Source organism: Pan paniscus, chromosome 2 (assembly GCF_029289425.2).
Source record: "Pan paniscus chromosome 2, NHGRI_mPanPan1-v2.0_pri, whole genome shotgun sequence".
Taxonomy (NCBI): domain Eukaryota; kingdom Metazoa; phylum Chordata; class Mammalia; order Primates; family Hominidae; genus Pan; species Pan paniscus.
In genome coordinates, this window is record NC_085926.1 from 148,748,609 (window position 1) to 148,820,697 (window position 72,089).

At 41.9% G+C, this 72,089-nt stretch overlaps 1 protein-coding gene and 1 pseudogene across 1 annotated transcript; one reads left to right on the plus strand and one right to left on the minus strand.

The window, feature by feature from the left end:
• Positions 1-8,075, plus strand: part of LOC129397519 (uncharacterized) — an 8,522-nt pseudogene extending 447 nt beyond the window's left edge.
• A 13,130-nt stretch (positions 8,076-21,205) lies between these two features.
• MINDY4B (MINDY family member 4B) lies at positions 21,206-55,592 on the minus strand. The gene is made up of 12 exons (XM_024928221.3): positions 55,480-55,592; positions 55,215-55,242; positions 53,403-53,570; positions 44,344-44,463; positions 43,482-43,573; positions 41,092-41,257; positions 40,474-40,539; positions 35,519-35,589; positions 33,849-33,921; positions 33,046-33,207; positions 23,354-23,534; positions 21,206-21,348 (listed from the first exon to the last, which is right to left on the minus strand). Exons 1-12 carry the CDS (start codon positions 55,590-55,592, stop codon positions 21,206-21,208), a joined length of 1,383 nt encoding a protein of 460 aa, XP_024783989.3.
• Between the last annotated feature and the right edge of the window lie 16,497 nt (positions 55,593-72,089).

Consider the following 72,089-nt stretch of genomic DNA (forward strand, 5'->3'; position numbering starts at 1 on the left):
AGCATCTTGCTATGTTGCTCAGGCTGGTCTCGAACTCCCACCTTAGCCTCCCAACACATTGGGATTACAGGTGTGAACCATCATGCCCAGACTGCAGTGTTTTAGGTGGGGTTTGGAAGAAGACAAAAGAATTTAATAAGATGTTAGTCTACTTACTGACAGATGTTAAGTTTGACTAAAATTTAATGGGCTTTCCACAGCACATGGAACTTGCAAGAAAAGTCTATTCTCTACTAACTTCCCCTTTTTCTATTATCCCCAGAATGAAATGGTAATTGAACAAGAAGGTTAATGGACTCAGCGTATTGAAGTAAAGATAGATGGAGAGAAAAAGCAGCAAGTGTTAGTTCATTGAGGGTATCGTCCTTTTTTGTTACATTCTTAGTTGTTGTTTAAGCTTTGTATATGCCTTTTGCAAATTTTTTTAGGGAAGCAAATGTTGATTGATTTAATCTTTTAGATGCTTCTGCATACCGGTTAAAAAATGTGTCTCCTTGTTTTTACACAGTTTTTGATTCCTTCTTTTCTAATGTCTCTTGCAAATAAACAACTGTATCCAAATTAAAGTTTTCCCACTGTGGCCCGATATGGTCTGGCTCTGTGTCCCCACCCAAATCTCATCTTGAGTTGTAATCCAAATTGTAATCGCCACGTGTTGGGAAAGGGACCTTCTGGGAGGTGAATAGATCATGGGGGTGTTTCCCCCGTGCTTTTCTCATGATAGTGAGTTTGTTCTTATGAGATCTGATGGTTTTCCAAGGGGCTTTCCCCCATTCACTTTGCACTTCTCCTTGCTGCTGCTATGGAAAGAAGGACATGTTTGCTTCCTCTTCTGCCATGATTGTAAGTTTTTTTGAGGCTCCCCCAGCCCCGCGGAACTGTGAGTCAGTTAAACCTCTTTTCTTTATAAATTACTGAGTCTCAGGCAGTTCTTTATAGCAGCAGGAGAATGGACTAATATATGGCCACTTTAATTCTGAGTTGCTTCTAGTGAAGTTAACACATTCTTCCAAAATGCACACAATTTGGGCTCATAATTTTGACACATAAAATTAGCTGGAGTCCCAAACGGTGTCATCTCAGACTCCTTGAATTGTGACAATCAATTTGACCCTCAAATCAATTTAGTTTCTCTCTAACGCAGTCAGTTACCCAAGGCCTCTTGAGTTCAATTCAGTTAACTATCAAATCTAATCCAACTCTGGACCTAGCACAGTTTTTCCAGTGACTTGTCAGTCACTGCAAATCCTGAAAGGTTATATGCCTTCTCACAGTACAAAACTCTGGATTCAAAAGCCAAAAATGAATTGAGTGCTTAACGAGAAAAGAACAGAGCTCAACCTGAGAGGAACTCACAACCTTTGAGGCTCTATGAAGAAGACATGGGACCTCAAAAGAGATCAGCAGTGCCTCTCCTGCATTCCACAAGGGGTCTCAGAAGTTGGGTCTCATCTGGTTCGCCCAAATTGTTAAAAGACAAAATTCCAACAAATTTAACTTAAAGATTTGAATTGGCTTTTATTCATGATCCCAGAATCAACTTCCAAACAGTCTGGGTCAAAAATTTGCTCACACAAACTCAGATAGCTCAAAACACAAACCTGTGGAGCTTTGGAATCTGAGAACTTAACCACAATCCCCAGTTGGGCCTGGTGATGCCTCACTTGGTCGCTTGCTGTTCCTGGGAGTCACTGAAAGCTCTACTTCAGATCCCACTTCTGACACCAATCCGTTAAAAGGAAAAGCTTTAGGCAAATTACATTTAACAGAGTTTAACTGAGCAAGAAATGATTCATAAACCAGACGGTCCCCATAACCAGAATAGGTTTAGAACAACTCCAGCTGCATGGTCAGATAACGTTTATGGACAGAAAAAGAATACTGATATACAGAAAACAAATTAGTTGTGGAAACAACTGGATTGGTTATGGCTCAGCATGTGCCTTATTTAAAAATAGCTTAAGGCCGGGCACGGTGGCTCATGCCTGTAATCCCAGCACTTTGGGGGGCCCAGGTGGGCAGATCACGAGGTCAGGAGATCGAGACCATCCTGGCCAACACAGTGAAACCCTGTCCCTACTAAAAATGCAAAAAAATTAGCCAGATGTGGTGGTGGGCACCTGTGGTCCCAGCTACTCAGGAGGCTGAGGCAGGAGAATGGTGTGAACCTGGCAGGCAGAGCTTGCAGTGAGCCGAGATCACACCACTGCACTCCAGCCTGGGTGACACAGTGAGATTCTGTCTCCAAAAAGAAAAAAAAAATAGCTTACACAGTTAGCCACTCATAATTGGGTGAAACTTGGCTGCTGTGATTGGCTGAGACTCAGCTACTTGCTACAAGAGTAGGTTACAGTCTGTTTACACATCAAGTTAGTTTACAGTTCACTGTGCATGGAGAAACTTTTAGTCCAGACTTAAACTACCTATGGAGGCAGGTTTAGGACAAACTTAATTCAATTAAACATGTCCTTTTGATTATAGTCATCTTAGAGGGTGTGAATTGGTATCTCATGTGGTTTTGATTTGTAGTTCTTTAATGGCTGATGCTTGATGGTCTCTGGGCCAACCCAGCCTCTCCCCCTCTTCTTGCCTGTAGCTCTCAGAATAACTGGTGAATGCTCTGGGAATGCAACACCCTGAGATAGGGAAGGACTGCCTGAAATACCCTGGACTTTGTTCCTATCCTTACTAGGAAATGTAACATCTTGAGATAGGGAGAAACTGTCTGGGACAGCTTGGGCTCTGTTTCCCTCCCCTAGAAACAAGATGTCCTCATGATTCATATTCTTCTGAAGTATATAGCCCAGGGTGGACTGCTTTTCAAGGTAGCTCAGCTGGAGTGCAAGCTGGGAATGCAGTCAAGGCTTCATCCACCCCAGGCAGCTTTCCTGAGCCTTAGGAAACTGGCTCTCAATGAATCCAAGCTTCTTTTATCCTTTGCTGCCTATCTGTAAGTAATGAATCTGCTTCATATAACTTGTTGCATGTGAATGGGTTCTGTCTTACTGGACTTGGACAAGTAGGAAAACTTCAGCCCAGGATGCAGTGGGCAGAAGTGTTTGGACTGTTATTACTGATGGTTGGCTTAATGATCTTTGGTGTCCTCCATTCAGTGGCAATCATCCCTTGGGATTGATCATTATTAAACCTGTTTCACAGCTAATGTTAATCTTTTCATGTGCTTATTTATCCATTCGTGTATCTTCTTTGGAAAAAGGTATATTCGAACCATTTCAAATTTTTAAATTGGGTTGTCTTTTTATTATTGAGTTATCAGTTCTTTATGTATTCTGGATACAAGTCTTATCAGATAAATGATTTGCAAATATTTTCTCTGAGTCTGTTTATTCTTTTTTTGATAGCATCCTTTGAAGAACCTAAGTTATTTACTTTGATTAAATCTAACTTACCAATCTTCTTTTTTATTGCTTATGTTTTTGGTATTATATCTAAGAAATCATTGCCTAATCTCAAATTACAAAGATTTATTCCTGTATTTTCTTCTAAGGATTTTATAGTTTTAGCTTTTACCTTTAAGTCTATGATACACTTTGAGTTAGATTTTGTGTATGGTGTGAGGTAGGGGTCCAACTTCATTCTTTCGCATGCGAATATCCAGTTGTCCGCCACCATTTGAAGAAAAGACTATTCTTTCCCCATTGAAGTGTCTTGGCTTATTTCTCTGAAGTAAACTGACCATAAATTTTAGTGCTTATTTCTGCATCCACAATGCCATCTAATTGATCCAAATGCCCTATTTCAGGAAAATCTTTTTACTAACTAGAATACATATAGAAATAACAAATTTTAAATGTATCCTTTTGATTAATTTTTGCAAAGTGAACACAACTATGTAGCCAGCCCCCAGACTTAGAAATGTAACATTACTAGCACCTCACAAAGTGCCTTGTACCTCTCCTAGTCATTATCCCCAAAGGTAATCACTCTCCTGACCTTTATCACCAGAAATTAGTTTTGCATTTTTTTGGATTATATATAAATGGCACCATATAGCATGTGCTACTTCTTGTCTAGCTTCTTACCCTTTGTATTTTGTTTGTAAGATCCATCCATGTTGTTGCATGTAGCAACAGTTCATGCATTCTCATTGCTGTATAGTATTCTATTATGTGGAATTCTAGTTTTTGTTTATCTGTTTTACTAGTTATGGACATTTGAGATGTTTCCAGTTTTTGGCTTTTGAGAGTAGTGTTGCCATATACATACTTAAACCTGTCTTTTAGTAAGCATAAATATGCATTTTGGCCAGGTAGATTCAGCCTAGGAGTGGAATTGCTGGGTCACAGAATATATATATTCAGCAGTTTTTCAAAGAGGTTGCACAAATTTACATGGAAATAAGGACATCTGTTTTTCAAAAGATGCCATTAACAAAGTGAAAAGTCCACAGAGTGGAGGAAGATATTTGCAATATATGTATTTATATCAGAATAAGCAAATAACTCTTACAAATCAATAACAAAAAGGCAAGACAGAGACTGAGACAGGAGGAGATTGCTTCAGCCTAGGAGTTTGAATCCAGTCTGGGCAACATAGTGAGGCCCTATCTCTATTGAAACAAAAAAAAAAAGTGTGGGGGGGGGGCTACCCTCTTTGGGTCCCCTCCCTTGGTATGGGAGCTCTGTTTTCACTCTATTAAATCTTGCAACTCTCTTCTGGTCCATGTTTGTTATGGCTCAAGCTGAGCTTTTGCTCACCGTCCACTACTGCTGTTTGCTGCTGTCACAGACCTGCCGCTGACTTCCATCCCTCTGGATCTGGCAGGGTGTCCACTGTGCTTCTGACCCAGTGAGGCGCCCATTGCTGCTCCCAATCGGGCTAAAGGCTTGCCATTGTTCCTGCACGGCTAAGTGCCCAGGTTCGTCCTAATTGAGCTGAACACTAGTCACTAGGTTCTACGGTTCTCTTCCGTGACCCACGGCTTCTAGTAGAGCTATAACGCTCACCACATGGCCCAAGATTCCATTCCTTGGAATCTGTGAGGCCAAGAACCCCAGGTCAGAGAACACGAGGCTTGCTGCCATCTTGTAAGCAGCCCACCACCATTTTGGAAGCAGCCCACCACCATCTTGGGAGCTCTGGGAGCAAGGACCCCCCAGTAACATTTTGGCAACCACAAAGGGACCTCCAAAGTGGTGAGTAATATTGGACCACTTTCACTTGCTCTTCTGTCCTATCCTTCCTTAGAATTGGAGGAAAATACCAGGCACCTGTCAGCCAGTTAAAAACAATTATCATGGCTGCCAGACTTAAGACTCATGTGTGAAGCTATCTGGGGAAGGGCTTTCTAACAACCCCCAACCCTTCTGAGTTGGGAACATTGGTCTCCCTGGAGCCAGCTTCCACTTTCAGTTTTCCTGGGGAAGCCAAGGGCCGACTAGAGGCAGAAAGCTGTGGTCCCAAACTCCCGGCATTAGCTAGTTGAGATCATGGCGCAGCCAGAAGTCTCTACTCAACAGTCGCCCATGCGGGCGCTCCTACCTTTCCTTCTGACCCATACCTCCTGGGTCCTGACCATGACTTTCTTGAAAGTGTAGTCCCAAAATTCTCCTTACCTCTGAATCTACTTCCTCTGATCCCTGCCTCCTAGTACTAATGGTTCAGACTTTCATTTCCTCTAGCAAGTTGTAACTCCAAAGGGATCTAAGGAAGCTCTACACTGTGTCCTTAGGCATCTAGGCTATAAACCCAGGGAGTCTTATCCCTGGTGTCCCTCCCGATTTAGGTATACAGCTCTCAACATGGGCTGTATACCTGCCCCAAGTTTGTAATGGCTAAGAGAGAGAGACAGAGAGGAGAGAGAGAGACAGAGAAGAGAGACAGAGAGAAAAAGAAGGAGTCAAAGAGAGAGAGAGAAATATAGAAATAGTTAAAAAAAAAAAAAGTGTGCCCTATTCCTTTAAAAGCCAGGGTAAATTTAAAACCTATAATTGATAATTGAAGGTCTTCTCCATGAGCCTATAACACTCCAACACTACCTTGTTGTCAGTGTAAACAAAGGCATAGCTTGAAAATACTGAGACCACTGACAACCCGTAGCCTTCCTATGACAAATCCTTAACCCAGTAACCCGCAGATGGCCCTGGCCCAAATGCATTCAATCTGTAGTGGCAACTGCTTTGCTAACAGAAGAAAGTAGAAAAGTAACTTTTAGAGGAAACCTCATTGTGAGCACACCTCACCAGTTCAGAATTATTCTAAGCCAAAAAAAGCAAAAAGGTAGCTTACTAACTCAAAAATCTTAAAGTATAGGGTTAGTCTGTTAGAAAAAGGTAATATAACACTAACCACTGATAATTCCCTTAACCCAGCAGATTTCCTTACAGGTGATTTAAATCTTAATTACCATACAAAGGTCTGACCAGACCTAGGAAGAGCTCCCTTCAGGACAGGATGATAGATGGTTCCTCCCAGATGATTGAGGAAAAAACCACAATGGGTATTCAATAATTGATAGGGAGACTCTTGTGGAAGCAGAATTAGGAGAATTGCCTAATAATTGGTCTACTCAAACTTTTGAAATGTTTGCACTCAGCCAAGCCTTAAAGTACTTACAAAATCAAAAAGACTATCTCAATCCTGACTCAGAAGGTTACCTACACCCTCTCTGAAACGAATTTGCATAAGAACTGTTGTTTATGGGAGTGCATCTTGATGGGGCAGCTGGGTTGTTATGAAATACTCTGGAACCCAGCCCAGCTCTAGAACTCACCCCTGAGCACAAAGGCAATGTTGGGCATGCTGTTAAAGGAGCACTAGAATCCAGTAGCCTGGACCCCTTTCTTTGTGGTCAAGAAAGGTGGGAAAAGGGGTGCAGGACTGCTACATCAGTGAGTGTAAATAACCCGATAAGCAGAGGTCCGTGGGTGGTTACGCACCCTGGAAAGGAATAAGCATTAGGACCATAGAGGACGCTCTATGACTAATGCTCATTCAATGACTAGGGGTGCTGGCATCCCTACGTTCTTTTTCCCCACAAGGCAAAAACGCCCCTAAGATGTATTCTGGAGAATTGGGACCAATTTGACCCTCAGACGCTAAGAAAGAAATGACTTATATTCTTCTGCAGTACCACCTGGCCATGATATCCTCTTCAAGAGTGAGAAACCTGGCCTCCTGAGGGAAGTATAAATTATAACACCATCTTACAGCTAGACCTCCTTTGTAGAAAAGAAGGCAAATGGAGTGAAGTGCCATATGTACAAACTTTCTTTTCATTAAGAGACAACTCGCAATTATGTAAAAAGTGTGATTTATGCCCCACAGGAAGCCCTCAGAGTCTACCTCCCTACCCCAGCATCCCCTTGACTCCTTCCCCAACTAATAAGGACCCCCCCCCTTCAACCCAAACAGTCCAAAAAGAGATAGACAAATGGGTAAACAATGAATCAAAGAGTACCAATATTCCCCAATTATGCCCCCTCCAAGCAGTGGGAGGAGGAAAATTCGGCCCAGCCAGAATGCATGTAACTTTTTCTCTCTCAGACTTGAAGCAAATTAAAAGAGACCTAGGTAAATTCTCAGATAACCCTGACGTCTATACTGATGTTCTACAAGGGTTAGGACAATCCTTTGATCTGACATGGAGATATATAATGTTACTGCTAAATCAGACACTAACCCAAATGAGAAAAGTGCCGCTGTAACTGCAGCCCGAGAGATTGGCATTCTCTGGTATCTCAGTCAGGTCAATGGTAGGATGACAACAGAGGAAAGAGAACGATTCCCCACAGGCACACAGGCAGTTCCCAGTGTAGACTCTCATTGGGACACAAAATCAGAACATGGAGATTGGTGCCGCAGACATTTGCTAACTTGCGTGCTAGAAGGACTAAGGAAAACTAGGAAGAAGCCTATGAATTACTCAATGATGTCCACTATAACACAGGGAAAGGAAGAAAATCCTACTGCCTTTCTGGAGAGACTAAGGGAGGCATTGAGAAAGCATACCTGTCTGTCACCTGACTCTGTTGAAGGCCAACTAATCTTAAAGGATAAGTGTATCACTCAGTCAGCTGCAGACATTAGAAAAAAACTTCAAAAGTCTGCCTTAGGCCCAGAGCAAAACTTAGAAACCCTATTGAACTTGGCAACCTCGGTTTTTTATAATAGAGATCAGGAGGAGCAGGCGGAATGGGACAAACGGGATTAAAAAAAAAGGCCACCACTTCAGTCATGGCCCTCAGGCAAGCGGACTTTGGAGGCTCTGGAAAAGGGAAAACCTGGGCAAATCAAATGCCTAATAGGGCTTGCTTCCAGTGCGGTCTGCAAGGACACTTTAAAAAAGATTGTCCAAATAGAAATAAGCCACCCCCTCGTCCATGACCCTTATGTCAAGGGAATCACTGGAAGGCCAACTGCCCCAGGGAATGAAGGTCCTCTGAGTCAGAAGCCACTAACCAGATGATCCAGCAGCAGGACTGAGGGTGCCCGGGGCAAGCGCCAGCCCATGCCATCGCCCTCACGGAGCCCCGGGTATGCTTGACCATTGAGGGCCACGAGGTTAACTGTCTCCTGGACACTGGTGCGGCCTTCTCAGTTTTACTCTCCTGTCCTGGACAACTGTCCTCCAGATCTGTCACTATCTGAGGGGTCCTAGGACAGCCAGTCACTAGATACTTCTCCCAGCCACTAAGTTGTGACTGGGGAACTTTACTCTTTTCACATGCTTTTCTAACTATGTCTAAAAGCCCCACTCCCTTGTTAAGGAGAGACATTCTAGCAAAAGCAGGAGCCATTATACACCTGAACATAGGAGAAGGAAGACCCATTTGTTGTCCCCTGCTTGAGGAAGGAATTAATCCTGAAGTCTGGGCAACAGAAGGACAATATGGACAAGCAAAGAATGCCCATCCCGTTCAAATTAAACTAAAGGATTCTGCCTCCTTTCTCTACCAAAGGCAGTACCCCCTTAGACCTGAGGCCCAACAAGGACTCCAAAAAATTGTTAAGGAACTAAAAGCCCAAGGCCTAGTAAAACCATGCAATAGCTCCTGCAATACTCCAATTTTAGGAGTACAGAAACCCAATGGACAGTGGAGGTTAGTGCAAGATCTCAGGATTATCAATGAGGCCATTGTTCCTCTATACCCAGCTGTACCTAACCCTTATACTCTGCTTTCCCAAATACCAGAGGAAGCAGAGTGGTTTACAGTCCTGGACCTTAAGGATGCCTTTTCCTGCATCCCTGTACATCTTGATTCTCAATTCTTATTTGCTTTTGAAGATCCTTCAAACCCAATATCTCAATTCACCTGGACTGTTTTACCCCAAGGGTTCAGGAATAGCCCCCATCTATTTGGCCAGGCATTAACCCAAGACTTGAGCCAGTTCTCATACCAGGACACTCTTGTCCTTCGGTACATGGATGATTTACTTTTAGCCGCCTGTTCAGAAACCTTGTGCCATCAAGCCACCCGAGTGCTCTTAAATTTCCTTGCCACCTGTGGTTTCCAAACCAAAGGCTCAGCTCTGCTCACAGCAGGTTAAATACTTAGGGCTAAAATTATCCAAAGGTACCAGGGCCCTCAGTGAGGAATGTATCCAGCCTATACTGGCTTATCCTCATCCCGAAACCCTAACGCGACTAAGAGGGTTCTTTGGCATAACAGGCTTCTGCTGAATATGGATTCCCAGGTATGGCAAAATAGCCAAGCCATTATATACACTAATTAAGGAAACTCAGAAAGCCAATACTCATTTAGTAAGATGGACACCTGAAGCAGAATCGGCTTTCTAGGCCCTAAAGAAGGCCCTAACCCAAGCCACAGTGTTAAGCTTGCCAATGGGGCAAGACTTTTCTTTATATGTCACAGAAAAAAACAGGAATAGCTCTAGGAGTCCTTACACAGGTCTGAGGGACGAGCTTGCAACCTGTGGCATACCTGAGTAAGGAAATCAATGTAGTGGCAAAGGGTTGGCCTCATTGTTTATGGGTAGTGGTGGCAGTAGCAGTCTTAGTATCTGAAGCAGTTAAAATAATACAGGGAAGAGATCTTACTGTGTGGACATCTCATGATGTGAACGGCATACTCACTGCTAAAGGAGACTTGTGGCTGTCAGACAACCGTTTACTTAAATATCAGGCTCTATTACTTGAAAGGCCAGTGCTGCAACTGTGCACTTGTGCAACTCTTAACCCAGCCACATTTCTTCCAGACAATGAAGAAAAGATAGAACATAACTGTCAACAAGTAATTGCTCCAACCTACGCCACTCGAGGGGACCTTCTAGAGATTCCCTTGACTGATCCCGATCTCAACTTGTATACTGATGGAAGTTCCTTTGTAGGAAAAGAACTTCCAAAAGCAGGGTATACAGTGGTCAGTGATAATGGAATACTTGAAAGTAATTCTCTCACTCCAGGAACTAGTGCTCAGCTGGCAGAACTAATAGCCCTCACTCGGGCACTAGAAGAAGGAGAAGGAAAAAGGGTAAATATATATACAGACTCTAAGTATGCTTGCCTACATGCCCATACAACAATATGGAAAGAAAGGGAATTCCTAACTTCCGAGGGAACATCTATCAAATATCAGGAAGCCATTAGGAGATTATTATTGGTGGTACAGAAATCTAAAGAGGTGACAGTCTTACACTGCCAGGGTCATCAGAAAGAAAAGGAAAGGGAAATAGAAGGGAACCGCCAAGTGGATATTGAAGCAACAAGAGCCACAAGACAGGACCCTCCATTAAAAATGCTTATAGAAGGACCCCTAGTATGAGGTAATCCCCTCTGGGAAACCAAGCCCCAGTACTCAGGAGAAGAAATAGAATGGGGAACCTCAGGAGCACATAGTTTCCTCCCCTCAGGATGGCTAGCCACCAAAGAAGGAAAAATACTTTTGCCTGCAGCTAACTAATGGAGATTACTTAAAACCCTTCCCCAAACCTTTTACTTAGGCACTGATAGCACCCATCAGATGGCCAAATCATTATTTACCAGGCCAGGCCTTTTCAAAACTATCAGGCAGATAGTCAGGGCCTGTAAAGTGTGCCAAAGAAATAATCTCCTGCACTGCAGGTCATACATTTCAATCCCTGTATCTTTAACCTCCTTGTTAAGTTTGTCTCTTCCAGAATCAAAGCTGTAAAACTACAAATCGTTCTTCAAATGGAGCCCCAGATGCAGTCCATGACTAAGATCTACTGCAGACCCCTGGACCGGCCTGCTAGCCCATGCTCCAATGTTAATGACATCGAAGGCACCCCTCCCAAGGAAATCTCAACTGCACAACCCCTATTATACCCCAATGCAGCAGGAAGCAGTTAGAGTGGTCATTGGCCAACCTCCCCAACAGCACTTGGGTTTTCCTGTTGAGAGGGGGTACTGAGAGACAGGACTAGCTGGATTTCCTAGGTCGACTAAGAATCCCTAAGCCTAGCTGGGAAGGTGACTGTATCCACCTTTAAACACAGGGCTTGCAACTTAGCTCACACCCAACCAATCAGGTAGTAAAGAGAGTGCACTAAAATGCTAATTATGCAAAAACAGGAGGTAAAGAAATAGCCAATCATCTATTGCCTGAGAGCATAGCAGGAGGGACAATGATCGGGATATAAACCCAGGCATTTGAGCTGGCAATGGCTACCCTCTTTGGGTCCCCTCCCTTTGTATGGGAGCTCTGTTTTCATTCTATTAAATCTTGCAACTGCAGGGGAAAAAAAAGGTCCAATAGAAAAACAAGCACACGACCTGAACAAACACTTTCACAAAGAAGAGAGGAAATGACCAAAAACATATGAAAAGGTGCGCAAATTTATTAGTCACCAGAGAAATGCAAATTGAAGCCACAATGTGTTGTATCACAATGTGATACAATATACCCACCAGAATAGCGAAGATGCAGGCAATAATGTGGAACAATGGAAAACCCTCACACACTTTCGCGTAGTTTAAATAGGTACAAATAGCCTTTCAACATGTGCTAATTTATGACCACAATATTTCTTCTCTACTCACTTTCACTAGATTGTGCAACCCTTCCTACCCCCATACGTATCAAGAATTTCAAGACAAATATCAGAGTGTTAAGTTCTATTCAGGTCTAAAATTGTATCCATGTGAGAGATGTTAATGGGTTAGGGAACTGGGGTTGTGTGGACACCTAGCCACTGCCTGGTGAGCATTCCCTTTTTTTTTTTTTTTTTCCTGCTCTGTGATACATTTCTAAGAAAATCAGAGTCTGATTTTAATCCTGAGGCTGTGGTATTTTCTATAGTAGGAGCAAGCAATCTTAAAGCAAGTGGGTCTGCAAGCCAGCTGGGGCAGCACCACAAATCCAGGAACTTCTATGTGTGGCTTCAGACATCTCTATGGTTTCCACCTGGCTGACTTCCTAGCCCTCTGTTTGCATGTGCTCCTGTGCCTCTTACAGCCTGCTTCTGGTTTGGGATTCGGGTCTTGGCTCTTGCAACTAGACTCTCACTTGCCTGCTGCCTGCTCCAGGCTCTCCCTCAGCCTTAGCTCTGCCTTGCAGGCATCATCATCATCTATGCGTAACTCCAAAGTACTGGGCATGGAAAATCAAAGCAGGACTAGGAGTGTTCACATTGAGGTGTGGTCAAATATTTCATGGGGTGGGAGGGCAGGAGGAGAGCTTAATCAGGGCACAGAGGTCAAGGTAGCTGAAGTGAACATTCTTGTCAGCCCAATATCCGGTCACTTTTCTTGTAACAACACATTGATTATCCTTAAGGAAATGTTGCTTCTGCTCTCTCAGTTAATATGATTTGGATAAAGCTAAATCCATCCCCAGTTCCAGGATGCTGAGGTGACTACAGACTGGCCAAACAGAACATTATGTTTCCCTGGCCACAGAAATGGATGCAGGCATGGCCATGTGACTCAGAGCCTTGGTAATATAGCTGGGGGAGAATTGCTTTTTCTGCAGAGAAGTCTGAGAAGAGAGAATGAAAGTGTAGGATTTGGCTAGTAGACATGGCCATCTTGCTGGTAGGAATGGATACTTGCCTTAGAAAAAGACAAACTGCAGAACAGAGACAGAAGAGAGACCAGGTCCCAATGACAATGTTGGAACTCCTCAGTCCATCTGTGTGGAAAGGCAGGACTACCTCCAGACTTGTCAATTATGTGAGTCAACTAATGTTCTTTTTGTTTAAGCCAATTCAAATCGGGTTTCTGCTACCAAATAAATCTAATTCCACAGGCAGGACTATCAGGGGTTTTCAAAAATAGTTTCTGTACGAAGGCACGGATTCAAGGAAGGCATCTGAGGCAGCACCATGAGTGAGAAAGGAGATAAAGTGGGCAGAACCATGGGCCCCGACTCTGCTTTATCCACATCAGCTTTGTGTGTATCTGTTGTGCATGTTGGGATTCCACATGAAATTTCATGTGAAAACTAGATTTTGCTGGTAAAAAATTTGCAAACCCACTGGGTAACTGAGGAATAAGAAGAAGAAACACCAGAATGTGATTTTTTCCCAGAAAGAAGTCTATTTTTCTTATTTACCTGTCGTGTAACATATTTTAATGATAGCTTCCCAATACTTAAAGGCTTTTCTGATGTGATTGGTGGTGATAGTAACTACTGTGAGTTTTTTGATATTATAAAATATGATGATTTAATTTTCATAATACATTGAATCAATATACTTCAAATGACTAATGCATGGGGAAGATCCATTCAAAGTGTAAGATACACCAATGGATTTTAATGAAACAGATTTGAAAAGTTCACTGATACAGTTTCAGGTTCTACTTTGTGACTAACCCTTAATACATTACCCCTTGTAGAGTTTTGGTGTAGTATCAAAGAAGAATAGCCACAAAGCTATTAAAATTCTTCCTCCCTTTTTCAACTAAATATGTATGTGAAGTCAACTTTTCTTCATATATTTCAGCCTAAACAATGTATCACAGCAGATTGACTGCAGAGGCAGATATGAGAATACAGCTGTCTCATATTAAGCTGGCCATTAAACAAATGTACAGAAATGTAAAATAATGCCACTCTTTTTACTATTTTTTTCTTGGAAAATATAATTGTTTTCCATAAAATACTATTTCACGTAAATATATAATAGGTTTTGTTATTTTAAATAAATAGATAAATACTTAACAATTTTTCAGTTTTAATTTCTAATAGGATACATATTAACAGGTATGACCCAGATAAACCAAAGTACTTTGACGTCCTTAATTTTTAGGTGCATAAAGGGGTCCTGAGATAAAAAAGTTTAAGAACCACTAGACTAGTGGATAGTTAGGTATTTAACACATAAGCATACAAATAAGGCTGTAATTGTAAACCTGGGTGTATTAGTCCATTTTCATACTACTATGAAGAAATACCTGAGTCTGAGTAATTTATAAAGAAAAAGAGGTATAATGGATTCAGTTACATGTGGCTGGGGAGGTCTCACAATCATGGCATAAGGCAAAGGAGGGGAAATGACACATCTTATGTGGTGGCAGCAGGCAAGAGAGCGTGTGCAGAAGTGCCCTTTATAAAACCATCATATTGGCTGGGTGCGTTGGCTCATGCCTGTAATCCCAGCACTTTGGGAGACCGAGGCAGGCAGATCACCTGAGGTCAGGAGTTCGAGACCAGCCTGACCAACATGGAGAAACCCCAACTCAACTAAAAATACAAACTTAGCCGGGTGTGGTGGCACATGCCTGTAATCCCAGCTACTCAGGAGGCTGAGGCAGGAGAATCGCTTGAACCCGGGAGGCAGAGGTTGCCGTGAGCCAAGATCACGCCTTTGCACTCCAGCCTGGGAAACAAGAGTGAAACTCCATCTCAAAAAATAAACCAAAAAAACCATCAGATCTTGTGAGACTTATTCACTATCACGAGAACAGCATGGGAAAACCCACCCCCATGATTCAATTACCTCCCGCCGGGTCCCTCTCACAACATGTGGGGATTATGGGAGCTATAATTCATGATGAGATTTGGGTGGGGACACAGCCAAACCATAACACTCAATGAGTGATATAAAGGAAAAGAACAAGGTGCTAAGAGAGATGAACCAGGAGACCTAATTTAGATGGGGGATGGTGTCAGAGATGGTGCTACTAAAGAAGTGGTTTTTAAGCTGATCTGAAGCAGGAGATGGGGTAAAGATTGTTGTGGGCAGTGGGAACAGCAGGAAAAAGCCCCCGAAGTGGGAACAAGATTGGTTTGGGTGGAGCATGGTGGTGAGAGGAGAGTGGCATGAGAGGAGTCTGGCAGGATATGAAGCAGGGGCTAAACCTTGCAGGCTCTTGTAAATCATGTGAAGATTTTGGCATTTTTGTCCTAAGTGCATAGAAATGATCATAATATGAATTACTCTAACATAATTCATCAGGCTTGAATTTTTTAAAGATAATCAGGATTCAATTTTTTTAAAAAAGATAATTGATTGCTGTGTGGTGCTGTGTGGAAAAGGGATTGGAAGGGGACAAGAGAGAAGGTGAGGAGAGCAGTCGGACGGCTATTGTAATAGTCCAGGTGAGAGATATTGGTACCTGTATCATGGAGACAGCAGTGCAAATGGAGCTATTTCAGAGCTATTAATACCACTTACAGGTTTTGCTGCTGCATTGGAGTGGAAGAGGGGATGACTCCTAGGTCAGAGCAATCCTATACACTATGCTTAGTGACACCAGTCCTAAGTATCACCAAAACTAAATACCCATTACATCAATCTGTATAAATATTTTAGGTTTGTAGGCGTGTGTGCCTATATATATGCATGTGATTAAATTGCCCACGTTTACTTTTATAATTATGTGGTTATGAAATTGAAAAAGTCACTCTCATAGCACCACCTTGTGGACAGTAATAAAAAGAGTGTGTGTGTGAGTGTGTGTGTGAGTGTGTGTGTGTGCGCGCGCGCGCACGCATTGTTGGATTCAATCACTAGGAGAAAACACAATACGAGTTCTCCAGAAAGTTTACCAGTTATCAGCCACCCCAAGTCCTTCTTGGAAGGAGAGGGGATAGGAATACATTCGGAAGAGTTAAAGTTAAACTGGCTATTCTGAAAATAACAGGTTAAATTCATTCAAACTAGATCCTCTCTGGTTGATTTTAACATAGTCATTGACTAAAAGTATCATTTATTCAGATAGCCCCTGACAATCCATAATAATACTTTTTGTTTTTATGCCGAAATATGTTTTTTTCAGTGCATTTACCACTTATCTTCATGAGATTACGGGAAGCATTTTTGTATAAATATCAAGCCTGATGGAAATGAATTTATCTTAATTCCTCACTTAAGTTCCGAACTCACCTAGAATTGCATCCTCTGAGACTGGGCTTTTCTTTTTTCTTTTTTTTTTTCTTTTCTTTTTTTTTTTTTTTTTGAGACGGAGTCTCACTCTGTCGCCCAGGCTGGAGTGCAGTGGCGCGATCTGGGCTCACTGCAACCTCCGCCTCCCGGGTTCAAGCAATTCTCTGCCTCAGCCTCCCGAGTAGCTGGGATTACAGGTGCCCACCACCACGCCTGGCTAATTTTTGTATTTTTAGCAGAGACGGGGTTTCACCATCTTGGCCAGGCTGGTCTGGAACTCCTGACCTCATGATCCACCCGCCTCGGCCTCCCAAAGTGCTGGGATTACAGGTGTGAGCCACTGCACCCAGCCCTTCTTTCCCCCCCCCCCCTTTTTTTTTTTTTTGTTTTGAGACTGGGCTTTTCTTGCCGCCATCTTGAATCTGATTTGGTTTTCTGTGTTGCGCTTTCTTTTTTGCTGGCGTCATTTTCCTCACACCTTAGCTCGTCATTCTATCCTGTTCTATTGCTCTGGGCTTTTCAGGAGACCTCTTTCCTTGACAAGACTGGCTTCTCCAGGTGTTAGAAAGTGTCTCTACATGTGAAGCAAATCCCTCTCTTAATTTCCCAAACAAAGCACAGGGAATATCAGGCTAGAATGTTTAACATCTTAATTTAAACACAAAGGAATTACAATGCAGGAAAACCTAAAATGTTACTTCTCCTGATCGTGTCTCTGCTTTAAGAAGCCCCTTGGACTTCTGACAACTTGCAGTTCTCTGTCACTTGGCTGTGTTCCCTAAATGTTGGTCCAGGCCCTGTGCAAGGCTCCCAGCTCTGGCAGCAGCATTAGGGTGGGGAGAGCCTTTCTTCCCTCTCCTTAAGCCTACTCCTTCCTGCTCCCACGATGATTGATAGAAGAAATGCCTGCCCTTACCTACAGGGCATGGTTTCTAGACAGTTCAATTCTCATTTTTCTCCTCTGTCTCTGGCTATTTCTTCTGCGCCTGCTTTCCAGGCTCTTCACACACTGCCTGACTGCTGACACGGGAATTCCTCAGGGCTCAGCATTAGGCCCAGCTATCTTCTTGCTTCATACTCTCCTTGGGCAGTCTTACCCCAGGCCACCATGTTAACTTACCCTTAGTGACTGCCAGGTGTATTTATTTCTCTGGTCCAAACCTCTCCATTGATTTCCAGATCCTTATTTCTGATCCATTAATCTACCTTTCCACTTGAATGTTTCATGTCTAAGACTAGATGTGTGATTTCTTGCCCTCAAAATCTGGTGTGCTTTGAGTGTTTCCAAGTTCTGTGAAGGTACAACTTTCCATCCAGTTATCAAATCAGAAACCTAGAAGTCATCCTTGATCCTTCTTTCTTTCTTCCTCATCTCCCTCCCTATGCAACCTATTTCAGCCTTCTCCATTTTACCTACCAAGAGGTGTCTCCTGAGAGGCCCACTTCGGTCTACTTTAATTGCCTCCATTCTGTTCTGACCATCTCTTGTCCACACCACTGCCTAACTAACTAGTCTCCGCATGCCTAACTGGTCTCTGCATGCACTTGGGGCTCTCTCCAATCCATGTTCTACTCTGAGGCATGTGTTCAAAATGCAAATCTTATCAGGCCACTTAAAACCTTTCCAAGGTTTCTCACACCTCATAGTCTACACTGCCTTGTGGTGGCCCCACCTTTTGCTCCAGCTGCTTCACAACCACCCTTTAGCCCCACAGGCTTTTCTGTTCCTCAGGCGCATTCACCACAGGGCTTCACATCTGCTCGCCCCTCTTCCCCTTACCCTGTTATCTCTATGCAGCCTTCTTACTTCAGCTAACCATCTCTTCCTCAGACATGCCTTTTCCTTTTCTTTCAGTTCTTTATTATAAGATTGACACACCCAAAATCTCTTCCCTTAGTTTTCAAGTTTATCTTTATTAAAGTGCTTTTTGATTAATTGTCATCTCCTCTGAAGAGCCTAAGTTTCATAAGAAAAGAGGGTGTGCCACATCTGATTTTGCTTGCTGTGCTGATTTTCCCCAGCATCCAGCATAGTGCCTGGCACATAGGGTATGTTAAAAAACATTGAATGGCCAGGCACGGTAGCTCATGCCTGAATCCCAGCACTTCGGGAGGCCAAGCGGGCGGATCACTTGAGGTCATGAGTTAAAGACCAGCCTGGCCAACATGGTGAAACCCAATTTCTACCAAAAAATACAAAAAAATTAGCCAGCGTGGTGGTGTGCACCTGTAGTCCCAGCTACTTGGGAGGCTGAGGCACAAGAATCGCTTGAACCTGGGAGGTGGAGGTTGCAGTGAGCCAAGGTCACACCAGTGCACTCCAGCCTGGGCGACAGAGTGAGACTCCTTCTCAAAAATAAAAATTAAAATAAAAAACATTGAATGAATGAATGAATGAATGAATGATTATGTCTCTAAGGCCCTGACAAGGGAATTACAACCATTAACAGAAAATGCAGGCCCAGGTGTGGCTGAAGAGTGCCCACAGCCTGGACAGCTCAGGTCCAGTCTCAGCCAGTTACTATTCAGGGTTATTTCCACAGTGTGAAGTGAAGGGAATCTCAGGCCTCCCCCACCCTGGCCTGCTCCTACAGGTCTTGTGACATTGGTGAGAATGTTCTTGGAAAAATGATTCACACATCTTGTCTAAGAGCAAACAATAATTCGGGGGAATGTTCCAGTCTAAGTTGATATTTGAAAGAGGAAAATAGTTGCCATCCCCTCAAGGGTTCATTCCCACTAAAGACACAGTCAGTTTAGATGACTAATCAGAAAAATTAATATCCCCGTCTTCAAGTAAACAGCTTTCTTCTGCTTTGTATTTGAGAAGCTGAAAAAAAAAAGTCATTTTTCTCAAAACAAAGTTTAAAAGTGAACTAATGGCTCTGAGAAACTTCCAGTTATTTTTAAATAACATGTCTCCACTCTGAAGAAAAAAATCAAGTATTACCGGGTACCCTGTTTATAAGATAAAATAACTTATTTTCACTGAACATTGACATACAAAGTAATTAATAGTTTTATATATCAAAATTATACTTTTACATCTAAAACATAGGTACTTAATCTTTCCTCCATTATTTTACTTATTTATAGACTTGTTCCAGGAATAATTTAACCCAAATTACACCACCATATAAAATATGGCAAACTAACATAAATTATAAACAAATTAAAAATTCAAAGGAGGAATAAGGGAAGGAACATAAAATGGATACAAGAATGAGGTCAATTTAAAAGTTGGCTTTTGTAAGGACCGATACACTACCCGACAGTCATCCTGCTTTTCTTCCTTCTACAAAACCCTGATTTTGTTCTAATATCAAGTGCCCTGTTCTCAGGGCATCTCAGAGGATGAACCATGATGATCTGAGTCATGGATCCCCTAGCTAGACAGCTCTTGTTAAAAGGAATATCTTTATTGTTTGCGACTTTTGGTGAGATCTCTTACTTGCAGCTGAGCAGTTCCTTACTAATGCACTGGTGTGTTTTTTAATTCAGCTCTAAGCAGTCAACTCCAAAAGAGACATTCAGTAAGAAACAATGTAGTGTCCATAAAACAAAAAACAGGCCCGCACCTCAGGAAAAGCACAATGTAAGTAAGATTAAGACCACATAAGCCCAAAGTCTGTAGGGATCCACTTATTTGTCCGGTGTATTTAAAATCCCCAGTGAAAACACCAATGATAAAGATACTATAATCCGCAATTCAAGCCTAATTGCCTTTCTCTTCTGACATAATTTATTATTCACCTTGAAGTTTCATCTTCTACATGGTCCTTAAGTTAAAACATTATTCTTTGAGCCAAATGCAAATGCATTTAATAAATGAATTTGAATGAATGCAGAAAGATTGTTCTTTGGAAACTAACCCTTGGATTGTGAATACAGTGCCCTAAGTCTGTGAGGTGGCAGATTAGCGGGGTGGCTGGCGGTGTCTACGTTATTCTCGTGTACTTCTTTTAGAAGGAATATGTGTTTACTCTGTGTATCTCTTCAGAAAGAACATAGGCATTTAACAGGACAGGGAAAGAGTATATTCTAAAAAGAATTGTTTTCCCCTTTGAATAATGACACAAGAGATTTTATTTTTATATATAATTTTATGTAGAAATCAGAATTTTTCTCAGTTTGTCTGTTTGTGTATTTATATCCAGCGTTGAAGAAAAGAAACAAACATACTGCTAATAAAAAGAATGTCTCCTTGTGGCTACTGAAACCCACATGTCAACTGCTATAGCTGTCAGCCTACCAGGAATAGCCCCTGCTTCAAACCCCAAGAAGCCCATTTACTATTTTAATGACAAGAACTTGCTAATGTGGGCATATGAACTGTACCCTTGGAAAGGAATGCCGTCCATACCAGGAAGTCCTTGAGAAGGCTTGAGTTCTTGCCATAACTAAAAATCCGATGATGCATTACCAATGACTTCATCCCCAAATGAAAGCTAGCAGCCTGCTTCCATAATCCTCGTGGAGAGTTATACCAAGAAAAGACAACTTTGGAAAAACATGCAAGAGAGAGGCTTCATTTTCTCTTTTGAATAAAAGAAAGAAACCAGTCTATGTGACTACGGAGGAGGTACCATGCAGGCCCTGGTGTGGGGGCCTGCGTTTCTCCTACAATGCTGACAGCTAGGGATTTACCAGAGACTTAAAAATGAAAAAACTGCTAATGGTATATATATATATATATATATATGTATATATATATATACATATATATACATATATATACATATATATACATATATATATACATATATATATACACACATATATATACACACATATATATATATATACACATATATATATATATATGTGGGGCTTGTGAATGAGAAATATGGAAACGAATGGTCTCCCCCACATTAGGCTTTTGCATCCCAGCAGTTCTGACACTTCAGACTTCATTGCACAGCCTAGTTTCCCTTTAGAAGAAGGGAACGGTCCCATCCCAGTTGATGGTGGCCTCGCTCCACTTGGTTCTGATTGCCATCTCCACTGGTGAAAACCGTCGTCTTGGTCCATGTTTCTCTTCCTGTTGGTCTCTTTCCCAGTGATGGGAGTGAGTATCTGAAGAAGGAATAGCCAGCATTTAGACCCAAGCCTATGAACACCATTCCAGAGGAAACCACTAAAGAAGGACAGAAGGGTGGGTGGGCAGGAGTCAGGCTTGGCAAATTGTGCTCCTACAACTGGTTAAGCAGATGGGGATTCAAGCAGGTAGTGTGTTGAAATGCCCCATACAGAATGAGTCAGTGGTAGCCTGGGTTGTTGTGCATATTAGGACGTAGTACGTGTGTTGAAACGCCCCATACAGAATGAGTCAGTGGTAACCTGGGTTGTTGTGCATAACTGTTGATAAGCTATGTAATACACCTTCCCGTACCATGATGTGACACCTAGAACCAGGTATAGGTTACTAAATATTGTCAGGAAAAAAAAAAGAGGCCAGGCATGGTGGCTCACGCCTATGGTCCCAGTACTTTGGGGGGCTGAGGCAGGTGGATCATCTGAGGTCAGGACTTCGAGACCAGCCTGGCCAGCATGGTGAAACTCAGTCTCTACTAAAAATACAAAAAATTAGCTGTGTGTGGTGGCACGCGCCTGTAATCCCAGCAGGAGGCTGAAGCACAAGAATCACTTGAACCCGGCAGGTGGAATTTGCAGTAAGCCAGGATCACGCCACTGCACTCCAGCCTGGGTGACAGAGTGAGACTCCATCTCCAAACAACCAACCAACCGACCCCACTTCTCCATGCTTCTCAGAATACATTTGCATTTTTGGATGGAGGGCAAGGCATTCTAGTGGGGTAGGCAAGAACTGGGTTTGGGGCTTGAGTTTATCTCATATTAGCCAGATGACACTTAAGAAGGTACTTAGCATCTATTGCTAAACTTCATTTATTCAATTAGTAACTACTTGTTGGGCACCATAGTTTCCACTTCATAAAAATAGAAATCCTAGTACTTACCTCATGTGACTATTGGGAATGCTACGGGTTAATGCCTGTGAGGTTTTCAACACAATGCCCAGAACAGAAAACGAATGATTCTTGTGAGCTCATGAAAAATGTTGCTTTACGCAAAGAAGGAAGTTGAGGTAGAAACAACAATATATTTTAAGGAACATATTGTCAATGTTATACTAAATTAAGTGGGTTAATATGTATTTCTCATAATTAAAGAAAAAGAATTAGGAGCTGCACAAATAAAATAGTCACTAGGTGCTTTTCCACATGTAATAATGGAAGATTACTTAACGCCAGGCTTGTGGTGCAAAGTCAGACACAGTAATGCTCCATAAATACAGCTAAGGCTACGGATACAAACTCCCAGTTTGTCCAGTGTTAATACCTCGTCCGGGGGTCAGTGTTTAAAGACATTTTAAGGTTGGTCTTTTTCCCTCAGGAGTTTATGACCGAAATGATCTGTTCGGTTGTCTGCTTCTCCTGTTGGATTTGAACCTCCCTAAATGTTTGTGGAACTTTTTGGAATAAAAGAAACCAGTCTGTGTGACTACGGAGGAGCCGCCATGCAGACCTGTGCCGTATTCACCATTGTTTTCCCAGTGTCTAGCCCCATGCCTGGCACAGAGTAGGCCCTCAAAAATGCATTTTGTGCTCATTTGAACAGAAATTTACTATCAGTTTGGTTACTTACGTCACTGGATGATCATCTGATGTTTGGTTGTGAGATAGCATCAGCCAATTCTTCCCTGGGTTTTCCCAATTATTTCCTCAGGTATTAGCTACCTCATGCTCCAAAATCAAAGGCCCCGGAGAATGGTTTTTGGAAATTTGGCTCCATACCTTTTGTTTTTCTCTTACCTGAAAGTTATTGGTTCCTCTGTGCTATTTCTAACCCCCCTGCTCCTAGGTAAAGCAGATTTCGAATTCCCACATTGCAATACTTGGGTTTAGGGCCATGGGATTCATGTGTGGGTTTCATTTCAGAAACTGAGCCTAAGCATTTTCCTGCGGAGCTAGCATGAATATCCACACAGTTGTTAAACATTGGCAGCCGCATCTCTTTGAGCACATTAAAGTCCACAACACTTGGAGTCTGAAATGCTCACCTATTGTAAGATGCACAAGCTTTTTCTGTGAGGGTTGGCCACTGTAAAAGTACAGATCAAAGAGACGTTCCATTTTCCAGTCTGATAAGAGCTCCCTGTTTGTGCAAAAAAGGATGCTGTAATTTCCATTGATGTTGCACAGCCAAATAGGTAATTTGGGAGTCTTCAGCATGCTGCCCACCTGGAAGGGGGAAGGGGAATGCAGATAAATATATAGATTTTGCCACATTGTGACACATGCCGATACATGATCGCGCAAAAAGCAGCTCTGAGGTTTCTTGTTGTACTTGTCGCGTGCAGGACACTGTACATAGAGCAAGATTTGAAATCAAGGCTTCGTCATGAATAAATTTGCATTTATGAATGATCTGGTACAGTGGTGCTGCCATTTTTATCTTAATGGATTATATTAAAATTTTTTTGGTGGCCTCACAGAGGAGGCAAAACAACTTCAGTTTGGCTTTGAGGTGAGGTAAAGAATAAATATATAAACTAAAATAGGAATGTAGTGGTAGAATAAGAGAACTCTAATTCTGTGTTTGTCACTGACTAGCATATCTGCTCCCATTCCCAAGATAAGGCAATAATTCATTCAGCAGGTGGTGGTAAGACTTCTGGCAACATCAACTATTTAGAATATAGAAAAAATGATATTTAAGATATATAAAATAGCTTCTGGAAAATGAGGGAAACACATACACACATCACACATATACACATATATCTACAGGTTAACATGATCTTTTGTGAAGATGTTCCTAGACAGCAGCTTGTTATCTGTTTTTTTCTAAGTACCTGTCAATCAATTTAGCCTTGATTTTTTTTTTTTTTTTAAGACAGGATCTTGCTCTGTCATCCAGGCTATAATGCAGTGGTGTGATCTCGGCTCACTGCAGCCTTGACTCCCTGGGCTCAAGTGATCCTCCCACCTCAGCCCCTGGATTAGCTGGGACTACAGGTGGACACCATCATGCCCGACTAATTTTTGTATTTTTTGTAGAGACAGCATCTTGCCATGTTGCCCAGGCTGGTCTCAAACTCCTGAACACAAGCAATCTACCTGCCTTGGCCTCCCAACTATTGGAATTACTGTACCTGGCCTGGCCTTGAATTCTTATAGCTAGTGAATGAGATTTGCAAAAACCAGCACTGGGGGGTAGGAGCGGGGAAGGGGATGTAGTAAAAGGGCAGTGGTCCTGCAAACTTCTAGTGCGTTTCTATCAGTGATAGCCATCAGTTTGTTTACACAGGCAGGGAAGCACATATTTTTAAAAGCTTTCCATCAAAATTTATTGAAACTGTTTTTAAAAATTTGTTAAATTTATTTCAACTTAAAGAGATAAACATATACACATATATCTACATGGACAAACCCATGATTTCCATGTGACGCCAAGGAGAATTCCTGGGCCCCTTAGCTTGGCCTTTCTTCCTGTAACTGAAGAGACCAATGTTGCCATTCTATTTCTTTTCTTCTCAGTCGTCAGAGTTGTACTGTTTGTTCAGGAACAAATTCTGTTTTGTGGAAATCCAGCTTTGAAAAATTATCACGTGCTTTATCAACCCAAGTATTAAAGGCTAATAACTTGACATTTTGATTTCTCAATAACTCTATTCAAATCTCTTTGTTTCCTTGAGTTTAAATTCTTCAGCTGTGGGTGAGTGGGTGAATCAGAGATGCTTTTGTCTGTAAGTGTTTCACTTTTAGCTACCACAGAAAAATTATATTGCTATGCTGAAAAGAAATGACCTCAGCTGGTAGTTTACAAAAAGTGGAAACCTAGCACCCCAATCAGGACATGTTCATAATGGGTGCAGGATTTACTCATCTGCATAGTGGGTACAGGATTTGTTGGAGTTATCTCCTCTGGGCTGAATATATTGTGAGCATTTCACATATCAAACACAGGGCCAGTCTGCCCACTGGTTACATCAGAAATAAAGCAGTGAAGATGTACCATTGAAGCAGTAGCATATGTTTTAGTTCCAGATATCTACCACCAATTTCCAAGTAACTTTTTAACTATTCATTAGTTATAAAATAAGCACTTTCTTTCTTAGGCCTTCTTGCTATGGCACCCTTCTGTATTAAGATGATATGTAATCAAAATATGTTATACAGGAAGTCATGGAATTATCAAGGTTGAAAAACTTGAATAAAACTAGGAGATTGAGAGCTGTTTGTAGTAAAAGGTAATTCCATTGGAACTTCAAATGGACATTCTGGTCAGTTTTAATCTAATGATATTCCCTGTAAATTAGTCTGGGTAGGTGTAATAGAATATACACATATATGATATTGTTTCACAGAATATTTGTAATGTAGGTGAAATTCACTTGGCACTCAGATAAACATACTCTGCCAGGTGCTGACTGACACACTATTGTTGCTTTATGCAGCAATACAACAGTTTTCTTTCCTGAGCTCAAAGCTACTCAAGATTTTGTTCTAGTAGGAAGAAAATGAAGTAGTCAAAATGCAACCACCTTCAACCCCCTAAAAGTGGCCTTACAGAGCTCTCACAGTGAGCAAGCAGAACCTTGCTTGCCCTGAGAGATTCTGATGAAACGGGAAATGTCATGCATGACTGTTGCTGCACTTTGAGTATTAAGAGGCGAGCCTTAAGATTACAGTTGAGAACACATCTGGTTTAAAGTGAGTCCTGCAAAAAACAAAACAAAGCATCTTCCAACTGAATCCAGCCAGAGATTACATCCCCCTTTCTTCTTGGCACACTGTATAAGCAGTTTGAGTGGCATTTTTTGTTTTAAGCATTTGTATTGCTTTTGGATAAAAACAGTTTACCAGCTACTCCCCAAAAGCAGGATTCTAAATATGTTTTATTGGTGAGATTCCATCAATGCTGAATTTGTGCATGTTGCTTCATGTTGCCATGGTAAAAAGGAAATTAAATTGTGATACAGTGGTGCTATAAATAAAATACCTTTCTCCTTAAGTTCACTCATTGTGTAATCAGCTCAGTATTTTCAGCATCACATGCAACAATCAAGCTTTTCATAACATATATCATTTAAGCCAATGTAAAATTACAAGGACAGCAAGGAAGATGGACAAATTCTACACATCAGAGTGCAAGAATTGAGTCCATGTAATTCTTTTGTTTATGCTGTCTAGAACAATGGCGCTTAGAACATGCCTTTGCATAATAAGCATGATATTGCAAGTCCCAAGGCCCCAGGCTGGTAATCTGAACAGGAGAAAGGTGTTTGAAACGTTGTGCTTTCTTCACTGATTCCTGGTGACAATTCCTGTGCGTAACTGTTAATGGCCTGGCTCTCATCTCTGCCACCTGGAATACAGACTTGATGTAACTTTTCTCACTGAGTTTGCAGGTATGTTGTAAAGACAAATTAGTTCATGTTTGCAGGGCGCTACCTCAGTGACTTAGTGGCAGGGTGCAGTGGGTACTGCTTCATTGGGTACTTCTATGGTTGGATTTCTTCCTATCAGACTCTCTAAAGGGAAAACGTAAAGGGGGAAGAAGGTATGACTGGGATAGTGATGTGTGCTGCCAGGGCTGCCGTAGGAGTAATTCTGGCAAGACCTAAATGGCTTCAGTCCCTGAAAAATCAGAGTGGATTTTTCTTCTCAGTGGCAGGTGTGAAGATAATGTGAACCTCCCAAGGCTTTCCAGATGGTGTTAGACTCAAACTGCTTTATGTTCTCACTTAGGTATTGGAACCTCACACTCAAATCTGTACCTTCAAATAGAAAAGTGACAGGGAGGCTTCAAAATAGTGCCTCATCTTATGGGTAGCTGGCTGCGTTCTGCAGGAACCATGAGTCTGGTGGGCTCTGGGGGGCTTGTCATGTCATCTAATGAGAATACCATCTTTTTTTTTAAAGTCTCACCCACTGGGCTGTGACATTGGGAGTGAAAGGCACATGTTTTTGCAATCTCTGCCATTTTATCGCAGAGTAATAAGAGATTTACTTAGAGAAGACGGAGGCAGCATTACAGGATGGGTTTCACCTTGACAGCAGAATCTACCTGTCAGGCAGCACGGTGGTTTTCTTCTGAACTAAGAAATCTTTCTTATATTAGGTTTTTATCATCAGTACATAAAAATAACCTTCAGATTTGTTGCACCTACCATAGGCAGGAGCTACTAAATATCCACAAAGCACTTGTATACCTAGTTGGCATTTTCACGGGTCTCATACAGAATCAGAAAGGAAAGGTAGTGGCTGCAGGGGTCTTCAGTCCGGTCATACTTAGAGCACTGTCCCAGAAGCACATCATGTTCTTTCTTGAGTAAACTTCTGTTCTGCACTATGTTTCAGTTCTATGCTAGGATGTTGTGAAATATTAGACTTCTGGGGATAATACAGTCAAATGGTCTTCTGGTTAGCATGTCTCTAAGCACCACTGAGCTTGGTCTCCTAGGGCTAAGGATTTCCATACACCTGACAAGTGTGATTTGCCAAACCAGGAGGTAAAGTGGAGGCAGTTCACCATCAACACAAGCTCACACCACTCTAACCTAGAAGTCAGTGGATAGAGTTTCAGCTTGTTGAGCACAACTGTCATGCTGTGATTTGCTACCATTTAAATGTTACCAACATGAGTATACCTATAACAGATATTATAGACCATATATCTATATATAGATATAATCGATGATAAAAGTACTGATGACAGAGTATAATTCTAAGAACTGGCATTTCTATATTTATCACTTTCTCAGAAAATAATCAAAGATGATAATGGCAGGCAGCATGGTCCAGTGGACAGAATGTGATCATTGAATGTAGATAGAACTCGGTTCATATCCCTGGCTCTGACACTTGCCTAGCTGCTAGCTTTGGGTAAGTCCCCATACCTTTCTTATCTCTAAAATGAATGACCAAGCAATAGACCTTGGGCTTAAAGTAATACTGATTACAACTTGGAGTGGAGGTGGGGATTCAATAAATAAATGAAATGACCCAGAAAGGGCCAGGCACACAATAGGTGCTATATGCACAAGGTTATTAGCACAATGAATAAATAAGCTTCATATATACTTGAATATAAATATACTTAAGCATATAAGTATAAATAAACTTGACTATAAATATACTTCATACATATTTCCTGTATAATGAGCTGATATGAAAAAGCACCTTCAGGTAAAATCATCTTGATACGTATGTTTCTAACATATTCATACATGCCAGGGGTTCAAGTAAGAAAACTAACTGCCAGCCTGTATTTGCTCTTTAATACCTTTTTTTAAAACCAAACTTCAAGTGCATGACAGAGACAACATAATAAACATCCTCAGGGTTTCAAGCCATTAGTGTACAATTTCAGGCAATTTTCACTGAGGGCAGAATTCATAGGTATCTCTCTGGGGAGAGAACACTGAGTCCAAGAAAGAAGAATGAAAAGCCACATTAGTCACTTTTCAAAAAGATGGAAGCATTATAGATCTAATTTCTGTGTAGATTTTAAAGCTAGCCTGGGCAGTTTCCATCCTTTGCCCCACTTCCAGTTTGTGAGCAGGCATTTGGGTGATGGTCCTGTGGTCTGGTATGTTTTGCCCTCTTCCCAGCAGGAAAGCTCTTATTTTTTTACCTTGTGCTGTGGCCTCTTGACTGACTTTAAGGTCCCAGTAAAAATCCACTTTATCATTGGTGGATATTTTAGGCTTTGCAGGTAATTTTCTTTAGAGCATGATTTAGCAGTTCTATTGGTCTGAGCAGACTTGTGTAGAAAGAAATGTGATCCAGAAAAAACAGCAGTGCTGGATCCCTGTGAATTCTTGACTCTGTTTCTGTGGTGGCATATTCTCTGATATAGTCCCTTTTCTCACAACAACTTAGTAGCTATTTCACAAACAGCTGTTTAATTTTAACTTAAGATAAAGCCTGCAACTTGTTTCCAAAGCCTTGCAACTGTTAAAAAGGAACCGAAAGCTGTCAACCTTTCTAATACTGATTGTAAGAAGATATACTCTTTCTTGTAAGTTCAGTTGAAATAGCTCGTTGGCCAATTCTGCACACCATGGATTTAATCAGCTAAGCCTAAAGAGATTTTTTTTCTCCTTCCTCTAAAGCAGAGGTTCTCAACTAGGGTCAATTTTGCTCCCCAGGGGAGCATTTTGAAATGTCTGGAGACATTTTTATTGCCACACTGGGGCCAGTGCTGCTGGCATCTAGTGAGCAGAGGCCAGGAATGCTGCTCAATAGCCTGCAGTGGACAGGACAGCCCTCCACAGCAAACAATTAAGCACTTCAAAATTTCAGTGCTGCAGAGGTTGAGAAGTCCTGCTTTGGAACAGAGGTTTCTAATCCTGGTTGCACTTTAGAATCATCTATGGGCTTTAAAAACTTCAGTTGCCCAGATGCTTCCCAGACCAAATGAAGCAGTCTTTGGGTAGTGTTGGCTACGTAATTTGTGGGGCCCAGTGCAAAATGAAAATGTGGGGGCCCTTGTTCAAACATTAACAATTTCAAGACAGTGATACCAGACACTAGAGCATTAAACAAAGTATAGGGCCTTCCAAGTGTGGGGTCCTGTTTGACTACACATGCTTATAAAGCTAACTCTGTTCAGGGGGACGACCTGGGCATTGATAGTTGTAAAAGATCTCCAGGTGACTTCAATGTGCAGTCAGGGTTGACATCACTGCTCTCTAGCATTTATTGCCTGTATCCTTCCTGTAGAAATCAGTGTATGTATGGTCAAGTATGGCTCATCTTTGGATCTGGACACAGAGCCTCCCAATTAGTATTCAGTTAGCATTTAGCTGTGCTGAACGAACATAGCTGAATAAAGCACTATAACATTATGCCTTGTTATCTTCTATTAGAAAGTCTTATATGTCTATAGAATATTCTGGCCTTCCAATGAGCTTCAACATCCATGATTTCCTCTGCTCTTCACGTCAATCCTTAATCTGATCAGGTTGCAGGGCAGGTACATGTGGAATGAATGCACCTGTGTTGTAAGTGAGGAAACAGGCTCAGAGAGGGTAAAACTGGTACAAGTCACACACCTGTGAGTGGCATGGTAAGGCCTCCAGCCAAGCCTGCCGATTTCCAGGCCAGGGTTATTTTGCACATGCTACAGGAACTTCCTCACCTTTATGCCAGGTTCCCATCTGTGTGTGTGTGTGTGTGTGGATGCGCACACGCGCCCATTGGTGGCATGTGGCATGAAAGTGGATGGTACAAGGAGACTTCTACACAAGCAGACTTGTGTAGGAGAAGAAGTGGATGGCACAAAAAACACATGTTTAATTAAATATGTATTAGGAAAAAAAATCAGCACATCAAGCCCATGGCATTTATTTCTGCTGCAGAAAAGGTTAGAACCACATTTTAAGTGAGTTGTTTGAAAGAAAAACATTAAGCAAATAATAGTAGTGGTAGCACAGAGACATGAAAAAGCTTCTGAATTACCTACTCAGATGACTGAAATATGAGAAACGCTGTTTTAAGTCTTTCTAGTTTATAGCGAGGATCCAGTGAAATAATCTTATGAAAGAGCTTTTGTAATAACAGACAAAATACTAAAATCATTATTGCATTTTTGTGTCGTCACCACTAGAACTTGTTTCCAGTATATCACCCCATTTTCAAACCAAGTCGTGGCATATTACTGGGTTCTTATAGCTATAGAATGTTAGACCATGGACACCAAGTGGCCACACGTGGTTGAAAGAAAAGAAAAATATGTAAAATGAAATCTATAAATCCTCTATTTCTGGCTTAGTTTTACTCTTCATTATATGAGTCAAATTTTAAGATGAATTCCCAAATTATCTGGAAAAAGTGATTAGGAGCTTTATAACGATAAACAATTCTCTGTCCAGGCTGTATTCAAAGTATAGTCTTTCACATCCACACAATAGAACTCTTTGCAGCCTCTAAATATAATGAGAGGCCAGGCAGTGGCTCACGCCTGTAATCCCAGCACTTTGGGAGGCCGAGGTGGGTGGATAAATTGAGATCAGGAGTTTGAGACCAGCCTGGCCAAAATGGCAAAAATCCTATCTCTACTAAAAATACAAAAATTAGCTAGCCATGGTGGTGTACATCTGTAATCCCAGCTGCTCGTGAGGCTGAGGCAGGAGAATCGCTTGAACCCAGGAGGCGGAGGTTGCAGTGAGCTGAGATGGCACCACTGCACTCCAGCCTGGGTGACACAGCGAACTCTGTCTCAAAAATAAATAAATAGAGGGTTATATACTCATATTTGATATTAAATGAGATATTTGTTTTAAACGAGAAAAGCAGGTTTCAGAAGAGTAGAATAAGACATATTGATATGGCTGGGCACAGTGCCTCACACACCTGTAATCCCACCACTTTGGGTGGCTGAGGCAGGAGAATTGCTTGAACCCAGGAGTTCAAGACCAGCCTGGGCAACACAGTGAGACCCCTGTCTCTGTTAAAAAAAAAAAAAAAGACACATTGATATGAGAAAGAAAGAGTATTTCTGAAAAATGTTCCTGAAAAGATTGACCCCTGGGTAATGAAATTTGTTTTTTTACTTTTACCTTGTCTATCACTTCGCATTTTTCTATGATGAACAAAGAATACAAACTCAAGGAATAACACGCAAACTTTTAAAGCACACTTGTACACAAAATATGCCAATTCTGCTATAGTCAGACACTGTTTTTTTGATGGCATCAGACATATGTATGTGTTGCAAGATGCTGGTTTCATGATAACATAGTAGCTGGAGACAATAGTAGAGGGACAGATGAAGCCCTATATATATGAAAGGCATTTTGAGTGGGAACCAGGAGGGCTGGAGGACAGGACAGATGCTGAGCAGCGAGGCCTTGTTTGCTGCTGGCATTTGGGAGAGGTGGTTGGGAGGCTTGTGGGGGTTTACATCCTCCATCAAATTGAATGACATCCGAACTGGTTTCAAGGCCATCCCAGAAAAGTGTTGTTACAGAGTCTGCCTCATCTTCCCTGGGTTTTAGGATGAAATTTTTGTGAAATATCACAGAAGCAGCTTTGATTTGTGGTTTGGGATGGGTATATTTGCTTTGTCACTCTTCTTCTGTTTGTTTTCTCAGAATCACATCTTACTTAATTCCCTGGTTGTGCTTTTCAACAGGACATTTTACTTTCTGGTTGTCAGAAGTTATAAATCCCCTGAGCTGGAAAGCTTTTTGACAGGAGTTTCAAACGTAGGGGCCCCCTTTTTTTTCCAGTGGTTTTTTTTAAGCTTTGAGCAATATGTAGGCTGTGTGCATTAATTTGCATAAATGAAGGATTGGGAGGACACCCGTCAACTGCTAACAGTATTTATTTCTGTGAAGGGGTGTGTAGCCGCATGGGGATGACAGAGGACTTTTCCTTTGTGTGTGCGTATGTGTATGTGTATATATATATATATATATATATACACACATATATATTTGTCAACCTCATTAAACAGGGATATCTATATTTCAAATATTGCTTTAAAAATGTATGTATTACTTTTATTACCTATTTTTATATACATAAAAATATGTAAAATAAAATATGAAGCAAGTAGACTGGGATATTTCCATCTGTGGAAATTTCCCTGAATGTCTGTGTGTGGCAGGAGGGAGGTACACAGGCAGACAGTAAGGGAGAAAGTAGGCTCGGGTTTGAATTGCCTAAATAGACAGACTTTTAAACTGTTAAAATATTGACATTCTGGTTGTGTGGTTGAGGACTGGAACACACTCACCTGTGAGAGTCTGTCATCTTCCGAGGCATCCTTACCCCACTGCAAATAGCCAACATCACTGCGGGTCAGGACTCCATGTAGTGTTTCCTGAGACTTTCCTTCCTCACAGCCATTGAAGACATTGGGACTTGCTCTTCCAGTTAAAATCATGTTCAGAACTGCCTAGAGAGCATATTTTACAGATACTTATATTTTAGATAGCAATGAAACAATAACTTAATTTTTTCTCTTAAAATCATTAAAAATTATTTTTAGTGAAAAGAATGAAATCACATGATACATATTTCAGGAAAAATATGTCCTAAATATTTGGTAGAGTTAAAACAATCATTTATTAGCTTTTTTTCTTAAACCTTACCCCATAACTCCCTCTGTACCCCACTCTGATCTTACTGCCCTTCCTCCTTTTACAGTTCTTTTAAATGTTGTTTTCCATGGTTGTGATTTAAGAAGCATGAAGCTAAGATGTTTTTATAGCACTTTTTTTCAGTTATTAGGGATTCCTGGTGGGTCTTGTCAAGATATTTTCTACTGTTGCTAGGATCTCAGAGATGAAGGGCTCTCGGAGGTAAACTAGGGAGGACTGTTATGAAAATTAGACGGTAGATTTTGATGCAACCCAGGGTAGTGTCTTCATACTCTTTCAAAGATAACCGGATTGCTCTTTACTTAAGGAGAGAACATATTTAATTAGAAAACAATCCAAAATTCGGATTGTTTTTCTTTTTTTCTTTTTCAAACTCTGCACGTGGCATTCAACTAATTCAGATTCTACAATAGAAAGGCAGAGTCTTCCGGCTCACCTGCCTGCACAGGAAGCCTCCAGCATTTGGTTGTAACAGCTGAGTGGTGGTGACATCTAGGTCCATTTGAAGCCTGCAGAATGGGAGAAGCCATCAGCATCCAGTCAGAGACAGTGCACCAGGAGCCTGCAGCTTCTCTTCCCCCAAAACACAAAGCAGCAGTAACACGGGCTCTCCTAGTCACTGTTTCTCACTTGCACTTTTCCATCTCTCACAGGGAAAGCCTCTAGGTCTGGGGTTGCTGAGGTGGATGCAATTGGGGAAAGTGAGTAATAAGTGGTAAGGGAGAAGGTGCAGATGTCTCAAATGTTAGAATCCCTGTGCGTGTGCTCTGGGTGGATGCTGGACTCAGTAGAGAAGCTCTTTGTTCTGTGTGACAAGGAATACACTTGGCTCAGGGTGGTGACACATGACCACACCAGAGAGTGCTGGTTCAAGGCAGATCTCAACAGATTTGCCAAATGGAAAACACCATTGTGGCCATTTCTTGGCTGAGCCCATTTCTTGGCTGCAGAAGGGCAGCTTCCACTGTTATGTCAGGGGCCATGGTCTCACCCTTGACAATATAAGGTCAAGGTGGAATGTGGCTCCTGCTGTCACTTAGGGGAAATTGCTGCATACTAGTATGTGAACTGTATGTGTTCTTGAACAAATCTATTCATGGAACTGGAGCTTATGTCCTTCTGTGAATGAGACTTAAAGACTTGGGTCAAGCATGGTGAGTACCGTCATGGCATCAGATACAACTCAGGATAATGCTTCTCAAAGGGTGGTATGATAGACTTGAACATTTTAGAATTTTAATAATGTTGTATTTATTTTAATACATTTATCTTTAGCATGGTACATGACTTAAAGGACATTAACGTTTAGGAAGAGGTTGATATTTAAATGTGTATTGATTTTATTTTTAATGTTAAGTGAATGATAACATACAGCATAAAAATGTGATGGCGGTATATAAAAGACAAGCTTCAGGACCACTGCTGCAGGGCTTGTAATTCTTCCCTCCTGAGAGACCTCTATTTCTGACTCTCCAAAGTTTACCTTTCTTTCAAGGTTCAGAAGAAAGTCCATTTCTTTCCTGAAGCCTTCCCTGACCACCCTGTCAGCAGAGGCCCCTTCCTCCTCTGGAGCCCACTGAGACTCATTCTCTTTACATCTCATTTGGCACATCAGGTACCTCCCGGGACTTGCCCAGCATCTCTGTGTACACCCCTTGTCTTTCCCAGCCTGGACGCTGCAGGAGGACAGGGCCATATCTTCTCTTCTTTGTACTTTCCACTGTGCCAAGAACAGAGCTTTGCATATCATAGAGACAAAATACATATTTGAGGATATACCTTATCATGGATCTAAATAATAAAATGTATTTATTTATGAAACTTGTACAAACAAGCTTTGGTGTTGTCCACCAATATTTACAGCCACAAGAAGGAGGAACCTACTAGGGTACTGTTAGAACAGATTCAAACTTGACTGACGACATCCACTTGCCCATTAAGATGGCCAAACCAACTGTAGGAAAGGACGTGTCAACAAAAGAGAATCTACTAGAAAAAAACATTGCATTCATGATTCCAATATGGAGATTTTTCAACGCAAGGGTACATTGTTTATGTGATCCCAATCCTATAGAAAATACCTGTGTAAACATCTGTAGAATTTACCTTTCAAATGTTCTGGAAAAGATCAGGCTGTACAGAAACAGGATGACACCATGGCTTCCTTCCCCTCTGAACTGTTTGGAAAAGAAAAGAAAAGAACAGCATGTTGGTCTAAAAGCAACACAGACACGTGTATCTGTGGGTATGAATTCAAGGATTTACAGGCTGAGAGAATTTTTTCCCCCTGGCTGCTGAAAGGAATGAGCTCCTCTGCCTCCGTAAATCTTCCTACTCTAAAATTTGTTCTCTTTCCCTGCTTCATGCCTGTTAATGGTGCTGTCATTCTCTTGGCCCTCACCTTATCTTTTTGTCCTGCACTTCTACCATGTGATTCTCTTCAAACCTTGGCCAAGGTGTAGTATGTCCTTTGTAGCCCACTTCACTGCTGCTCTTTGCTGCCCTTGGCTGCCCTCTCCTTATCCAGCCTCTTCTCTCCTCATGTCCTTCCTCATTGCCCCATTAAACTGAGGGAGAGCAGAGAGGCTTTGTAGAACTCGCTTTGGAGTTACACACCTCGGTTCTACTGCTTTCTAACTCCTACTTACTAACTTCTTTGAGTTTCAATCCAATCCACAATCAAGGATAAAAAGAACCTTTCTCCAGGTTTATTGCAAAAGTTAAATGAAGTAATTAATTATTTGAACCTTCCTTGGTTCTTGGAATATGCTAGATCCACAGCAAAATTAATATGTGTCCCTCTCTAATGCACTTCTCCCCTGTCTTTTCTTGGACAGGTTTCTTTTCTGCTTAGAATTTTCTGAAGGTGCCTTGCAATCTCTAGGATCAAATCTAAACTACCTAATAAACATTCAGGGCTTCTCATCAGTTGGCTGTATTTAGCTTGATGTTAACACTCTACTTGCTGACAAGTAGAATAGCTTCCCTGGCTGGCTTTCTAGGTGCAGAGTTAAAACATCTTCAAAGTCTTCTTTAGGGAGACTTTTGCTAAAATGCATATGCTTTTCCCTTTACGGATTAATGTATCCATTTTGCTATGTGTGACCTGACAGGGGCCAGGGCCCTCAGGTAGCAGAATAAATTCCAGTGCCATAGGAGCCAGATAGGTACTGAAATGAGTGAGAGAACTGGGGAGGGGTGGGGCCTGATGCAAACAGATGCTTTTATATATAGGTTTCCTATTGCTGCTGTAACAAAGTGCCATAGGCTTGGTGGCTTAAAACAACACAAATTTATTATCTCACCGTTCTGGAGGTTAAAAGTCCAATATGGGTCTCACTGCGCTAAAATCAAAGTGCTCACAAACCAGTGTTCCTTCTGGAAGCTTTTGGGGTAATTCTGTTTCCTTTCCTTTTCCAGCTTCTAGAAGCCACCCTCATTCCTTGGCTAGTGGCCCCACATCACATAACCCTCCTCCCTCTGCTTCCCTGGTCACATTTCTGTGACTCTCCTGCCTCCCCCTTTCCCTTATAAAGACCCTTTTGATTAATTGAGCCCATCTGGATAATCCAGGATAGTGTCCCCCACCCCCTCTCAAGATCTTTAACTTGATCATCTGCAAATCCCTTCAGTCAGTTAGGTAACATACAGTAGTCTCCCTTATCCATGGGTGATAAGTTCCATTATCCAGTGGATGCCTGAAACTACAGATAGTACCAAATCCTGTATATATGATGTTTCTTCCTATATATACATACCTATGAAAAAGTTTTACATTAGGCACAGTAATAGATTAACAACAATAATAATAGTGTAGAACATTTATAGCACTATACCGGGAGCACTATTCTTGTGTTTGGGTGTCATTATTAAGTAAAATAAGGGTTACTGGAACACAGGCATTGCAGTACCACAACGTGACTGTCTGATAACAGAGAAGGCTACTGAGTGACTAATGGGTATGGAGCATCTACAGTGTGGATCCACTGGACAAAGGGATTATTCACATCCCTGGTGGGATGGAGTGAGATGGTGAGCTATTCCATCACACTGCTCAGAATAGCATGCAATTTAAAATGTATGAATTGCTTATTTCTGGAATTTTCTATTTAATATTTTTGGACCATAGTTGACCAGGGTAATGGAACCAGCAGAAAGCAAAGCCAAGAATAAAGAGGGACTACTGTATTAATATGTTTCTGGGATTAGGATGTGGACATCATTCAGTCTATCAAAACTTGTCTAAAGAGGGTAACTGCCTCTTATGTCAGCTAATTGAGGACATTCAAGAATATAGGCCCTGTGTAGCCAGATTTTCTGATTTTTTGATAAAAGCCAAAAATCTAGGTTTTTATGTGGAATTTCCTGAATACTTCTGACATTCACTGATTCAAATTTGTAAAAAGCAACACTGTAGGCTAATGCTGCAGATCTCATATGACAGGTGTGTTTGTTTCCTGGGGTTGCCATAAAAGATTACAGAAAATCGAAGGGTTAAAACAATAGGAATGTATTCTCTCACAGTTTGGGAAGCTAGAAGTCTGAAATCAAAGTGTAAGAGTAGGGCCATGGCCAGGCGTGGTGGCTCACGCCTGTAATCCCAGCACTTTGGGAGGCTGAGGCGGGCGGATCACGAGGTCAGGAGATCGAGACCATCCTGGCTAACATGGTGAAACCCCGTCTCTACTAAAAATACAAAAAATTAGCCAGGCGTGGTGGCGAGCGCCTGTAGTCCCAGCTACTCGGAGGCTGAGGCAGGAGAATGGCATGAACCCGGGAGGCGGAAGTTGCAGTGAGCCGAGATCGCACCACTGTACTCCAGCCTGGGCGCCGGAGCAAGACTCCGTCTCAAAAAACAAAAGAGTAGGGCCATGCTCTCTCTGAAGGCCCTCAGGGAGAATCCTTCCTTGCATATTCCTGGTTTCTGGTGGTTGCTGGCATTCCTTGGCTTGGAGAAGCATCACTCTGGTCCCAGCTTCCATTATCACATGGTGTTCTTCCATGTGTTCAAATTTTTCCTTCTCTTGTAAAGATACCAGCCACTGGATTAGGGCCCAACCTAACTGAGTATGGCCTCATCTCAACTTGATTACATCTAAAAGACTTTATTTTCAATAAGATCCATATTCACAGGTACCAGGGGAGGGGGTCAGAACTTCAACATATCATTTTGGAGGGACACAGTTCAACCCATAACAAAAGATCTGCTGCTCACATGTAGCCCTCAGACCTCCATCTTGAGATCTCTGCCAAATGGAATGAGACACAGGATTGATGCATTTTGATAGTTGATGGGGGATTGGTAAAGTTCTGGATGGGGTGCTGATCACAATGTGCAACCCCGTCTTAGTGAGGTCCTTGAGAGGAATATATATACACCATCAAGCTCCCCTCACTCAGGAAATGGCACCAGCCCTTCCCTAGTGTGGCTAAGGTAATGTTTAGCTCTCATGCCAAGCCCACCTGTGTTGCAGAGTCCACTTCTGTGTAGGGCCTTGATTATTCCAGCTCAACCCTTAGTCTTTGACTGGGGAAGCCTGTGTATAGCTTCAGCTCTGATCCTCTGATCTCAACCGTGGCTACGTTTAAGAATTTCTTGCAGATATGCGTGGGTGGAGGGGGTTCTTCCTATGGCATCAGACTCTCCCAGATTTGAGTTGAGATGGAAGACAGGGAGGGGAGGGGTTTGCCTGTTTTTGCTGAAAGGGTAATTTCTTAAATGGATCCTCTATATCTGTGTAATCCCATTCAATGTCTCTTGCCCACAACAAAGAATCCCTAAGCAGGCTTCTAGCTCAACATTTCACGTCAGGTACTTAAAATCTATCATACAGGTTTTACTAGGCTCATATTGCTGCTGTAACAAATTACCATAAATTTAATAGCTTAAATACTACAGATTTATGATCTTACAGTTCTAGAAGTCAGAAGTCTGAAGTGGGTTTTAATGAGCTAAAATCAAGATGTCAGCAGGGCAGCTTTCCTTCTAGCAACGCTAGAGAAGAATCTGTTTCCTAGTCCTTACCAGTTTCTAAAGGCCCTGCCCACATTCCTTGGTTCATGGCTCTTCTTTTCCATCATCGAAGCGGATCCAAGCCCGCAAGGGCAGGGGGCACTCTTCTCCTATCACTTCTCTCTGACTTCCTCTTTTGCTTCCTCTTCCATATTAATGACCCTTGTGATTCCACCAGGCCCACCTGGGTCATCCAGGATCCTTCCCCTATTTTAAAGTCAGCTGACTAACAACCTTAATATCCCTTTGCCATATAATGTAATATATTTACAAGTTCCGGGTATAGAGTTTGGACTTCTTTAGGGGGACTAGTCCTCTGCCTATCACACAAGTTAACAACAGACCTTGTTAACTCATTCAACAGAAATGAGATCACATTTCCCTGCTCCATGCAATGAACAGTTGTATCACTTCATGGTTATCCTGCTAATTTCCCTCTGCTTTCACATTGTAGGCTTCTGATTTTTCGGAAAATCAGCTTTTATTTCTTTCTACACAGAAGAGTCTTAAAAATGTCTTCCATTTTCTACCATCACTGCACCCTTCTTTGTCCCCTTTCCACCCTGGGGGTAGGGAAGAATCACTGCAGTGGAGGACACTGTGCGGAAGGTGCTGATAGACAGGTGAAACAGGACCTTTTCAAGAAGCCAATTACTTGGAGTCAATGTGAATGGTCATTTTGGCAGCTTAGACAAGAACCTTATTTTATTTTATTTTTTCACCATTTTGTTTTTTATTCATTAGATGAGACAGGATTGCTTGCCACAAAAGAAATACTGGTATATACTCTCTAAAGGATTATTCTCTGGTCTTGATTAACCAAAGAAAAAGATGCATTTGTGAGTGGGTCTGTGTGTGATCTGGCCTCTTTCTAGGTTGTGAGGAGGAAGAGGCAGATCTTTTTTGTTCTCTCATTCTGCCCTTTCTTAGCCCTCAAAATGACCTGGTTTTCTTAACAGGCATCATTAGAAATAGACTTTGTAAAAGGAAGAAGATCCCTGTAAGATCGGTCAACATAAAGGAATTATCTCAACACTTAAACACTTACACATAGTAAGTGATCGTAGATGAATTTCTCAGCGGCTTCTTTCTCTAAAAATTCAAACAGCTGGAGCTATAAATCAGGAACAGAAGATAAAAATGAAAAGGAAGATGAAAGTTACATCTAAGAGATGTCAACTCACTGTTATTACCACAAGTGGGTTTTTTGTTTCATTGCATAATCACATTACTAAAAACTGACATATTATCTTATGCAAGGCCATGCAAAACATACACAGTGAAACTGGGTAGCTACCAGCATCACTTCTACATTCCTCAGTTTAAAATCATGTAATATCTTGAGCAGTAAAACTAGAAAGAGATTTTTTCCTAATAGGTGAAATTTAGCTGTCTTTCAGACAGTGGATATGGAAATATCATTTATGATTATTTCAGATGGGAGATATTCTTGGTCCTGGTGAATTCCATAGCAGGAATTTAAAACAGGACTCTTTGTTGTGTCTGCTTGGATCACTTACAGCCCTTGGTACCTGCCTCTTTGGAAGGCACCTCCGGTCACATCAGGAGCATGGATGGGGCCCCACCTGCATACACATGGTAAGTCTATTACATGCTCAGGCTTCACTGGCCTTTCATCTGCCCGGACAGGGAGAACTGCACTTACTCGCTCAGTGAAATTGTCCACAGAGTAGTCCGGAGTCGACGCAACGTAAATGTCCTCAGTGACAAGACAGATGGTGGCCTTCTGAGCTGCTCCTGCAGCCCACAGGATGCCAGCAAGCGCCGCAGCCAAGGCTTGCTCCTGCTCCTTCTTGCTTATTTCACATAAGCTATAATGCAGAAGGCAGGAGTAGGAAACCATTGGAATGAACATCACCTAGCCACAGAGATGTGAAGTAATTTGCTCCTGGTCATTGACCTTCAAAGTCAGAGAGCAGCGATTTACACCCAGCTCACCTGGCTCCAAAGTTCCTGCCCTTGACTTTTATACTGCATTGAATACACTCAGGGTCTGTCTAGCCTTCCCAAGAAGTGGGAGCCAGTCTTTACACAGTGGGAGACCTTTACTCTGCTTATTTCCTAAACATTTAACATTGAGAACTATAGTCTTTATAAAGAAACACGCGATAAAGATTTATTAATTAACTCAGCAATGATTTATACAATCCGTCTAGCTCTGTGGTGATACAGAAATGAGTAACAAAAGGTCAGGCACCGTGGCTCATGCCTGTAATCCCAGTACTTTAGGAGGCTGAGGCAGGTGGATAACTTGAGGTCAGGAGTTCAAGACCAGCCTGGCCAACATGGCGAAACCCCTTCTCTACTTAAAATACAAAAATTAGCTGGGCATGGTGGCAGGCGCCTGTAGTCCCAGCTACTTGGGAGGCTGAGGCAGGAGAATGGTTTGAACCCGGGAGTCAGAGGTTGCAGTGAGCCGAGATCATGCCATTGTACTCCAGCCTGGGTGACAAAGTGAGACTCCATCTCAAAAAAAAAAAAGAAAAAAAGTCAAGGAGCCTAATACTCCAAAACCATATGGCAAGATAGAATGAGAATAACAGAGTGCTATGAGAAAACACGGGAAATAGAGACACCTTGTGACTGGGGGGCTCAGGAAGGCTTCATGCAGCGTGTCTACAGACGTAGTTACTTGTTCACATTTATTTAATATTTGCCATAGGCCAAGTACAGTGCTGTGCTAAGTGCCTTACCTTTATGTGGCAAATGTATGTGTTCCATTTGAATTCCCTGTGATCCATTTTACTTAGGAGATGGACTCATCCTCCAGCTACTTTGGATACTGTGGCTCCCATTTTTCTACTTTCTCTGAAGGATTGAAGCCACCTTACCCAGAAGTCACTGGGAGTTCTGCCTCCTCCCTAAGGATGGCCCACAGCCAGTGCCTCATTGGAGCAAGAGGTACAGAAGCCCTGCTCCCTCATCTGAAGATGGGGCAGGCTCCGCAGTGCAATCCATGCACCTGAGCTCCCATGGCATCAGACTGACATTGCTGGAAGCCACAGTCTTCCTCAGCTTCTCCTTCCCTGTCCTGCTTCCTTCACTCCCTTATGGTTTTCTCCTGAGGTCACTCCCTTAATAAATCACTTGCGTCAAGAATCCACATCATGGGCTCTGCTTCTAGGGAAACTGGCAGTTCACAATCTTAGAATATATTATACATTTAGTTCCTCTTTGGGGGTAATAACTTTACCTGCCTGAGGGTAGAAGTATTTATATTTCCTCTAATATTTAGCACAGGGCTTTGCACATGATAGGGGTTTGTTAACTTCTAGGAATAAAGTAATTTGAATAAACTTGAGCTGATCTTTAAAAATAGGCAAAAACCAAACATCATACCTTATCAGCCTGGTTAAGTAGGAGGATTGGCCGGGTGCAGTGGCTCACGCCTATAATCTCAGCACTTTGGGAGGCCAAGGCAGGCGGATCACCTGTGGTCAGGAGTTCGAGACCAGCCTGGCCAACATGGTGAAACCCTATCTCTACTAAAAAAAAAAAAAAAAAAATACAAAAAATTAGCTGGGTGTAATCCCAGCTACTCGGGAGGCCGAGGCAGGAGAATCACTTGAACCCGGGAGGCGGAGGTTGCAGTGAGCCGAGATCATGCCATTGCACTCCAGCCTTGGGGACAAGAGTGAGACTTCGTTGCAAAAAAAAAAAAATGGAGGATTGATCATTTATGGGGTTTTTATATCACCCCTTTCTTTATTCCTCCCTAATTATTAGGTTAGAGCTTTCCATCAAATATGGACAAGTAGGCCCACCTGAGACCTGGTGCTTAATTCTACCTGACAGAGTGGTCTGCAGTAGAGCATAAAACCTGTCAACATTATCCCTGCAAATGAACATTCAGAATGACTCCAGCAGAGCCCTTCCCAGTGGCAGAATCCAGCCTCTCTGGGACAGACAGGGCCATTTCTGTCTTAGGAGGTGGATTTCCTTTCTGAGACAACCTGAATTTTTCAGTTATGATTATTTAGCATATCAAGATTCTAGTGAAATGGGTAATTCAAGTACTTCTCACAGTCCTCTTACTTGCCAAGGTTACAGTCTTTTCCTTTCCTGGTAAACAACAAGTATTTGATGATGGATCCTTGCACAGCCATCTGAATGCTTCGGGCCCCTCCCTGAAATGAGGAGAATGAATGACGAGGTGAAGAACTCTTGGAAATTAATGTTATCTATTCTTCTCTGCAGGCTTTTCCCTCCTGGTATCCCCCAGAGCTTTGCGAAGGGACACCATGCTATATTTGTGCCACTCCTCCCAGCGGCCGTGGCTGGTGCTGTGGCTGGGCTGGATTCTGCAATGCCTAGCATCTTTGTGGAGACCTGTGGACTGGTGACTGGGGATGTATGGCTTCCTCCATCTTGCCTTCACCATGTCCCTGCTTCATAGTAGTTTTTTTTTGGGGCGGGGGAGGGGGTGCAGTCTTGCTCTGTCTCCCAGGCTGGAGTGCAGTGGCCTGCCCTCATCTCACTGCAACTTCTACCCCCTGGGTTCAAGCAATTCTCCTACCTTAGCCTCCCGAGTAGCTAGGATTACAGGTGTGCGCCACCATACCCAGCTAATTTTTGTATTTTTAGAGGAGACAGGGTTTCACCATGTTGGCCAGGCTGATCTTGAACTCCTGATTTCAGGTGATCCACCTGCCTCAGCCTCCCAAACAGCTGAGATTACAGGTGTGAGCCACTGCACCCAGCCCATATCAGATTTTTAGATTTGTTACAAAGTAATTTTAAATAGTCTATTATCATTTAAGGTTAAACTTTACATTATAAATATATTTCTACATATGATTATAATGAAAACATGCATTTACATGGATGTGGACAGGAAGGATATATGGATAAGGAACATGGGAATAAGGTTTTTTAAAAATTATAAACTGGCTATTACCTTTCCCACTTCCAGAGTGAAAGCTAGTTCGGAAGAAGGATCATGGAACCTGAAATAGGCCTTTTTCCAGTTATAGCTAAAGACATGGACTGTGTTTCCAAACAGGATCTGCCGCAGCTTCTGAAAAGAGGGGAAAGAAATGATTCAACAAAAGAGAATTCTTCCTAGACATATTCCTCATGGTGAAGTCAAGGAGGTGGGCCTCGTTCCCTTCTACATTCAGGTTTACATATTACTGTAGTCCCTGATTTTAATTGTCTGAACTCCTGAGCAGAAGATGTCTAGACAACGTTTGTCCCTCGTGTCTCTCCTTCCTTTGCCAGGCATCTACCTTGCAGTTCACCGTGGCTGCTCTGTGTCTACAGCTCTTGCCCCATACCCATGACTTGTAACCCCTTCCTCTCCCATCTTTGAGCTTTTGTCTCTCACTCCAGAAAAAAGGGTCAGGATCTCATGTTTCCAGCCTGGTACAGTAGCGATTTAAAGAAGCATTCTCTCTGTCCCAGGGTCTTTGAGGTTTTCCTATACTCTGCAGCACGTTGAGATTCAAGAGGATGTTTTACAGCTTCCCAGAAAAATGGGAACAAGACTTTTTATAAACCAAATGTATGAAAAAAAGGGAATCTATTCAAAATCAAAGACTGATTGATCATTTAGCATGTACTCGATCTTGTGTGGGATATAGTTATGTAAAAAGTCTAACACCCCACAGCTATGTACAAGACAGAACATGTGACTTTCCATAAGATAAGTAAAAAGTACTATGAGAAAACAGAGGGAGGAGAGAGAACTTCTGACTGAAGTACTCAGGAAGGCTTCATGGAAGAACTGGCATTTGAACGAGGCTGGTCAATGGCATCTAGCATTTACTGAGCATTTTCTATGAACCAGGCTCTGGGATAAGTGCTTCCCATTTATTCCCTTCATTTAATTTTATGCAGTAGGTGCTATTATCCAGCTTTTATCCAGATGAGGGAACCGAGACCCAAATAAGTTAGAGTATTTGCCTTTGTTCACCCAGTTAGTAGACACAGCTGGGTTTTTACCCATTCTCTTAACACCTGCCCTACTTTAATCATGTATGTATCATCCTTATGATTTCTATCATTTTTGTGTACCAACCATTATCTAATTAATACTTCAGGAGGCTGAAGAGAGGGCCCCAATCTGTTCTAGCTTGTAGGATTTCTGCTGAGAAATCTGCTGTTAATATGATAGGTTTTCCTTCATAGGTTACTTGGTGCTTTGGTCTCACAGCTCTTTTTTTTGTTTTGTTTTGTTTTGAGACAGAGTCTCGCTCTGCTGCCCAGGCTGGAGTACGCTGTCACGATCTTGGCTCACTGCAACCTCAGCCTCTGGGTTCAAGTGATTCTCCTGCCTCAGTCTCCTGAGTAGCTGGGATTATAGGTGTGTGCCACAACAGCTGGCTCATTTTTGTGTTTTTAGTAGAGACAGGGTTTCACCCTGTTGGCCAGCCTGTTCTTGAACTACTGACCTCAGGTGATCTGCCGGTCTTGGCCTCCCAAAGTGCTGGGATTACAGGCATGAGCCACCACACCTGGCCTTATCTCACAGCTCTTAAGATTCTTTCCTTCATCTTAACTTTAGATAACCTGATGACAGTGTTCCTAGGTGATGATTTTTTTGCAATGAATTTCCCAGGTGTTTGTGCTTCTTGTATTTGGATGTCTAGGTCTCTAGCAAAGCTGGGGAAGTTTTCCTCTATTATTCCCCCAAATATGTTTTCCAAACTTTTAGATTCCTCTTCTTTCTGATTATTCTTAGAATAATAGAAGAATGCTGATTATTCTTAGGCTTGGTCAGTTAACATAATCCCAGACTTCTTGGAGGCTTTGTTCATATTTTCGGATTCTTTTTTCTTTGTCTTTGTTGAATTGGGTTAATTTGAAGACCTTGTCTTCGAGCTCCGAATTTCTTTCTTCTACTTGTTCAATTCTGTTGCTGAGACTTTCCAGAGCATTTTGCATTTCTAGAAGTGTGTCCATTGTTTCTTGAAGTTTTGATTGTTTTTTATTTATGTTATCTATTTCCTTGAATATTTCTCCCTTCACTTCTTGTATCATTTTTTGGATTTCCTTACATTGGGCTTCACCTTTCCCTGGTGCCTCCCTGATTAGCTTAATAACCAACGTCCTGAATCCTTTTTCAGGTAAATCAGGGATTTATTCTCAGTTTGGGTCCATTGCTGGTGAGCTAGTGTAACTTTCTGCGGGGGAAGGGGGGCATTAAAAAACCTTGTTTTGCCATATTACCAGAGTTGGTTTTCTTGTTCTTTCTCATTTGGGTAGGCTCTGTCAGAAGGAAAGTCTAGGGCTGAAGGCTGTTGTTCAGATTCTTTTGTCCCACGGGGCATTCCCTTGATATAGTACTCTCCCCTTTTCCTATGGATGTGGCTTCCTGAGAGCTGTAGTGATTGTTATCTCTCTTCTGGATCTAGCCACGTAGCAAGCCTACCAGGCTCCTGGCCAGTACTGAGGGTTGCCTGCACAAAAGTCCTATGATGTGAACCGTCTGTGAGTGTCTCAGCCATGGATACCAGCACCCGTTCTGGTGGAGGTGGCAGGGGGGTGAAATCTATCTAATTAATACTTTTCACTAGCTTGGGACACATTTTGTAACTTGGAATCTATTTATTTAAGAAGGACACTTTATATAACTTCCTTCAATGGAAATCAAAATCATTTGCCACACATGATAAAAATATAATGAAAATAAAACAATGCTATAAATTACAGCTAGAAACTGCTGCCTGTGAAAGCTCTGACTGGGCCTTAAAAGGGAGGTAAGAAGTATTAAAGAGGTGTGAATGTGTACTGCCCTTTACTGTACTGTCCTTCTCTCTGACCTGTCAGAGTGGACAAGGGGATCACTTTCTTACTAGATAACTCAATGATATGTAACACGTTACTTAATGCCATATCCCTAGAAGCACCCCTTGTTCCAGCACAGACACACATCTCACACTCTGGAACATGCCACACACCAGCCTGTTACCTGTAACAGAGGGGAGACTAGACAGAGAGAAAGATCTACAAACATGCACACATCAGTACCTGGGGTGTCCCTGGATGAGGAGTAAATGTTCAATGTAACTGGAACTGTGTGTGTGTGTGTGTGTGTGTGTGTGTGTGTGTGTCTGTGTGTGTCTGTGTGTGTGTAGGCCAAGGGATAGGAAGAAGAGTAGAAGCTCAGATTGCAAAGTACCCTGAGCCTGATCCTGGATGACTTTGAATATCATATTCAGGCACTTGCAGCCAGTCAAAGAGTGTGGACAAACGGGGCATGGAGCTCAATGGGCCCAGAGCTGAGGTGCCTCTTCCCAGCTGTGCATGGAGCAGGCCCCGAGAGTAGGCTCTACTGGTTTCTAAAAAGGAAAGACGCGGGAGAAGCATGCATCTGTAATGTTCTTCCTATGTTGGCCCAGGGGCTGGTTTAAGGTTAGAATTTATTTCCCGGCCATCTCTACTTCCACCCTCAAAAGAAAAGGTTGTCTCTACCGAGAAAAGGGGGCAGCTGCACTTCAGGGTGAGCAAGGACCCACTTGAAGAAAAACTATGTGTTCTCTGTCTCAATGCAATAACACTTCAAGGAGAGGCAGCGAACAGGCACAGAGGCTGCTCTGAAAGACACAGACTTGGTGTGTGCTGTGGTCAAAGAGAGCCCTAGACCCAGAACATCCCCAGGACAGGCATTGAAAACTAATGGAAAATGTTTCCCTGACATTGAGATTGCACAGCACAGAAAGACTGCTCCCGACTCAAGGGCAAAGAAGCCCCAGTTCTTCTCCTTACCAACCATGTGAACTTGGACAAATTACTGAACCTCTCTAAGACTTAATTTACTTATCCAGAAATGGGGTAACCCCTGCTTGGTCCACATCCTGGCTATTACTGAAAGAGAAGCATGGCAAAGGGCTTTGGGAACCATAAGTGCTAAGTAAATGTAGGGTGTTATTACCTTTGTGAAAACACAGCCTGTCTACGCAGGAACATCTTGTGCTGTATGGAAGAAAGTCCCAACACAGATGGAAAAAGACCAGAGACTGGCAGCAATAAGAGAGGAAAAGCTGTGTATAAATGTGGAAGATTAAGACCGTTGAGACTAAGAAGGCTTAGAATTTAAATTCAATTTTAAAACTTCTGCAAGCCAAACCACACTCTTATTTCTGTTGCCAGTTCCCACCTCCAACTTAGAAGCTTCTCTCTCCAGCTGTCCCTCTGAGGAAGCCTAAAAACAGAGGGGCTGCAGGTCTCTCTGGCCAGGCCCCACTGGCCAGTGTGACAAAGATGACCCAACTTACTTGTGTAACATTTACTTTCCAATATCAGATATTATTTATAATGAGATTAACCTGACACATAATTACATGTGCTGTTGTGCTGTCTAGTAACTAGAAACTGATGGCAAATGGTCCTCATAAGTGGCTGCCATGATTATTATTAACATAATCAAGCATGGTTTATAGTTTTTCTCTTTGTGCTTTGCTAGTATTCTATATTTGTGAAGAATTCCTTTCTTTCCTGGCACTTTGTTCCATTTGATTGCTATGATGACAGTGATGGTGCTCATCATTTACACACACACATTTTATACACACATTCAAAGATAGAGGCCCTGAATCATTCTTTCCAACAGGTTTAATGTTCTTACCCTGACTGCCTTGTACTTTGTCCCGGGTTTAGAGCTTCCCTGTGACCACCTGCCCACCCCTAACTCGAGGTAGACTAATCCTCTTTAAAGCTCCTTCTCTAAATCTCTTCTTGCCTTATGAATTACTAGATCATCATGGAATCAGAGATTCCAAGATGTTCTAAGAAGACATTTCTATCCTAGACCAACTAACAGAGTAGTAGACTCTTGGTTCTATCATGTTTGCCATCAATTTCTTAGCATCTGGCATAGTGCCTGGTATGTAGTAGGCTCAAAATAGGTATTTGTTGAATTTTTAAAGTTCTAATTTGACTCTTTCATTTTACAGTGAAAGGACTAGAGGCCTAGGTCAGCTAAATGGCACATGTAAGGTCATGTATATAGTAAATGGCAGTGCCAGGACCCAAATGCAAGCCTTTCAACTTGTACCAGCCAGCGTCCCAGCAGGAAACAGATGGCATTCTCAAGTCAGATAATTAATTTGAGGAACATTTAAGACAGAGACTATTTATAAAGATGTGGGCTCGGTGTGGGGACACCACAATGGCTAATGCAGTGTCCCAGCAACAGTCGGAAGTCATTATGACCCCTAGACCTGAAGGAGCACACAAAGGAATGGTGACTTGAACCAGAAAGGAGAGAGTCCTGGGGAGAGGACTGCCATGAGAGGAGAGGGACTCAGCTAGCCACGAGCAACCTGACTTCACTTCCCTTCCCTCCCTTCAGTTTCCTTTCAGGGCTCCCCATTGCTCAAACTCAACAGGAAGCCAGAGGAGGGGGGCACCCTGCTGATGGAGGTCAGTCTTGCTACAGGTCAGCCTCTCTAGTGGGCAGAGGGTAGGTTGGAGAAGAGTGGACCATGCATCTGGAGGCGCACACAAAGGACACCCCTACTCTAGTCTGAGGTGCGCTAGAGGATTATCCAGAGGCACTGAATTCATTAACTCACACCTGTCGAGACCCATCTATGAGCTAGACCTTATGGGGGGACGCCCGGCTGTGCTTCCTTCCAAAAAGCACACCCTGCCTATTATCCCATTTCAGAGCTTCATTCATTTGAGTCTCTCCAGAATATTTTGGTCTCTTGGTATTACATTTTTACTATGATTCTTCTGGATGATATTGCAGCTACAGAAATGTGTTCAAGGCTGAGTCCAGAAAAGGGCCTGGGAGTGGGAGAAGGTGGGAAACTGCCACTGGAGAGAAGGAAGGTCATTAGGTGGGGCTGGTGGAATAGCCTAGAGGCGATGCTCACCTTTCCCACGACTTCACCTGAGCCAGCAGCCTTGGCCAGAGTTTGTTCCAACACATATGTTCAAAGATGTCAGGCTGGAGGAAGGAAGAAAGCTGTAGTATTGGAAAGGGGACAGCAAAAGGTGAGAAACAGGAGAGCTAAGGAAAGCAAAGGTGCGTAGGGTGCTTTACCCAACCTCCACTTTCAGAGAAGATTCCCAGCAAAGAGACAGTGTGTGCCAATGTCAGGAAATGCCATGCATCCGTAATCCAAACAGAGAAGAGAAAAGAATAGCAGAATGACAACAAAAGGATTTCTGGAGTGGTATTAGGATTCAATAGCTCTGACAATTTGCCAGGTGGCTGCACTGCTGAAACATCGATTAGAATTGGTCAAGCTTCCAAACTGCCTCCCTAGAACAAGCATATTTAGAATCCCAAGCTTGTCATCCTGAATTCCCAGGATGTGTTTAATTAATGCTACTGCTATTTAAAGGACTCATGATCATCTGGCCCATATAATGGGAATAAATCCAAATTTATTTTTTTTTAAAGAAAAATCAATTATCTCTATTTCTGGGACTTTCTTAACACCCTATCAACTTCATTTCTAAATCTTTTGTCTCCTAGCTTTTTCCAAAGGGAGAACATTACCTTGGCATAGTCATGGGGCGGTCCCCAGTTGCTTCATGTTTGTGTTTGTAGATAAGTGGGAATATTCAGACTCAGAGTTTCTCGCCTCCCCAGTACAGAGAAAGACTAGAAGATTTTGCAAACGTCTGTGAATGCTTTTTCTATTTTAAAAATTTGTGTGTGTGTTTAAAAAATAGTATATTCATGTGGTTCAAAATCCAGAGAGACAAAAAGGTATGTGGTGAAGACTCCCTGCCATCCACGTCTCCCTTGTACCCACTGTTGTGTTTTAGGAAGCCTTCTGGAATTACTTCTTTTACAGGCAAGTATCAATATAGAATCATAATTGTCTCTCATTTTCACATAAAAGGTAGCCTATTTTTCAGATACGTGTAAATTTTAAAATGACATTCTCTAAAGAAATTCATTGCAGAAGCCAAGAATACATTTTTATTAAAGTTTTTCATTAAAAACATTTCCTTGTCAAGTAAAATGCAGGTAGTTGCTCTAACTTCTGGTCTATACCACAGTGTAGGCAGCAGAATCACTGAGGGCTGGGGGCCCTGGCAAGGATTACATATTGTCTATCTTCGTTGCTTGAAAGGACAGCGATTAAGTATCTATATAAGATACAAGTTAAGGCTCCATCCAGAGGCTTGAAGGCCAGTGAGCTGAGTGCAGTGTTCCGGGAGCTCTGCATACCTGCCCATCTTCCTGTGGCTTCAGGCATTTGAGCAAAAAGAGGAAAGCAAGGTGGATTGAGGCAGATAGATTTTCTTTCTTTTCTTTTCTTTTCTTTTCTTTTTTTTTTTTTTGACAGAGTCTCACTCTGTTGCCCAGGCTGGAGTACAGTTGCGGGATCACGGCTAACTGCAACCTCTGCATCCTGGGTTCAAGCGATTCTCCTGCCTCAGCTTCCTGAGTAGCTGGGACTACAGGATGTGCCACCATGCCTGGCTAATTTTTGTAGTTTTAGTAGAGATGGGGTTTTGCCATCTTGGCCAGGCTGGTCTTGAACTCCTGGCCTCAAGCAATCCCCCTGCCTCAGCCTCCCAAAGTGCTGGGATTCCAGATGTGAGCCACCATGCCCGGCCAAGGCAGATAGATTTTCGACAACGAGAAAGAGCAAGTGAGGCCTCCCAGTGCATCTGTACTGCAAGTGTGATGGTGGAGAAAGTTATTTGGTGAAGCCTGGGAGGTTTTGTATGATAAAAATGAATCCAGGGGCTGTGTGGTCCCTGCATCTGATTGTGTCCTGTCTCGGGGAGCTTAAGGAAAGGTTATATCGAAGCTGGAAATACCGCAGTCAGGGTCACCAGCCTTCATTCTCAAAAAGCAGACGGAAACTCTGTGTTAGGCTTCATGTGGTTTCCCCGGAAGAAGTTTTAGTCCCCACTCATCCTCTCAGCTGGGATCTTGTGTGCAGTGCAAAAACTGTGCAACTTGATGTACATGGCAGGCCTGACTGCAGGGCCAGTGTTGCTGGTCTTTGCCCAGATGCCTAGGCTGGTCCTGGGTTGTTTCTACAAACATCCATGTGTGACAGCATGTCCTCAGGAAGAAGGTCCCTCTTCCAACTCTCATTCTTAAGGCCCTGAGTAGAGGTCCCTGCCTGAGCTTCTAGGATGTAATGTGGAGGTTTAGAAGATAGGGTGATGATGGGGAAATTGTCTTGAGAAGTCCCGAGTTTCATTATGATTTCAAGGGCTACACTGGAGGGCAATCCAATGGGAGGGGCATCTCAGCCTCTCTGGTACTTTTACCTTGGCTTGACCCTTGCCTCTGCTTCCCAAGTTTCCAATGGCATCTTTTTGACCATGACAGCTGGTCCTTTGGACATTTGCCAAGGCACTACCTCCAGCTTTGGCCTATTTGACCCAATGAGATGCCTTTAGTTTTGCCTCCTGGCTGGATCCCTGCCTCAGCCCCTTGCCCCCACCCTGGTGAAGTCTTGAATTGAGCAAATGGTCCCCGGGACCAATAGCTTACAGATCCTGGTGATTTGGATCCTGAAATGTCATGTTCTTTTCAAATCTGCATATTAATTTGTAGCCCCAGAAAACTGTTTCTTTCTTGAGATTAGCTACTTGCCCAGGACATGGCCTGACAAGTTTCCCCAGCTCTCTCCCTCCTGCATGCATACAGGTGGGGTACTTTCTTACACATCTACATTGTCTTACGCATTTGCAGTGCTCCACAGTCTGCCACTTAGAGAGTCTGTCCTATCCTACCTTCTATAGTGAGTTATTTGAATGTAACTCACTCCCTCAAATTTCACTGTCAAATTGAAGAAGTGAATAAAGAGAGACTCAGAGTTTGGGAGGAAAGGGCTGTACTACCACCAGTGTCCTTGAAGAATACCATAAATAAGTCATTTTAATTATATTCTCCTTTTACCAATAACAACCATCTGTAGTCTTATCTTCAATATACTCTCACATGACAGGAGATAAGGTTCCCCAGCCTTGTTGTTTTGGGAAGATTATGTTTCATTTCATGTTTAATTGACAAGCTATACTTACCGTGGCCATTGCTAGGGAGATAGGAAAGCCACCCAGTTTTGAAGAGATGATAGAGGGGTTGGGAATAGAACAAAGGCCACTTGATGGCAAATGTCCTTGTCCTTTGGGCTGAGATAGTCCTGTTCCATCTTCATTTTCATCAGCAGATGCATGGTTGCCTTCATGATTCTGTGCAAATACCACCCCCACAAAAGACAAAGCAAACAGAGCTGGTGATGACCTTGTTTTAAATTTTCTCTTTTTCTCTCTGAAATACCAGTGTTCAGAAAATGTTGTCTCACTTTTAAAGACGTCTGAAATTTGTGATAAATAGCAATAAAAGAGGCAGAAAAATCCCAGTGTCTGTGTCAAAGGGGTTTCTCATAAGGGTTTATGTGACTTGGAGAGGTTAAATGTAACTATGGAAACATAATTAATGCCATCAAGACCTTGACTTGAAATTATGTTTAGAGAAGAATGTAAATGTCACTGTCTCTTGTTTTGAGAAGACAACATTTTATAAACTTTGAACGAATCTTTCCAGTTTACACAAAGTGTTTCTCATTACATTGTTAACTGGCCAATAAATGAAGTCAGATTATCTCTTTTTAATTCTTTCAGATTCCTACTCCCCAACAAGTGAATATAATCGTTCTTTTTCCTTAAAAAAATCCACCATCTACCTTTAAAAAAATTTCTTTTCGCTTTTCTTGACTGATTCTCATGACATGTCACTGTAAGTTAGCATCAGCTCTTCTTCAAGTTTACTTAGCTTATATACTAATGTTGTGCAACAAATCTGTCCTATTGGTGGCTGAAACATGAGGGAAACCACCTTCTTAGTTTTTCTGTATTCTTAGAGGCAAAGATTCTTTCTTATCTCAGAAGCACAGCATTCAAATCACGGACTACTGATCAGCTAAGATGCATTTTGTAAATCAAATGGAAAATCTTTACATTTGTGCCAATGGGTTTTTCCCACCGTGTGTAAAGCATAACTTGACTTTTTTTTCTTTTAAAGATTGTTTTATCTTTTGAATGTTCTATCCCCCCAAATGATAGATATCTCCATTTAATACTTCCAAGACTAAAATAGAAGCATTATTGCTCTGATTCTAATTTAGACTGTGGTTAAGAGAGTTTTAGCATAAATAAGACTTTTGATCATAGGCTACTTGGGGCAAGAAGCTTTAGCATTATAGTTAAAATATTAATGATTCAATTGCTTGATCATATATACTAGTGCCATGAAAACCACCTTAATATTTTATGCTGTGTTTGCTCAGTGATTGAAGTAATACCTGAAATACAAAGTCCATTACCTTCTAACCTTTTCAGTTTACATGAGGTACAAACATCTTTCATCTTATATTGTATATCAGATTTTAAAATACCTTTTTAGCACCAGAATTCAGTCATCTTTCTCTTATTTTAAAATGGTAAAGGAAAATGATTTTTCACAAGCTGAATAAAGACGATAACTGTTTTCAAAACTGCTTTTCTTCAGGGACACAGAAGCACTTGGTTGTCAGAATCCAGTGTTATTTCACAAATGTGGGAACTTTCGATTTTAATATTACCTTTTTTCCTAAAATAATAACCATACGATGCTCTTAATGATAAAAACATAGCTCTTAGAAGTAGAAAGAGAAATCCATAAAAAAGCACAAGAAAAAAATCTTCGACAGGCTTTCTAGTTTTATGTTTTCACGCGTTAAATGCCAGTGCCTGAGTGACATTATGTGCAAAGAATAAATGCAGATTATGCTGTTAATGTGATTGTTTGAAGAAGCAACTAAAGGAGAACACACTGGCTTTGGGAAAAGTAATTACCTGAGGAATTGTATTATTGGTTCCCGACCTTTAAATGAAAGAGAAAACATCAAGTAAATTACTCACTCTCTTCAAACCTCACATCCACAAACCTCCCAAACCCCAACCTTGCTAGGGAAGTCTCTGTCCACGAATAGTTATGCCTGAAGCATTTTAAAGGTAAATCTATAAAGGAAACTTCTCATGTTGCAAGCTTATAAGTTGATTACTTAAACATGGAAAATTCCTTTGTTTCTAAAGAAATGAGAGAATGAGAACACCTTACCTGTGATAACTAAAGATTTCCCTCCATTTGTCAAGGAATGAAATTTTCCTTGAGATCTCCTCTAAATCCAGCTGTTCGGAGCTTTGTTCCTGGCCCAAGACCTCCATATCCATTTGGAAAGTGGGAGGAACTGAAAACGGGAAGTTCTTATGATGGGAGAGAGAGGTCGGGCTGTGGAGAAGCAAGTGAGGTGGCTGAAACAGATGGCTAGAGGAAGTGTGCCACCCCTACTTTGACCAGCAAAGAGATCACTCCACACAATTGCTGCTCTGAGCGCACTGTAAGCCCCTGCTATCAGATAATGATTAAACTTTCATTAGAGGTAAAATAGTCTGTGTATTTTTGTTCACTATATAGGGACCATGAATGTTTAATTTAAGACATAGATTTATAAACAAAGGGATTGCAATTATCTGTATCAAAGCAATTGGGATAATTTAATTGGTGAGAGAAACTATGCTGGTGGTGGAATGTGATAGTTTTTTATGCTGTAATGCCTTCTTGGAAGTGTTTGTGGAGCAGAAATACATAGCCAAAAGTGAGTAAAAACCATCCTGCTGACATCAGAAAACTTTATCAACTACCGTTGGATAATATATAGGCCAAAAAAGACACTGGCCAACTGGCATTTGCTGTAGAATTTAGTACACAGAAATCTTGCACAGTTGAAGAAGTGGTCTGATTTGTTTCAGGGAGAAATCCAAAAGTTATATCATTATATCTCTTCTTGTTGGCTTAGTGAATTATAGCTGCAGTCACTGGTATAATAAAGAATATTGATGGTTTTGATGATTAATTTTATGTGTCAACTTGGCTAGGCTGAGTTGCCTACATGGTACTCATGTAAACACCAATCTAGATGTTGCTATGAAGGTCTTTTTTAAAAGATATGATTAACATTTATATCCGTTGACTTTGAATAAAGCCAATTACCCTTTGCAATGTGGATGGACCTTATCTTATCAGTTGAAGGCCTTAAAATGGTCCCCCAAGGAAGAAGGAATGCTTCAGACAGGCTTTGGACTCAAGACTGAAACATCAGCTCTTCCCTGGGACTGCAGACTGCTGGTCTGCCCTGCAATTTAAATTTTTTGACTTGCCAGCCCTCAGAACTGCATGACTGCCCTCACAATTGTCTATATGTATGTGTGTGTCTCTATATTGCCTATTGGCTCCATGTCTCTGGAGAACCCTAATATAATGTTGTTTATCAAAAACAATACTGGTTACCAGTAAAAGTTTTCTCTTGCTCCTTCTGACTTGGTTGAATATAAATCTTGAACCTCTTCAATAGAAGGTCATTTTCTCTATAAACATTTCTAATCATGAGTTATATAAAATCCTGGGAATGCTAAGAGGTCAAGACAAAGAGGCTATCTGGATTTATTGTGACTAGAGTGGTCAGGGTTGAGGGGACTGGTTATTTATAATGTTGCAAAGACCTTGAAACGTAGCAAGGCACTAAAGAAACCAGAGGTGGGTTTAGGTGTCCACAGTCTTGCTTAGGAGTGCTCCACCACCAGTTTCTTCTACTAATTTTTGGTGGTGGTTTAACTACCTGATTTCCACAGGTCTCAGAAATGTCCATCAGATTTACTATTTTTATTATAAACATAAGAGGCTGAAATAAATCATTTTTTATTTCCCTTCACTAACCATAAAACCTTTTTTTTTTTTTAAAAAAAAGACACTTCACTACTGTTTTCCTGTTTATAGTTTTATAATTTTAATAGTGGCATCAGTATTAATATTTATTGGACACCCACAGTGTAGAAAAAAATAAGAAATTACATAATTCTTGTTCTCAAATAATATGATGAGAAATGTTCTGGAATTTCCTATTTAAAAAATCATGTTAAAAAATAAATTCTGGATCTGCCATTTAAATTATTTAACAACCCAAAACCAGAAGAGGGGAGCAGCTAAGGAAACTATTTTTTAAAGACTCATTATTAAATCTGTGTATTTTTGGCTACATCTGTGTCCTAATTTACAGAGAATTCTGTAAAGGTAGAAGCATAAATCCCAATGATTAGATAACTTACCAATAAACCATCCTGTTGAGTTCAATAAATGTATTTTGACTCTTCCCTACACACCAGGGGCTTGGAGGTTCCAAGGTGAACCAGATGTGGTTCCTGCTCTTCCTAGTGCAAGAAATAGACACGCAGCGAGGAAAATGCAGTGGAACAGCGGGAGCACAGGGGATGGGCAAGACAGCAGGGTGGTTAAGAGCATGGGCTCTGGGCCCAAACTGCTTAGTTTTGAATCACGGTTTCACCTCTTACTTGCTATATCACCTTAGACAGTTTATGTAATCTCTCTATGCCTCAGTTTATTCATCTATGAAATGGGGATAATTTCATATCTTTACCATATTGAGACTTCTATGAGCATTGTATATCACTATTTGTTTAGATCTTATTTGTCTTCCCATTGTTTATTTAGACTTAATCCCCAGGAGTGAAATGACTGAATCAGATAATGTGGTCATTTAAAGACATTTGACACAAATTACCAGGGTTCAACACTGTTTGTGATCATCTCTTGCCCAGCCCTCTTATTACTTTTATCCCAGGGTGGAATTCATGATCTCACTTTTCAATAAAGAAAGTGCTGTCTTTCCTTCCCCCACCTTTCTCTCCTCTCTCAGCCTCCTTCATATGGAAAGGGCTGGTCTCTGGAATACACCAAGGTTTAAGAATGCAATTCAGCCACATCCAGAGAAAAGCACCATTCTTTGGAGCATTTTATTAAAAGACTTAGAGCAGGAAGCCTGGCTGTAAGAAAAAGGTTGGGAAGCAGATGTGGGGTTGGAGGATCCTGGACCAGGTCTGGAGAGAGGGGGCAAGGGAGGGTACAGAAATATGTGGAATCTGAGATTTCCCTCTTCCATTTTTATGTCCTTGCTCCCTCCTTACAGCATATGAAGTCATCTAAAGCTCTTATCCCAAGACTGCTCCTGATGCAGCAAAGGACTGGGACTAAATATGGGGTATCAGGCAGTAAGGGGTCTGCAGCAGCAAAAAGAAAGCACAAGTACAAAGCAGGGGCCGTGGTGGAGAAGGAGAGTTTCTGTGGCCCCGCAATGGGGGATAGATAGTGGAGGGTCTGAAATTATCCACCTATAAAGGAAATGCACTGTGTGAGTGCAGAAATCTGCAGCTGAGTCCGTTTGCTTTCTTTGTGGATAATTTTTAAAAATATGAACGATATCATGAGAAAAGCTAGTATGTATTTCAAACCTGGAAATTAATACGTAAAATTTAATGCCATTAACATTTGCTATAGTCTCCCAGAAAGCTCTGACTGATCTTTACAATTATTTACTCAGTTCAGCCTTATAGTCAAAGTTGAAAACCTTGGGCTTGCAAGCGTTTTGACTAGCTTGCAAAATCATTCCCAACCTTTCTTCTTGCTGTTTTCCTGTGATGTTTCATAAACAGAAATCTGAAAGCAGAATTTTCGAGGCTTTTGATTTTTTTAAAACAAAATCTCGTTAGCGTTTAATTAACCTTATCCCTGGAAAGCTCTTCCTTAGGATTAAGTTAAATCCTTTATGCTTTAATTACCATGCATTTTCTTTAGTAATACTTTCTGTGGAGATGGAAATTTCCTGATTATATCCCTTCCTAAAAGAATTCTGCCAATCCACTGGATACTAGAAGATGGCTGAAATATTCTCCCTTTGTTCTTTGGTGCTACAGGGAGGAGGAAGAAGGTGGAGGTCAGACCCAGGGTGAAATCCCAGCTCCTCCTCCATGACTGCATAGCCTTGGAGAAGTCACTTAGGGTCTCTGAGCTTCACTTTCCACACTTCTTTGACTTATAGAGTCATGATGTATATGACATATAAAAACTCCTAACCTTTAATCAACATTTTCTCGGCTCTTATATGTTAAACTTCTCCTTTAAACATTTTATTTTTTCTGGAGGAAAAAAACCCATTTTATCTTTTATGCCTTTGTGTACTTTAGCGGTGGCAGAATGAGTCAGGGACACGGTTAGAAGTCAAAAGTCCTGAAGTGAGGAAACACAGGCATTGGTCCCAACTCAGTCATTGGCCTTTGGCTGGTCCCCTAGTCATTGGTATGGGCCCCAGTCATCATCTTCAAAGGCCGTAAAGACCAGTGTGGTATAATAGGACATCTATATTTGGTCTTTCTCCCTGGTTCCTAAAACCCTTGGAATTTCCTGAGTGATGAAGGTGATAGAAGCATCTTTTATTCTAATGAGCTACTCTTAGTGGGCTCCTAAGCAGCTTCAGAACAGGGTGTTGTCCCCAGAAAGACCAAGCCTTGATTAGATGTTTGGAACTTTTAGCTCACACCCCAGCCTGCGGGGAAGAAAGAAGGGGTGGAGATGATTTAATCACTAATGCCCGATGGCTTAACCAATAATGGCTATGTAATGAAGCCTCCATGAAAGTCCGTAAACAACAGGGTTTAGGGAAGTTCCAAGTTGGCAAAAACATCCACATGCTAGGAGGGTGTTGCATCCCAACTCCACCAGAGACAGAGGCTCCTACACTCAGGACACCCCCAGACCTGGCCTTGCATACATCTTCATTTGGCTGTTTATTTGCATCCTTTATAATAAACTAGTAAGTGTAAATAAAGTGGCTTCCTGAGTTCTGTGAGCAAGTCTAGCAAATTAACAAATTATCAGGGGGTCATGGGAACTCCTGATTCATAGCCAGTCTGTCAGAGGTACGGGTGACGTGATCCTTGCAACTGGCATCTGAAGTGAAGGCAGTCGGTGGGACTGAGCCCTCACACCTGGGGAATGTGACACTAACTCTGGGTAGTGTCAGATTGAATTGAATTGCAGGACACCTACTTAGTGTTGGGGGATTGGAAACTGGTTGGTGTGGTAAAATACCTCTCTCCTTTGGTGTCCAAAAGAACCTGGTAACCAGCGCTTGTCACACAGTTCCTGGAGTCACACTGGGTGGGAATCTCTGCTCCTCTTCTGTGATAGTTGTCCATTCTGTGTAACAAATTACCACAGACTTGGCGGCTTAACACCACCTGTATGTTATCTCACAGCTTTCAGGGGCCAGGAGTCTGGGCATGGCTTAGCCGGGTCCTTGGCTCAGGGTCTCACAAGGCAGCAGTGAAAGTGCTGTCCAGGTCTGCAGTTCCGTCTAGACTTGGGATCCTTTCCTAAGCTCGCATGGTTCTTGGCGGAACTCATTTCCTTGTGACTGTAGAACTTGTTTCTTCAAGACCAGCAGGAAAGAGGGAATCTCTGCTGCTTGAAGTCTCTGATCCTGGGGAAACATCTCTGCTCTTATAAAGAACTCACTTGATGAGGTCAGACCCACCCAGGATAATCTCCCTTTTGATTAACTCAAAGTCAAACTGATTAAGGATCTTAGTTACATCTGCAGAATCCCTTCACCTTTGCCATATGTAATCATGGGAGTGACATCTCATCACCTTTGCCATATTCCACTGGCAAAAAACAAGCATAGGTCCTGCCCACGCTCGGGGGAGAGGATTCCTCAGAAGCATCACTGGTTGGTATTGGGGTGGGGTCACCCTAGCGTGTGTCCACCACATCTATTTACTGGCAGTGATCTTGGGCCAACAATTTCACCTCTTTGCCTCAGTTTCTACTCTTATAAAATGGGGATAACAATATCAGCTCTTTCACTAGGTCACTTTGAGGAATCATTAATTAATACCCGAAAAGCATTTAGAACAGTGGCACATAGCAAGAGTGCAATTACTTTTTGGTGTTTATCTTCAAAATAGGGACAATTCCTGCTTGGTTGGCCTCTTGGGGTTGCTATAAATCTTCCAGGGGCCTGGAAGGTTTCTGCTAACTGAAAAGGACTATGCAAACAAGATGGATTATTGTTTTAGGGTCTGTTTTTCATTGTATTTTGTCTTTCTTGTTTAACCAGGACTCTTGTCTGTGAGGACGAAACTGAGTTTAAACTGTGAAGTAAAAAGGGAATTTAGTGTCTCATTTGATTTCAAAGGAAAAACTCAGTTTAGATATGACTGAACACACATGCTCAAATGACACTGTTGGACTCTAGTCTCTCTCCACCTCTGGGCTGGCTTGCTTCTATGTGGGCTTTATTTTTAGGAAGGCTCTCCCATGATAGGAAAGACAACAGCTCCAGGCTTACTTGTATCAGATAAGCCACTCCAGCAAGAATACCCCTATTTCCTATCAGAAAATTTAGCAAAATCCCAGGATTGATTCTCATTGAGTCTTTTGCCCAATCTCTGTGACCAGGGCGATGGGAAGCACTAATTGGCCAGGCCTGGCTTATGTGCTCACTCTTAGAGCTGGAGGATAACATTAGACCCCCTGACTGAGGGTGAGGAAGAATAGCTCTCCAACAGAAAATGGAAAAGCTGTCACCAGACTGGGTAGTGGATGTTTGCTTGTATATATATTTTTTAAAAAAGCTCACTGCACTCTTACAAAGTATGAACAACAAGACTAGAACTCCCTGCCAATAAAGCATAAACATAATGTAAGAGCTATTTCTGAAAATACATGTGGTCTTCTCCTGTTGAATCAGACTGTCACTGCTGCGGGGATCACACAAGCCATCTAGTCAACCTCCCCCTCCCATGTCCCCAACAGATGGTCAGCCAGGCACCCCTGGAATACTGTCAGCTGCTTTATTTTCCTCTTCCTCTTTCTTCTGTATAAAAGCTGTCCAGCATCTTAGGTCTGTTCATTTGCTTGCTCGGCATTCCTGAAGCCTCTCTTCTAGTCCTGTTGCCTTGGCCCTCATTATCCATCTTGCATGTCTAAAGTGTGCATGGGGCATTATGGGGAAAAGCACTTGGTGGAAAATTGAAAGGTCAGTGTTTGATTTGCTCCTAAAATAATAACAGATTATTTTATAATCAATATGTAGCTGTTCACTTAAAACATGTATCTGTATGTATTCGTATAATAAAAAATACACCCCAAATCTTCTTACGTCATTAATCAGGATGGGGGAAAAGACAACCATTGCTTCAGACAAACTATACAACATTCCTGAGTGATTTCTTATTTCTTTCTTCCAAAGAACAGACATCCCATGTGCACTTCCAGAGCCCCAGCTGAGCCACTAAACCTAAGAACTACATTCTACAAGTAATGTGTCTGAGGCAGCCATTGGATGCCTCCATCAACTTGTGACCCCCCACCCCTGATCTCTTTTTGTTCCTTATTCTTTTAACAAATGCCACCTCTTCTCCTATTTTCATATAATTGTGCAATGACACATAATTATCTATTTAAATTTGTGGACAGAAGGAAACGAAGATTCTGCTTTGATTCATTATGTTGGCGTTTCACATCTGTCCGTTTGCCTGCTTTGAGATATTTTCTGCCTTGTTTTAGAAGCTGCTTAGGTATCAGAAATGTTATGAGTCAGTGAGTAACAAGATCTGGGTTCATCAAATCTGCTGTGTGATCTTTTGTAAGTCATTTATCCTCTCTGGGCCCTAGGAGGTAAAATATGGGGTTGGACAACACTAGATAATCTCTGGGTAATCCCTTCATGGCTTACTGTCTCTGACATTGGCTTAATTTGTCAATTCTACCTAACTCTACCCGGAATCTCTTGACTCTTAGAAGAGGCCAATGAGACCTCTTCTATTTATAGGCTGTTTGTGGTTTTCTAATGCTTTGTGTTCCCTCTCTGAACTTCAAATCATCCAATTTTCTATGGAACCAAGAAAGCCCCTTAAGAGGCAGCAGAGTTCATTCTCAAGAACATAACTCTAGGAGCCAGAAGCATAGTCGTACTGACAAAGTCAAAAAAGGAAGCTAAATTAACAGATGCTCCAAGTAGAGTAATGAACAAGGTGCAGAAATGTTTCTCATAATGACTGCCTCCACAGAGTATAAATAGGAATGCATGCCTTTCTTCCCTGTCTCCCCTCACACCATCTGTTATTTGTGTCAGGCAGTCAGTAATTGCTATATGTGACCCTTGTTGTTAGTAACAGGGACAACACTGTACATTGCAGCTTTCTTTGCTTTCTCCCATCTCCTGGCAGCTGTGGCTCTAAGGTTCGCGAGTATGCTAAGATGGTAGATTAGGATTTCCCTGGCTCTTGTAACTAAATATAATCAAATCACTCACCCTCCCTATTGGGAAATAAGTTATAAATAACAAGTCAGAGCAATCTTTCATCAGAGAGGCTGTGGTTACTAGGAAACGAGCACTGCAGTCAGGCTCTCTATTGTCGTGATATATCCATATGGCTTGGGGTTTTAGCTCAGGTTCTCTGTCTTTGGCCTTTCAAATGGTTCATGAGTATACTGTTCTTGCTATTAAAGTATTCCTTTGTAAATTTTAAGGGATGAAGACTTGGGTTCTAACTTTGGCCTTTCTCATCAACTTGCTGTGTGACTTTCTGTGAATTAATTCACCTCTCTGGTCTTCAGTTTAATTCTCAGCAACAGATGAGAAGGTTGGGTTAGATCAAGGCAAATTGTGGCCCATAGGCCAAATTCATTCTAGTGTCCATTTATGTATAGCCTGCAAGTTAAGAGTGGATTTTATATTTTTAAATAGTAGGAAAAAAATCAAAAGAAGAATTCATAACATAAAATATTCTATTTCATAGTATATCACATAATTATGTAATATATTTCATGAAACTTATATAAAATTCAAATTTGTGTCCATAAACAAAGATTTGTGAAAACACAGCCACATTCATTTGTTTATATGTTTTCTATAATTACTTTCACACTCAACGGCAGAGTTGAATAGCTGGGGCAGAGACTGTATGGCCAGCCAGGCCTGAAATATTTACTATCTGGTCCTTTACAGAAAGTTTGCTGATCCCTGAGTTAGATCGTCTCTTAGGTCCCTGTAACTTTATTTTAAAAATTGACTAATTCTCAGCACAGCTCCTTCTCAACCTGAGAAATTCCAGGCTGTAGGTGAACCAGTCCTGGGCTGCTCCTAGAGGGAATCTGGTACCTCTGCCAAGTCTTGAAAAGGACTGGGAAGTGTGTTGGCCAGAGACAAGATTGGAATGTTGAACCCCAGCCCTCCTGCTCTTGCTCTGGGTCAACCCAGGCCTGGGAACCAGAGTGATGAGCCATGAGCTTGCCCTGAGAGCTGGGGGCTGCAGTGGTTGTGGGCTTAGGATGTTGCTGTTGTGATACAGAGATCTCAAGAACAGTGACCTAAACAAGCTAGAAGCATATTTATCTTTCCAACAAAAGTCCTGGTAACTTATACACCAAAAAAGACATATCAATTGATTGCAATGTATGGAATTTATTTGGATCCTGCCAAAAAAATTATGAGATAACTGGGGAAGCTTAAACACTACATTTTGATAATAAAGAATTATTTATTTATTTTTTAGGTGTGATAATGGTTTTGTGATCTTGTTTTCAAAAGACAGTCCTGGGAGACATACTGCGATTTTATGGATGAAATGATATGATGTCTGAGATTTGCCTCATGATAATCCAGGTGGGGAGGGTTGGAAAAATTGTCCAGGAGTTGGTAGTTGAATACATGTAATGGGTACCTAAGATTCATTATACTACTTTCAATAATCGTGTATATATTTGAAATTTTCCATAACAAAAAGTTTAAAATATTTAATGTTCATAACCAATGATTAAAAATTTATACTTTAAAGAAATTTAGTCCATGAAAAAGCTCACATGAGTGCCAAAAATGTATCATTACAGTCATCATAGCTGGGTTTATAAAATACCTGGGAACAAGTTTCCCTATAAGAAAAAATTTCCTGAAGAAGAACAGTTGTGTCAAAAGTTTCAAGCATTTAAAAATTTTAATTGATTGAATACACATTATTAATTTTATTATCGATATATAGTCATTTATAATTTTTACATATATAAATAAAGAGAAGATAAATTCTTATTCCCTAATCAATTATATCTACTTTTTTTTTTTTTTGAGATGGAGTCTCACTCTGTCGCCCAGGCTGGAGTGCAGTGGTGCGATCTTGGCTCACTGCAACGTCCACCTCCTGGGTTTAAGTGATTCTCCTGCCTCAGCCTCCTGAGTAGCTGGGACTACCGGTGCATGCCACCATGCCCGGCTAATGTTTGTATTTTTAGTAGAGATGGGGTTTCACCGTGTTGGCCAGGATGGTCTCTATCTCTTGACCTCGTGATTCGCCCGCCTTGGCCTCCCAAAGTGCTGGGATTACAGGTGTTAGCCAACATGCTCGGCCAATTATACCTACTTTTTATTTTGTATTTTTAGCCAGTATATTAATCATGAAAGCATTTAGCAATTATGGGGTGTTTACTATGACACCATGCATGATATATGGCATTTTGTTATTTCTTTACTATGACTGCTATGAAATTATTTCTTAGACTTGAAAGTAAGTCTGGGTTGACAGGATTGCTGTGATGGTTTCTCAATTATGAGGCATCCAGGCTCCTTACATTCTGTGGCCCTGCCATCCTCATACTTGGCTTGCATCTCATGGTCCAATGTGGCTGCTTTGTTTCCTGCCATTAACTCTGCATTCCAGAATGTAGAAAGGGGAAAGGGAGAAAAGACGTGACCTGTAAGGGCGTGACACCGAATTCGTACATGTTACTTTTGCTCATATCCCTTAGGCCAGAATCATGTGGCTTCTGGTTGCAAGGGAGGTTGGAAATGTAGCCTTAGGTTGGACAGCCATCCATTCTACTGAGAATACTATTACTGCATAGGAAAGGGAAGATAACTGGTGGGGGGCCATGAATAGCCTCTGCCTTGGATGCCTGACAGATGTGCTTACGTGCGCACTCGAGAAACCTTCCTCTTGATCTGAGCCTATTTCTTGCCTTTCCCTTTCTTCCATCTGTATTCTTGTCCTTCCTCCCCTTCTCCCTGCCTTCTTGTCAACAGCTTGGTTGGGGGGCCCAAGTAAGCATATTCATTCAGTCCTGGTGGTTCTGATATGGACGCCCCCTCACCTATTGCTCATGTATTTCTACTGGTTCAGTCACTTGTCCCCCATATCCACATTCACATAACTGGTTTTGCAGCCCAGGAGATGTGGATAAGTCCTGCCTCCCTTATTTAGTCTACCTGTGACCTTGGGTAAGTTGACTAACCTTTGTAAGCCTCATCTTCCTCCCTCTAAAGAAGGCATCATTGCATCAAAGCAGAGTCCCTGCTTAGCCTACCTTATGTGATCATTGTGAGGATTCAAAGAGAGTCATGGAGACTTGGGGTTTCAAAGGGTGAAGAGCCACATGGCTGAGAAGTAGGGCAGGGAGGGTGCTCCAGCGTGCTGTGTACTTTTCCCCAATCTGACCAGCTCCTTTCTCACAGAGGGAGCCCCAGGAATCTGCACAGGACCCCAACCTTGACCACAGCTCATTGGTTCAGGCATGGAATCTTATCCCTAACAAGCTTGATTATTTCTTTTGGGGATATAGCATTTTGACTCAAGGGTCATATAACGATGACAGAGTCCTACTAGTGGCTGAGGTCTGTAGAGAGACCACCGACATACCTGGGGTATTAGAGTCTTCCTTCCCGACTCCTGGAGGTCAAAAGTCCTCCTACTCTGAGAAATACCTTATTCCTTCAGTACATTCATTTCTTTGCTTAAATTTGTTAAGAGTAATTTCTCTTTCTTACAAGAGCCTTAAGTAAGCAATTTTATTATTGGCAAAATTGACAAAGTTTAATATTTGGTGCTTTAGTCTTATAAATCTGTGCCCTTTTCACCCGCTCAGGGTGAAAGGTAAATTGTGGTTTCTTCCTCATTTCCATTCTCTTTCTCCAATCAAAATTAGTCATTCAAAAAGATTCCAACAGCAGTCATTGACACTGTAAAAAAAAAAATGAGAATTTGTAGATCTCTACCTCTCCTAGAGTGACTGTGTAGCCTTAATTCCATTACATAATAAAATATATTTTCCCTGATAAAGAAATTGTATACATTGGGAAAGAGAGGAGGAAGTGGATTTTCTGAAGAAAGTGAAGAGCTTTCAACCCCTCACACCTCTGCTTAACATCGTGTGATGCAGGGGGCTACTTAGTTTGCTTGTGTGCTTGTCCACATAGGGGCATCCTCACAAATGTAAGTAGCCACATCACAATGCAGTATCAAGCAAGCTTAGCTACACTGGGTTTGAAGGCAGAAGACCTGGCTCCTTGACCCTACTCTACCTCATTCAACTGGCTATTGCTTCTAGCCCTTTGAGGCACCACCCAAGCATTTTGAACTCTTACATGAAATCTCCGATTGCCTCACTGAACTTTGGGTCCCACTTTTGAGGCTTCACTTCTACCTTCGGTATTCTCACCCCTCATCCACTTGTAACATTTGGGTGGCTTGTCTGTGCATAATAGAAATTTTTTTTTCATTGAACACTCATTAAAAACAGCAAGACAGATTATATTAGGTTGCTGCAAAAGTAATTGCGGATTTTGGCATTAAATGTAATGGCAAAAAACACAATTACTTTTTCATCAACTTAATATTTGAGCTACTGCAGTAGGAGAGACTTCAATTCAGAACAGAGCTTGACTTCAAATAGAGAGTCTCTTCCTCACTCTTTACATTTGGTCCATCATCAAATCTCGACTACACGTTTGCATGATACACATTTCTGCATCCATCTACTGTCTGAGTCTGACTCTCATAATCTTTTGGGTGACTTTCTGTAAAATGTTCTCATTGGTTGACTAGGTTCTGTTCCTGTCCCTCGTCGACAGGCCCCAGCATGTTGTTCTGCAATGCAAATCGGACTATGTCATTTCCCTTCAGTGATCTGCTGGATAAACTCCGACATGCAGAAGGCCCCCCTTACCAGGATCTGTGCTTGCATCCTCTGTGCTGCTGCTGCAGAGTTAGCCTCCGTCAGAACACCGAGCACCTCTCCATGGTTGGATAGATTTAAATCAGCATTGCCTGTGCCTTCCTCTGCTCTATCAGCTTGCTAAATCAACACAGTCCTCCCTAGGTGTCAGGATGATACTTCAGCTGAAGACAGTGATTAATTTGACTTAGAATCCAGAGTATTTGCAACTCATGAGGTACTGAAGATATAGCTTTGAACTTCTGAGCAGGGAGCAGATTTGGAAAGCCCTCAAGGTGCCCTACAGAGAAACTTCCAATTTCTCAAGCAAGCCATTTTAAAAATATGATATAAACCTTTTACTGCTTAAAGAAAAAAAGGGAAGTCATGCTAATATAAAAGAAGAGGAAAGGGAGAAAGAAAGCTTGACAATGAGTAGGGCGTAGTGAGGCTTAAAATACTGACTGCTCATCTTCTTGTCTCCTTGGTCTGCATGGTGGAACAATGTACAAAATGGAGTTGCAAATGCCCAACTGGTTATGGTGAGCCCTGGACCCTTCTGCTCACCACAGCACAGCGGAAATAAATGCTCCTACGATGCGCTGCACCATCTGGTGGTTCAGTGCTCCCAAGGAAGTACAGGATTCCTTGGAATCGTTGGCCCTGTAGAGATCTTTTAGGTGGATCCTCTTTCACGTAGTGGATAATCCAACTGTGTATTGAATCCTGACTCCACACAATGTGGGCTGGGGACCCTTCTGGATGCATTGATAAGACATTAATGAGAGCTGATGGGCATGAGGCTTCTCCTTTTTGGTTATAGAAGGAAATGTAGCTAGGTACCTGGAGAGGAGAAAAGAGGGACCTGTGATGAGAGAGAATGCAAGCAGACATGTGGCATCTCAGGCAGAAGCAAGGTGGTTAGGGGCACAGAAGACGGGGAGTGCCACAGCAGTGGGAGGAGCTGTTCTCTACCCTGACCCCACTCTACCCCAGGCCGCAGTGCATTCTAGAACCCTGGGTTGCAGAGCATCCCTCAGTGAACAAATCCTTTGCTTCAGCCAAGCAGTCTTCTCACAGAAGCCTCAGGAGCAGGTCAGCTGTGAGCTGCCTTGGTGTGGAAACTGGGATGACAGACTTGTTCCTGGGTACACAGGAGGATTTAGAAACTCCCAGAATGGAAGGGGAGGCACATGGGGAGTGGGCAGGGCTGGGGAGCAATGCCTTGGTTCTCTACTTGGAGGAGCTTGTAAGAGCCACCAAAATTGGAAATTAAGGCTAGTGTGATGGTTATTTGTGTGCATATATGGGGGCAGTTTGGAGACATTTAGATTAGTTTCTCATAGGTAAACAAAGTTCAGGAAAAGTTAGGTGACACCCCAGACTCACAGAACTGGTGAGAGGAAGAGTTTGGGCTTAAACCTAGTGCCCTTTCCATTTCATCAAGCTGGTTTAACTTGAATTTACTTACTGAGAAAACAGTCTGTACTTTAGTAGCAGTATAGTTTCTGTGATTTTTGGAAAGTGATTTGAGTTCTAAGAGCAGGGGCTATGCCCTGTATTTTTCTTTCATGCAGGACACATGGTTGAAGCTTAATCAATATCTTATGAGTCATTTGATTCATTCATTAGAACAAGCATCAGCATCTTCTCTCGAGTGCTCTGGGCAGTTACTGGCAAAGGATCAGGAAGATATTGCAGGACAGTAGATCTTATGAGTCAAAATAGTCACCTCCTTCAAAATGAAGGTGTGAAAGCTTCATCAGATTTAGAGTTAGATGGAAATTAAGGAAAATGGCAATGGCAGGAAGCTGATTGTGTAGGGGAACCTCAGCTGAGGTTGGAAACAGATCTCTGCAACAGAAAGGAGGATTGAAATTGGCCCATAGTCATTCAAGTTAGTAAGTGCTCAGCACATGTTAGGCATTGTTCTAGGGAAGAAGATTTAGCAGTGGACAAAACAATTTATGTGACGTAAAAGCATTTTGAGAATTGGGTTATAATTTACTTACATTTTTTCTTATTCTCATGTAACTTTAGTATTGTATGATGGGAAGATCTGGATTTGTAAAATTTGTATCCCTTGCTCTAAAAAACTTAAAGCAGCTTACAAAGGTGTATGTGATTCTTGGAAAGATTATAAATTAGGAGTTGAAAAGATAGATGAGTAAGAAAAAAATGGAATAAAAAGCATCAGAACCCACCTGAGCCAGGAATAAATCTAGTTCCCAGTACACAAAAGACACCCATGAAATTCTAGATACTGCCATGGGTGAGCCACAGAAGTCACCTCAGGCTTTGCAGTGACTAATCCACAGTGAGTGATGATATGATCCATTAGGACAAACATGTAACAACAAAAACAAAACCCTTCTTTGGCAGAACAGCTAATCCTGATACTGAGACCGGAAGGAAATGTTTCTAAGAATCCTTCAGAATCAGGATACTCTGTGGCGGTGCTGCAGGACTACATCATGAGCAAAATGCCACTCATGAGGCTGGAAGAGGTGTCACTTTGAGTTCAGCAATTGAATCTTTCTGAATTGATATTGAGTCTCCAGAAAATAATGAGGGACAAGTATGCCATGATATAAGTGAGTCTCCACATTTGTGTGGCAAAGACATTGCACATGTCTCCTGAGCAAAAGAATGTATTGTGATTCACAGAACAGCTGGGGGTAAGGCAAGAGGGGAGAAGGTGGCTTGATGTCTGTGTCTTACAGAGAAATGTGAGTTTGTAAATTTGATCAGAATAATCTCAGCTCAGCCCAGTTGGTTTGCCCTGTTCCTTATGTATGTGTGGGTTTGGCCATAGGTCTGCTATAATGTGGGTGAGGGAAGACCAGGGAAAGAATGAAAACCCATGTTAGAATAGAAGAGACATCTAGAAATATTAATAAAACTGCTTTGCCTACTCACTAGAAACCATCTAGAGTGTTTTTGTTTTAAATTAAGGAAGTATCAGTCACTCAACTGATATGTTGAAGAATGAGATACACAGAAAAAATTTAAACCCTATGGAAAAATCTCAATGTCTTTCTCTGATTTTATAAAACAATAAAATGGGTTAGAAATTGGGAAGACAATTTGGTCAGTCATTATAAGGCATAAAACTGTATGTAAAGACTCCTATAAATGTTAATGTATAGGATGCAGAATCACATTTTTATTTTACCAATCATGATGGACAGTTTTGGGGTATCTGCCAAGCTCACATCCTCTTCTGGGAGACCCCCCTAACACACACACAGGCACACAGGCACACACGTGCACACACACACACACACACACCTGCATGTGCACGCACACACGTACTGTGCACCCAGGCCCTGCAGCCATGACTCATCCCTCCCTCACTTCAGTTGTGTGGAGCAAGGGTGGGCACCTGATCAAGGAGAACTGATTCAGAACTGGGCAGGACCATTCTGATTCTCCTTCCCTACCTGGAATTTGGAAATGGGCAACAGAGATTGAAGGATTGGAAGCTGGTGCTGAATCTAGGGCATTAATGTAGGCCTCAAGCTGAAGAGAGTTTTTTCCTCTCATGCTTTGAAAACGCACAGAAATCTGGTAGGCAGAGAGAGAAGTGAATTGTTCAGAGGCACAAAGTAAAACAGGGGCCAGAACTATGTGGTCTTAGACACACACACACACACACACTCATACATTCACACCCGCATGCATGCCAGCCAGACACACACACACACACAGACACACACACACACTCATACATTCACACCTGCATGCATGCCATGCCAACACAATGGTGAAGCGAGGAATGGGAGGGAAGGGAAGTTTGTTTCTACTGACTTTCCAACTCCTGGATCCACCCC

Excerpts from the sequence above, each read along its gene's own strand:
- MINDY4B (XM_024928221.3), bottom strand. The coding sequence starts at position 55,592 with ATGGATATGGAGGTCTTGGGCCAGGAACAAAGCTCCGAACAGCTGGAT. Across the intron at positions 33,922-35,518 it reads TTTTCCAGAACATTTGAAAG|GCTTCAAATGGACCTAGATG; the intron begins GTAAATTCTACA and ends CCCATTCTGCAG. Across the intron at positions 33,208-33,848 it reads GAGGCTTCCTGTGCAGGCAG|GCAGTTCTGAACATGATTTT; the intron begins GTGAGCCGGAAG and ends TATGCTCTCTAG.